The sequence below is a fragment of the Nicotiana sylvestris genome, chromosome 12, assembly GCF_000393655.2.
Source record: "Nicotiana sylvestris chromosome 12, ASM39365v2, whole genome shotgun sequence".
NCBI classification, from domain to species: domain Eukaryota; kingdom Viridiplantae; phylum Streptophyta; class Magnoliopsida; order Solanales; family Solanaceae; genus Nicotiana; species Nicotiana sylvestris.
Genome location: NC_091068.1, coordinates 129,250,782 through 129,322,870, shown reverse-complemented (window position 1 = coordinate 129,322,870; position 72,089 = coordinate 129,250,782). Strand labels below are relative to the sequence as shown.

The window sequence follows — 72,089 nt, the reverse complement described above, 5'->3', positions numbered from 1 at the left end:
ACTATACGGATGTGCATTGATTACCACCAGTTGAACAAAGTCACCATCAAAAACAAGTATCTGTTGCCTCGTATCGATGATTTGTTCGACCAGTTGCAGGGTGTTAGGGTGTTCTCCAAGATTGACTTGAGGTCAGGGTATCATCAGCTGAAGATTCGTGACTCGGATGTTCCAAACACTGTCTATGAATATGGCCACTATGAGTTCCCGGTGATGTCCTTTGGCTTGACTAACACCCCAACAACATTCATGGACTTGATGAATAGGGTATTCATGCCTTACATTGATTCATTTGTCGTCGTCTTCATTGACGACATCTTGATATACTCCCATAGCCTGGGGGAGCACGAGCAACATTTGAGGGTAGTGCTTTAGACCTTGCGAGAGCAGAAGCTATATGCTAAGTTCTCCAAGTGTGAGTTCTGGCTAGAGTCAGTGGCATTCTTTGGGCATATTATGTTAGGAGAGGGTATTAAGGTGGACCCCAAGAAGATTGAGGCAGTTCAGAGTTGGCCACGTCCTACTTCGGTAACCGAGATTAGGAGTTTCCTAGGGTTAGTAGGTTATTATAGATGATTCGTGCAGGGCTTTTCATCTATTGCATCACCTCTGACTAGATTAACCCAGAAGGGTGCTCCTTTCCATTGGTCTGATGATTGTGAGGCAAGCTTTTAGAAGCTCAAGACAGCTTTGACTATAGCACCAGTTCTTGTGTTGCCTTCCGATTCAGGGATGTATACGGTATATTACGACGCTTCGTGCGTTGGATTGGGATGTGTATTGATGTAGGATGGGCGAGTTTTTGCCTATGCTTCGCGTAGCTAAAGGTTCATGAGAAGAATTATGTTGTGCACGATCTAGAGTTGGCTGCGATCATTCATGCTCTTAAGATATGGAGGCATTATCTGTATGGGGTGTCATGTGAGGTTTATACGGATCATCGCAGCTTACAGCATTTGTTCAAATAGAGGGATCTTAATTTGAGGCAGCACAGGTGGCTTGAGTTACTGAAGGATTATAACATCAACATTCTTTATCATTCGGGCAAGGCTAATATGGTCGCGGATGCCTTAAGCAGGAAGGCAGAAAGTATGGGTAGCTTGGCATTTATTCCAGCGGAGGAGAGACCACAAGCTTTGGACATCCGGTCCTTGGCTAACAGACTTGTGAGGTTGGATATTTCAGAGCCCAGCTGAGTTCTTGTGTGTGCGGTTGTTCAGTCTTCATTATTGGGGCAGATCAAGGCCCGACAGTTCGATGATCCACATTTGGCAATTCTTAGAGAGATGGTGCTTCAGGGAGGTGCCAAGGAGGTTTCTATTGGAAAGGATGGTGTTTGGCGACTCCAAGGTCGTCTATGTGTTCCTAATGTTGATGGTCTGAGGGAGAAGATTCTAGAGGAGGTACATAGTTCGCGGTATTCCATTTATCCGGGAGCTACGAAAATGTATCGTGACTTGAGGCAGCATTATTGGTGGCGGAGGATGAAGAAAGACATAGTGGAGTATGTAGCTAGGTGTTTGAATTGTCAGCAGGTCAAGTATGAACACTAGCGGCTGGGTTGCCTACTTTAGCAGATGCCTATACTAGAGTGGAAGTGGGAGCCCATTACTATGGATTTCGTAGTTGGGTTGCCCCGGACTTTGCAGAAGTTTGATTCAGTGTGGGTCATTGTTGACAGGTTGACCAAGTCGGCCCACTTTATTCCGGTGGTGACTACTTATACAGCAGAGAGGTATGCTCAGATCTACATTCGGGAGATAGTCCGATTGCACGGTGTGCTTGTTTCCATCATATCAGATAGAGGCCCTCAGTTCACTTCGCATTTCTAGAAAGCTGTTCGGGGTGAGTTGGGAACCCGCATGGAGCTTAGCACGACATTTCATCCACAGACCGACGTCCAGTCGGAGCAGGCAGTTCAGATTTTAGAGTACATGCTTAGAGCATGTGTGATTGACTTTGGAGGGCAGTGAGATCAGTTCTTGCCCTTGGCGGAGTTTGCGTACAACAACAGTTATCAGTCCAGCATAGAGATGGCTCCATACGAGGCTTTATATGGTCAACGTTGTCGTTCTCCTATCGGGTAGTTTGAGCCTGGTGAGGCTAAGTTATACGGTACAGATTTGGTACAGGATGCCTTGGACAAGGTAAAGTTGATTTAGGAAAGGCTTCGCACAGCTCAGTCCAGACAGAAGAGCTATGTGGATCAGAAGGCGTGTGATGTATCATTCGTGGTTGGCAAGAAGGTCCTCTTGAAAGTCTCGCCAATGAAGGGCGTTATGAGATTCGGGAAGAAAGGCAAGCTAAGCCCAAGGTTTATTGGCCCATTTGAGGTGTTGAGGCGAGTTGGGGAGATTGCTTACGAGCTAGCTTTACCCCTATCTTATCGGGAGTTCATCCGGTTTTTCATGTATCGATGCTTCGGAAGTATCATGCCGACCTATCCCACGTGTTAGATTTCAGTACTATTTAGCTGGATGAGAGTTTGGGTTATGAGGATGAGCCAGTTGCCATTATTGATAGACAGGATCGCCAGTTGAGGTCCAAGAGGATTTCCGCGGTGAGGGTCCAATGGAGGGGCCAACCAATCGAGGAGGCGACCTGAGAGTCCGAGGAGGACATACAGAGCAGATATCCACATTTATTCAGCAACTCAAGTACTTTTCTATGTTCGTTCGAGGACGAACATTTGTTTAAGAGGTGGAGAATGTAATGACCCGACTGGTCGTTTTGCCTTTTAGAACCCCGTTGCCCTTAGTTGATGTAACTCTTTAGTTTTCTCTTCCCTCTGATCAGCCTTTATGTAAGCTTAAGCTATCTTCCAATCTACAACTCATGATATTAGTTATTACTTTAGCCCTTTATGGATGCTATGGAATATCTATGATACAATCTTCTAATAATTCAATCCTTTATCTATGACCTGGGCTCAATTCTTTCTCTTAACTTATACCGGAATCTTCTGCGGCTGTATGATTGTCAACATATATGCTGCATGGATAATACTCCGAACTCTTAAGTGCGCACATAACGTAACTAACTTTGGATCATTGATCGAATAATTCCTTTTGTTCCTTCTTAGCTTTCTTTAAACGTAAGCTATTACCTTTCCTGGTCTTTCTGCCTCCTTGTTGCGTGCATACTAAGCTTATCTTAGTTCCCATGCATGCCAGAGTTTTCATGCAACTCATATGATCTCGAATATTACTTTTTCCTTTACTTCTCGTTCATTAGTCACAGTAGGTGCCACTTTTTTATGGAGTGCATAGAATGTTGTAATGAGACCGTTTTTACATGAGCATTTCTTCTTCAAGTTACTATGTTTAGGTTGAAGCCTTCTTCCTTATTTCCTCAGCTAGTCTTTCATTGTAGTAATTAGGGAGGACCCTCTGACTCTTGTAACGCTGCAAGCTTATTACATTGTCTTCCCGATAGAATTTTTGATGTTCGTACTTACCTATAATTATCCGTAGTTACTTACCTCCACGCCCTTGTGCTTGTAGGGTTGCTTCTAAACTGATATTTTGACTATCTTCCCAGTGGCACTCTCTTTTATTTTCGTAACACTCATATGGTACCTTTAACTACCCCAACTCCTATCTGAATATTTCTCAAGTATTACAATGTCATAATTGCGAGTCCAAAATCACTATATTGGGTTTTAATATGTTTATCTTGCATGATATGTTGATTTGTCTGTAACCTCTTGTCTAGCCATAACTAAGCTCTTCCTGAATCAACTACTAACTACTCGTTGGGCCATTCTCATATCAATATTTTGCGTAATCTTTCTTGGTTATTTCCTTTGTCTTAACTTACCTCTAGCACTGGCTCCTTATTTATCAATAACATCTCAGACAGGAACCCGCACTTTCTTTCCTTGACGTGCTTGCATAATGTTCTGAAATCTTTGCATATCTATAGGATTTGAATAAGTGCAATCTCATCCCTTTCTCATTTTTATCGCATTCTTCCTTTACCATTCTATAATTACTAGAACCACTTAATTCTAACTTAATGCCACATCACTCCATATTTCCCCTTTGGGGGAGTACTGAGATTTAGTGCTACGATGATCAATGTATAGATATTTTACCTCTTCATCTTTGGCATCTTTTCACATCATCGATGACCCTTACTCGCCTTGCAGAAATCCTTTTGTACCAAGGATAACAAAATTTCTTACTCATGAGGGAGACACCTAGTGTATCTGGCACGCACAGTCCCTTAAGCTTAACTTTGCTCAGATTGCTTGCTTCAGGGAAGCATCTTCCTGAATGACCATTCTCTGAATTTCTCATAAATATTCTTTTGTCATCCATTCTATTATTGCAGGAACGCAATCTCTGAATTTCTCATAATGCCGACTATTATCAAATCACTCAATACCTAATTCATATTTAGTTTATCTTGTTCACCAGTCCATACTGATTTCTATTACTCTAGGTCTAACTTTTCCTTTTGGTAATCACGTTGGAGTCACAGACTTATTTTTCGAAATGAGGATATGACTTTATAGCCTATACTTTTTTGTTATCTCAAGGCCTATCACCTCTCGTCTTTTTCTTTACTTTACTATAGACTTTGTAATACTGTCATTTTTCATTTTTTTCTACCGTTGTCATCCATGTATCACATCTTACTCATAATCCTTCATTAACTCTCTTCTTATTTCCCTGCTAATATTTTTGTCTATCACTTCATTCTGAAAACTTCAACAAGATATTCTTTTGCTTTTAGATCCCTTTGCTTCATCCACTGGCTCTTCGAGTTGCCTAATATTCTCTCTCTACTAGAGATGGGAGCCATACTACGGTAATATTTATCTCTTCCAGGATTTCAGTGCCTATCTTTGTAATTTTTTTTAACATTCTAGTATTCATATCTAGCTGTATTATTCTAGAGCGCACCATCTGGGTGTCTCACAAGGAGATCTATTAGCATATTTACAATATTCTTCGGAAATATTAACTAACAGAAATAATCCATCCACCATTTTGGGTCACTCTAACCCCAATCGGATCCAGGTATCCGTTCTTCTCTTATACTACTTATGTTAGCCCCCATAGGGCATAACTGAGATGGGTGTGGCCAATTGTACATACCGTGGTTTCATTTGAAGGTAACTCAAAATGCTTATATCTCTCTTCCTGAATGGTAAATAATGATAATCTTCACTAGCTGGGTACCTCGTACCCTTTTTCACCTTGCTTCTTTTACTTGTTGAAACTTGCATATACCTTCTGATTCTCTCATTGCTTTTTATCATAAGGGTGGATAGATGGTCATGCCTTAAGGCTCCTTATCAAGAAGCTTACACATCCTAGTACACACATGAATTGTTGAAGACCTAATACTCATCATAAGCATTATGAAAAATCGAGTTCCTCTGACTCAACTCTTCTACAGTCACATTCAATCTCTTATCAACTGTCTTTTTGGATGTAGGTGTGGTTGTATGACGAATATAATAGAATTTAGGAATTTGAATTTCTATGACTAAGCTCTACCACACGATCTAGAGTAAGAAGAAAGAGTGACCGTACTAAATGCCCTCTATCCTTTTTCTTATAAGTGTGGTGCACAACACACCCATAAACAAGACTCTACTAGACACGGCTTGAAGACTCCCTAGGACAGAACTACTCTGATATCACTTTTGTCACGACCGAAACCGATGGACCGCGACGGATACCCGGTGCCTTACTCAACTGAGTACCAACATAACATATCTTTCGTGTCATACTATTATACGTAAATGAAATGGAGAGGGATGCTGTGAGATAACTAGAGTGAAATATGAGGGAACACTCGATATAGGATGACCCAATGTGTAATACAAACTTATACATATGACATATGAGCCTATAAGGCTGGCATGATCCTCTATATACTCAAACATAGGCCGACAAAGCCATACAATCTTTCATATACATGATATTTGTCTACAAACCTCTAAGAGTACATAATATCATAAAGGTCGGGACAAGGGTCCGCCATACCAATCAATACATGTACTAATCATACTCACCAAATAAGCAACTCCGGAGCAAATGGAGCGCATCAACACCTTTCGCTGAGCTGGTAGCGTACTTGGAGGACTCTCAACCTGTCTATCGGGACCTGCGGGCATGAAACGCAGCATCCTCAGGCAAAAGGAACGTCAGTACAAATAAAGTACCGATTATGTAACTAATGAACATTAGTAAATAAAAGTCATGAGAGAAACATGGAGTAAAAGACTTGACATGTAAGTCTGAATAGCTCTGTGAATCATTTATTATTTAAAATATCATGCATATGCGTATAAATATCATACCATGCATAGGTATATGTGTACATAATATCATCAAGCCTCTGAGGGCATCCCATCATATCAACTCGGCCACTATGGGCAAAATCATCAACGTATACCAGCTGATCAAGTGGTGGTGCGTATATAGCATCATAACCTTTTTTCATATCCCATATACATATAATATATACGTATATAACGTCATCTGGTCATGGGTCAATGTACATGTATAAATGAATGAAATGCATAAGAAATATATTAATTAAGATTAATATACCTTTCGGATAAACTTTATCAACTACGTATTTTTTTGAGACTCATGAACAGAAAATATAATAATATGTCACATGGGGAATCAAGAACTTAGACACCCCTAGTACTTCTATGAATAGAGTCATTTATGAAAGCTGTGTGTTTGCTCGTTTAGTTTGTATCATTTGGATCATGCCAAAAAGAAAGAAGGGATAGCCTTAACATACCTGAATCAATTCTCTAACCATAATCCCTCTAACACACGTCTTTTGCGAAAATACTTAACGGTGGATCGAAGTAGGGAAAAATCCGTATGATATTATTGAGAAAGTTGGACCGTGCTCTTTTAGAATTGCATCTCGCGCTGCTATTACATGATAATCTCGTATAATTTCTTTGCTGAAGCCTCACCCGTTACTTAGTAGATGTAAAACATCTCTATTCCATTTTGTGAATTAAAGAGAAGTCTTTTAATAGAATTCTTCAACAAGAATGAGATAAGGTGCCCATATCTTTAAATTTCTGTCACCACCTCCTTAAGCACCTAATTAGATGGCAATTTGCTGCCATAATTCTACAATCTCGCATGGAAGTGTTGTCCCCTAATGATTATCCAAAATCTCACTTAAATAATTATCCACAAACTTCTAATTAATTATCTAATCTCCCGCCAAAAAATTATTAATTACCCAATTATCCAACATCGTTCCCCTATAAAAGTTAGGGGCGAACAGATGTATTAAGTGCTGAAGTGTCAACTCGACCCTGGCTAGCTCGACAAATTTGGTAAGCATCTTTATAAGTTTATAAACGTACGGCGCGAGATGAGCTGGGAAAATACCATAATAACGATAGAATTCCTCCGCTAATGGAAGAAGAGGGAGAGAGTAGCCGACTTGGAAGGGGTAGGCGTAGAAGGCGTAATACCCAGGACGGTGGACCTGCACTGTATCCCACCCAGCATGGATTAATTTAATGTGATTGGGAAGGCCGAACTTAGACTTAAGCTATTCCAATTCCTTCACTGTCATCATTGACCGAAAGGCTCCAGGATCAACATCATGGGATTTGGTGAAATTTAAAGGCGGAGACAGAATTTAAGGATTCTAAATTTTTTACAGAACTCATAGCTCGTCTTAGTTATTAGTCTCATAATTAAATATTAATACAAATTTAATAATTTTTTTAATATAAATATAATATTTAAGCGGAAGTGACTGGATCTAGGCGAATACAATAGGCTAGCTCCGTCTATGATACCAACACCGTATAAGTTTAGTCGACTATTAAAGACATTTAAAACATTAATTTCAAACATATTAAGTGTCTCGATGAAAATCTATATTCATTGGCGGGTCAAGAACAGAATTTCGTTCAGCACGTTAGTCTTTTTGCCTTTTAAGCCCAATAATATTTCGTGCACCAAATTTGTCTAAGGCACCGTTTTGTCCATACATATTTTTTTTCCAAAAATATATTTTTCTATAAAATTTTGCAAGTTTTTAGAAAATTTTCGATAATGAGTTTTTTAATATCAAATCTTTATTTTCAGGAAAAAAAAAGTTTCCCGCTCAAAAAAATGCAACATTTTTTCAAGTGAAATGTATGTCCAAACATATTTCAAATTTCAAATATCATTTTTCAACTTTAACTCCAAATATAATTATTTTTTCAAAAATTACAATTTTTATGTCCAAATACCTACAAATTGTCTCTGGGGCAATCTATGTATTACTGTGCCTTAAACAAAAATCTCTATATTAAGGGTGAAATTCAAAAATAGCCAGATTTACAACTAGTCGTTCAAAAATAGCTCAATTTCAAAAGTAATCGAAATTTAGCCATTTTTCATGTAAGTATAAATCTGAGCGAAAACACTGTTCAAAACCCGGAAAATACGCCAGTATATTATGCTGGAGTTCCAGCATAAGTATACTTGAACTCCAATATATTATACTGGAGTTCCAGGATAAGTATGTTGGAACTCCAACATAATATGATGGAGTTCCAATATAAGTACACTAGGACTCTAGCATAATATACTGGAGTTCCAGCAAGTATATCGGTCCAGCATAATATACTGGAGTTTGGAGCACCGGTGCTCCAGTCTCGAGTATATTATACTGGAGCCAGCAAAATATATCGGTCCAACATAATATGTTGGAGTTCATACACATGTGCACCGAACTCCAGTATATTATGCTGGACCGATCTCTGTTGTAGCAAAATAGTGGCTATTTTTCATTGACTTGGTAAACACTGACTATTTTTGAATGACCAGTCCGAAAACTGGCTATACGTGCTATTTTTACCTATATTAAAACCCAAACCCAAACCGTAAACCCGAAAGAGACCCCTATGCTTTTAGAAAAGAAAAAAAAAAAAATTACTCCAGTCTGTATTTTGAAGAGTGTGTTCTCCGTCTTCAAAGTAAAAATCTCCCGTTCGTATTTATTTCGTGATCTCCACAAATTGTGAGAGAAGAAGAAGAAGTGCAGTGGAATAATCAGAAGGAAAATGAGCGTAATAGATATACTGACACGGGTTGACTCAATCTGTAAGAAATATGACAAGTACGACATCGACAAGCACAAGGATTCCAACGTTGCCGGCGACGACGCCTTCGCTCGTCTCTATTCTTCCGTTGAATCCGACATCGAAGCTTCTCTTCAGGTAAATAATTCACCTTTTTAACATTTTGTCTGTGTGTGTTCTAGGGTTTAGTTTTACACATTTTGTTTTTCCTTGCGGTTACAGAAAGCGGAAACAGCTGCTAATGAGAAAAATAGGGCATCTGTTGTGGCGATCAACGCTGAAATTCGGAGAACTAAAGCCAAGTTACTCGAGGAGGTTCCGAAATTGCAGAGGTTGGCTGTAAGGAAGGTGTGGTTTACTTTGACTTTTTTTTTATAGCTGATTTGGTTCTGTAATGATATTGGAAATTAACTGATGGGATATGTTGTACTTGGATTACTTTTTCATAATCTGTTTATCTTTCGAGATTGTTGATTTGGTTGACTGGTTCTGGATTTTGATGAAAGGTAAGATAAAGAACAATGTTGGAAGGAGGGGGAGTGGAAGCCGGTTTAAAATTGTTCTTTTTGATTTGTATGTTTGTAATATGTGAGTTTTGTAAAAGCATAGATGATCATAAGTACGTAGAAAAGACGAGGGTTGCATAGGTTGATGATATATTATGAAATATTGAAATACAAGGATGTTGAATTGGTTAGAAGGTGCCTACAAGACGCGTTGTAATAAAGGGGAATGGAGATATAGGATTCACATAGCTGATCACAACTAACCTTTTATTGTGGTGTAGTTGATTGATTGACAGTGATATATATTGTATTGTTAGGTCATTTGCTTTGCGGATAAGATGTGTACTGATCATCCTACATGGCTACATCACTTCTAGAAAAAAGGGACCATTTGGTGGGGGAGGGGTGGTTATCTACGGCTACACAGATGTCGTAGATGGGATTGGATTCATAGTGCCAGTTAGGGGTAGGTATAAACCTTCATTCATCTTCTTCGATCTTCCTTGGAATATCCATCATCTTGGTCTCGACCTTGTTGAGCTCTCCCTGATCGAAAGTTCCTATTTTGCTGCCTCTTCGATTGCCTCATATAAAGAGTGGGAAATTCGGAGAAAAAAATGAAGAATTTCGAATCTAAAAATGAAAAGAGAATTTTTTCCCCAAAGACAAAGGAACTTATGGGTGAGGCGTTTTCGGGGATAACTATTTACTATTAGCAGTTTAGCACATTAACTTCAATATTCGTTTTTCCTCATTTTAATGGTTCAAGATTACTATAGATAGTCCTTTTCAAAAAGAACACTATGGATAGCAACAGGAGTTTGATCAGCCATATGAGCACTCAGGTTTACTACAAATTATTACAAGTTTCTATTTTCCGGAACAAAAGTCCGATAAGTTGTAAGACTTTAATTCTCCTATCCTGGTTAGCAACTAATAGAAAACCCAGATGAACTCGCGGACTATGCAGTTCTCCTTTTTATAGCTTGATGCTCCTAAGCTAATGGTGTTGTGTGAGCTCGTACCTGACTATTTCAGCAAGTTGCATTCTTTGCTTTACTTTTGGAGGAATAGACTTATAGTGTTCCTTTATACCATGTTAAAATCTCTAAATCTAAATTTGGCTGTCCTGTAGATAAGAAAAATAGAAGGCTCACCAAATCTTACTTGAGTCTAACATCTCAAATTCTGGAAACCATGTCACTTGCTGAGGACAATCATGTACGGCTTCCCTATTTCTGATATCGCTAAAATACTTTGTTAAGCCTAGAAAATAAGGTTGTTCATTCAGTCAGTTTTCAATAATTTTAATTAACTTACAGGATTCTTTGGTTCCTCAATTTGGGTTTCCTTTTGGTTATTATGATTTGGTCTTTTGGTTGGTGGGATTTTTGACCAGGGACATGTTGGGTTTCCAGAGTAGTATACAAACAAAAAATGCAATTGGTCATGCTATTTTCCTTCTTCAATCTTAAGGAAGAGAGACTATCTATGAGAGAGTGGGAGAGGGAGAGAGAGGAGGAGGGAGGGAGGGATGATGCTGCGTTGGGCTGCTGGCTTGAAATTTGCAGGTTGAAATTCCAAGAACAATCTGAGAGAAGCTGTCAATCTTATGAGAACAAGAGTCCAAGGGAGTGGGAGAGCTTGAGAGATGAAGAGGGCTGATAGAAGAATGGAAATAGAGCACAAAGAAGTAAAGTTGAGTGGTAGAATAAGGGGAAATAAACACCCAGTCGCTCAAAGAGACTCAGAAAACTTTAATTTTGAATTATTGCACACAGCCCTAATTAAAGACAACTTTTGGAAAAAAATTAAATAAGGTCCTTTTATTGTAAGGAAATTTATGAAAACTTAGAATTTGCTTCCTCTTGTTTGACTAAGTGGCAGGAAGAAACGAGATTGGTGAAAAATTGCGAATAAATTTAGATACCCAGTATGCAGTTTTCATTCTTTTTCAGAATGTTAAAATTTATTCTTTTGGTTTCTCAGAATAACTTGAATCCATGGAATTGACGAATTATACCTTGTATATGTACACTTGTCAGTAATTTATTTTTCTTTTTTATGTTCTCCTTTGGTAGATTGAAGCGACATAATATTTGCACGTGCATTATATAGTTTCCAGGTGATTTCTTTTTGTTACAAACAATCAGTTGTGTTCTGATTTCATATCCATGCTACTTAAAAGGTAACTGAAGATAATTTGGAAGATTTTGAGCAAAGTGGCCTGAGTATAGGAGTGTATCTGATAAAAATGCCAAAACGCTGGATTCAGAGGTTTTGCGTTGATGGTACTCCATCAGATTGAGGGATTAAGAGTCTGAAAGCTTCCATCTGTGTATCCATAAATTATTGGATAGAATAGAGGTGATAATATACCCCCTCCCAAACAAACCAAGAAGCTATTGATTGTAATTGACCAGAAAAGTTTGTGACTCATCTGGAGATGGTTGGGGTGGTAGACGGGCGGATTTATGGGGGCAGAAGGGGATTCAAAATATATTATGTTTTGAATCCCCTTGGTAATAGGCCAAAAGCATAGCTCAGTGGTTAAGAGGGTTCAAAACCTTTGTGAGTTCACTAGTTCAATTCCCACTAGCCATAATCTCTTCTAATTTTTTTAGCTAGTGGTAGACATTACCAAAATGATTGTGGATCTTGATGCTCTGGTAATCTAGCGTCGTACATGTTTCTTAACCTACTCCACCCTGATTTAAAAAAAAAAAGGTTTCTTAACCTAGTCATTGCAGCACATTTCCTTTGTAGAGTAGAAAAGGACCGAGGGGCGAAGTTGCGTTATTCTACTTTGTATAGTTACAAGTGGGTACTGCTCAGTCTTGACTGACGTGTCTGAGTTAAACCTCAATATGCAAAACTGTTTTAGCTGCTTGCTTCATTTATAAGAGTAAACAAGGACTCAATGTAAAGACGACAGTAATGGAGCTTAGAAACCTTTGGTTGTTGCACTTCGAACTGTGTTCATCTTCTTTTCAGTTAGTTGATAACTAATATCTCTTGCAATGTTCACACTTTTCAGTTACTTGATAACCAATATCTCTTGCAATGTTCACTACTGTTGCTGCTCTCCTCCCTACCGAAAGAGTAAATCTGCATTTATATGGTAATCTGTGGTATTAAATAGTTTCCTTGGTACTAAATAACCCTCAATTTCAGGTCAAAGGTCTGTCGGGTGAAGAACTTGCTGCCCGTAATGATTTGGTTCTTGCACTACCAGATAGAATAAATGCCATACCAGATGGCTCTGCAGCTCCACCCAAACAATCTGGAGGATGGAGAGCTTCAGGTTCTCGCACAGAAATTAAATTTGATTCAGGTGATTGATAATTTCTGCCATTTGACTGATTTTCCTGTAAGTTGTTCTCTCTGCATGCGTATTTAGTGTTGTCAAGGGCAAAAAGCGCCCCAGGTCTGTTGGGGCTCTATCTGTACCGCAATTAAAGCATGAGCTTCAGGAAAGAAAGACACAGTGAAGAAAAACATAGAAGAATATATGTTATGCAAGGAAAAACTAATTAAAAATTAAATGAAAAACTTCAAATTTATGTAGTAAAAAACATGTGGATTAAGTTTAATATCCAATTTAATATTTTGTTTAGATGCAGTTATAAGTTTCTAATGCAGCTTAAGTGACTAGTTTCTAATATGAAAGGTCTTAATTCTTTTTCCTAAGAAGTAACATATTCACTCATAACATTTTTTAAATAATGTATCTCTTTTTCAGTTATATTTATTGTTCAGTGCCACTCTCTTCAAGATAGAGCCTATTGCCGATAAGGTGCATACCTGTGCTAAAGAGCTTGCTAAACGAAGCGAACCACCTACATGAGCCTCACCTAGCTTCAGGGTTTAAGTGTGCCTAAAATGAGCCTTTAACGGCATAATTTATCATGAAATAAAAGTATCATGTAGTCCGTCTTGCGTAGGCTATAGCTGATTGTTAGATCACTTACGGAGTGTACTTGGATTACAGATGGACAATTTGACAATGAATATTTTCAACAAACTGAAGAGTCAAGTCAATTCAGGCAAGAGTATGAAATGCGGAAAATGAGACAGGTATGTCCTTTTTTCGGTTGTTTATCATGAAATTCTTTGAATGAGGCTTTTTCCCCCTTAATTGAGGTTATGTTTACTGCTTCTTTACTGCTTCCTGGACTATGTTTAAGATTTAAGTTTGCACGTCGCACAGGACCAAGGTTTGGAGGTCATAGCAGAAGGCTTGGATACTTTGAAAAACATGGCCAGTGATATGAACGAGGTTTGCTGCATTCATGGTTTTTATTTTATATCATTCCAATTGACATAGGTACTAAAGATGTGATGCATTGCATGCAGGAGTTGGATAGACAAGTTCCTCTGATGGATGAGATTGACACAAAGGTTGGTTACTTAACTGTTTTATGTAATACTTGATATGGAAAGAAGCATAGCTAAAGATTGATATGGTTCGACTTCTCAATAGGTGGACAAGGCAACCTCAGACTTGAAGAATACCAACGTTAGGCTCAAGGATACAGTTAACCAGGTAAGCTTAATTACCGCTATATTCAGTTGCAGTAAGTGATCTGCACTGATACAAGGATTACTCCTGAGCTTTGTTTGACAAACTTTGGTTGTTTTGCAGCTGAGATCTAGTCGAAACTTTTGTATCGACATCATTTTGCTGATCATCATTCTTGGGATTGCAGCCTATTTGTACAAGTAAGTTTTCAGATCCTGTCTTGTCCTTTTCTTTTTGTTTCATTATTTCATCTTATAATGTCAGCAATTAAGAGTGTCAGCCCGCGATTTACGTGTAATATGTTGATCCTTTTTCATAGTTTCTACTAGTGTAAATAAACTGTCTTCAGCAAGAGTACTACCAATTACCAAATAGCCTAACTGGCGACTCTCATCAATTGCAGTGTCTTGAAGAAGTAAAACTCCGTTAAATGCATGTTGGATCGACGTGTATGTTGGCCTTCACGATCCATTTATTTATCATTAATTTGTTTATATTTTTGTTTGTGTGTGTGCATTTAAAAAAAAGAAAAAGTTAATATGGATGGTTAAGCCTAGCATGCGTATTCTACTTGCTTGTGTGTTTAATTAGTTTGAGATTGAGGTGTAGTAATTGTTGTTTTTATCTTTGGACAATGTATTTCCGGTTTTAGTGGAGAAGGGTTGTTTATTTTTCAGTAATGCCAATTGAACGAAATCATCATTTTACAAAAGATTAAAGGATTGTGATTAGATAACGAATATTTTAGTCCCGTGACCTAATTTCCTAAGTAGTATTCTCTCTTCTTTATTATAATATTCGTTTTTACCCGGCCCTATAAAATAATTATAAAGCAACTTCAAAATAACATGAAGACACAAAACCTATCCAATTTCCTCTTAAATTATGCTGACATTTCTCTGACGAACGAATTAATAGATGTAACATTGTTATTTTAAAGATGGCGACAGCTCCAAGCAAAGATTGATATCGCAATCTTGTCCGATATAGATATTGAATGTGTAATCATCTTTTGTTTTCGTGTTGCTTGGCATACATATAAAAATAGATTATTATAGGATCAAAGCGAATTAATTAGGTGGAAGAAATTACGTTCCAAATTACTAGTGGAACGCTGAAGCGACCATGAGAAGGACTACCTTTTTTTGTCAAAATGAAATCTTAAAGTATAATCATTTATTATAAAATAATGGAAAAAATATATAAAAGCGTGGTAAAAGTTCGAGATATATATTTCCCTCTATTTTCTTTGTTTTAATGCACACTTTTAAGAATGAAGGCGTTAGTCTAGTTTAGTCAACGTGCAAATAATATAAGTATATATCACGCTAAAAGCCTAAAACATACGGAGTATTCAGTAATGCTTGTTGGGCTAATATACTCTTAGGAGTATTATCACTTTTAGCTCGCTCCAGAAATTATTTACATTCAGTCGCCGAAGAAGTGTATAAAATATTTTAAAAGAATTTTGGCAATTATTTTGAAAGCGGCTATACAGTATCTTTTTCCCAATACTATACTCTTAACGCTATGATACTGATTGCTTTGGTTAATTTATACGCTTTTTTTTTAAAAATACCTCACATCATTAATAATACTTTTACATTTAACATATACCTTCTGAAACTTTGCTCGCACACTCGCAATGTTGAACTATGAACATACTGATATTAAATCTTTTTTTGGTAGGAGCTTAATATTTTTTTCCTTTTCCGCTCGGGTAAATTAAGTAATTATTCAATCAGGAGAGCCCCTTGAGCAGCTTAGACTATACTCATGATATTTGCTCTATGAAATCTAAAAATGATTTTAACTTCTTTTTGTTGTACAAATGAGGCTTTTTTTTCTTCGAAATAACAATGAAATCTACAAATATCACATAGTAGCATTGGATCCCATAGATTGTAGCAAGACAGCCCCATGTGTGGTTAGTCCCCAAAAAATATCGAGATGTTTGGCTTTTGGGGAACGTGCATGTTGTTTGGCCACTGTTTTTACGTAATTTAAAAGTCATCTGCCTTTTACTTAAAAAAAAAATGCAATGGATTAATTAAGAAAAAAACGAAAAGGAAAAAGAAGAAAAAAAATAGATATAATCTTTCAGATCTCGAGTTGCAGAATTCAAAGGAGTTTGTACAAACTATTCCATTCGTAATTACTTTTTGGTTATTCAATAAATAGCTTTTCACAACAAAATACAGACATAATTGTCTTTTTTTTTGTCAAGACACTGTTGTCTTTCCAGAACAACTAAAGCTAAAACAATCTAAAACTAAACATATTAATTAAATTCCGCAACGGCATTATCGTACCTAATTTTGTTTTCGTTAGAAGAAATACAGTAATTAGACTGATATGGAGGGGAAGCGAGGCTTATTAACAATATAATAACAATAGTTACTAAACTTTAACATTCGTTTTCACTTTAAAAATAATTGTTCATACAATTATTCCTACATTAATATATGATTTTGCGTGCATAGGGGAGTGAAGGAAGGAATCTATGCAAAGTGATGTTCGTATGTGGTCGGAGACTCGGACATATAATCAAATATTAATGACTGTACTTACATAAAGATACTAGGAAAACTTTGGGAACATATATATATATATATATATATATATATATATATATATATATATATGTGTGTGTGTGTGTTCCTACGTCTATGTAAATGTTATGGTTATAATATTATATTGATTGAAAAGTACAATGTGCACAAGCAGCCGTCAGACAAACACACAAGTATTAAACTTCTTCTTTTATCCCTTTTGTAGGATAACAGTTGGTTATATCAACATGTAACCTCCTTAAATGATAGATTCATAATTTTAGAAATAAGATATATTATTTACTCCTTACAATTGGTACAGGTGACACATTGATGTTAATTTTTTTTTACACTAAGAGGCAGCCGTATATGGTAGGAAGAGGGCCGGGGTCACCGTAACCTGAAAATTTCGGCAAAAACTTTATATATACTTGCAGATATATTTAAGAAATAATCAAATATTAATAGAGACTTTTATCAATTTTCATGAACAGCAATAAATTTATATCGAATGTAATGATGTCTTTGTAACCGTCGAATTCTGAATCCGCCTCTTGCTAACCGTATATATAGCTTACCCTCAATTATTAAACATATGTATGGAGGGAGAAAGAATAATTCAGTTTGCAGTAGGATCCAAGTGCATGCGGCCAAAAGCTAGCTAGCAGTTGAATTATAATTTTATTGTGAGCTCATCATTTCACCTTTTTAATTGGTGTAATAATGTCAACTATGTTCTTTATTTTAATAGTGAATTACGCTAGGGCAAGGACCACTTTAATTTAGCTGCATGCCATCAAGATATTTCCTTTCCTCTACGTTTATTTGTTTTTTAATGGTACTGTGAAACAAAGGGTGTAAAAAGGTGAAGATAAATATATACTCCTCCTAGATAGGAGTTTACGTAATAGTTGCAACCACAAAAGAGTTTGAAGAATTGGATTGCAAGTTATTCCTTCAGCTTAGACTTGCAATCCAATATTCCTTCAAAAAGTTCAGATGTATATTAAAGTACATTTCTCAAAGGCCATGATGGGACTATAGCAGAACTTTTTCGCTTTTTTTTTTCCTTTTCCACCCCGATGTTTGATATTCGTATTGGTGTTTGACTAAATCCGAATTCGCGCTCTTTCTCAAAGCTATAACTATAAAAATCACAACATGTTTGACGAAGTAGGACGACGCTACAAAAAGTCATAACCTAAAAAATTTCAACAACAAAAATATCAAAAGGTTAGTCGTATGAAACTGTCGTGTCTAGAAAAAGAATGAAAATATTATGCGATACATCAAATATATACATTATATTTATCATTCGTAGCTATACTTTCTGAAAATTACCGTTCGCAGCTATATTTGAGTTTTTGTAGCAATTCACCTGTAGTACTGAAACAAGAGATCAATTGTCTTGAACTGAAACAAAAGAGCAATAAACTCTAGTAACCTAGTTGGTTAGAGCACCCGCTTAGTACGAAAAAATTCTCAAATATAATTGAAATATTGAAAGGATGCATTAAAGTAGTGCTGCTAGAATTTTTGGGATGAGATATGGGCTATATTATACTATAAGATTAGGGTTGTTTCTAAATCGAATTCAATCATGCAAGAATAAAACACAAATTATTTGATGTCACAATGATTTTCTTTCAAATATATATGGTATAATTCTGCGGTTAGAAAAATAGAAAAATTTGCCAACCAGGGGCCAGAAAAAGCGAGTGATGACAAATTTAGCAGAAGATGTTATTTTCAAAAGAGCAATCATAAAAATGAAATGGTAGTCTGAAAATGATAGCTAACAAATTTGATTCTTTTATAGATTATTGCTTCCTTGTAAAAAATATATATGAAACTAAAATTTCTTTCACATGCATGATCCTCTCGTTTTCCAACTTGATACTTGTAAACAATACTAATGGCATGCTCTTGTAATAGGAATAAAACAATCAATCAGAATGAAGAAAAATATAAAAATAGCCTCTTATTGTTTATTCATTTGGTGTTTGAAATTTATAGGTCTGACTAGTTCAAATTCGCATCGGATAAGATGTATTAGAGAAGAAAATATTTCCTAGTAAGAGTTTAATTTTTCAATTACAGAACTCGAATCCGAGACCGGTCTAAGATTTTGGATATGCTTAAAAGAACAAGATTCTTAAAGCACTATGTGTAAAAAATTAGTCTTTTCTTTCGTTTTGTGTGCTGTTAAATACTGTTGTATATCATTCCTCGAATCCAAAATAAGTGTTTAAGATTTTGACATTCTCATTAAGACATCATTTAATTGTATTAATTATAAGAATTATTTGACTAAATTACTCATTATATTATCTCTAATATTAATTAATATCTTATAGGGGTATCAAGTTATTAAGTCATACCATGAAAATTAGGGAGAGGATGGTGAAAGTGAGGGTGAGGAGGACGGTGTCTATATCCGACAATCAGTTCGGGTTCATGCCCGGGCGTTCAACCATGGAAGCTATCCACCTTATTAGGAGGTTGGTGGAACAATTGTCACGACCCGGAATTCCCACCATCGGGAGTCGTGATGACCCCTACTCGTAGAAGCTAGGCAAGCCACGAACTTAGAAATCTTTAACTCTTCTATGTTAGTCCTTTTTACAACTCATTTTAACAAGTGATAAACACTTACATGACAGCGGAATATGAGATTTAAGCGGAAGTCTTAAATAAGTATAAAACCAAAATGTTTCAAAAGTTAACACATGCCTCTACCCAGAAACTGGTGTCACAATATCCACGGACTATTAAGAGTACTACATACAATAGTTTGAAGGAAACATAACACTGTTTGTCTCGGATACATGAGATAACAGAACATAATAAAAGATAGAGGAGACGTCGGGCCTGTGGACGCCTTCAAGGCTACCTCGGTGTCTCGGTGGACTGAAGGTTGGGTCCCCTACTGCTGCTGATCAAGTGCCGCTCCGGTATCTGCACAGAGTGCAGAGTGTTGTATCAGCACAACCGACCCCATGTGCTGGTAAGGGTCTGGCCTAACCCCGGCGAGGTAGTGACGAGGCTAGGACCAGACTCCAGATAAACCTGTGCAGTTATATAATATACAATAGAAATATAACAGGTAATAACAGTTTTAAGGGGAGGGGGAAACATGCTTCGAAGAAACATATCAATTCTATCAGAAACTTAATAAAGTATGAAAAAACACTCGTTGTCTACAATCACTACAATAACAATACTGTTGCGGCGCGCAACCCGATCCCTTATCATTTAACATTGTTGAGGCGTGCAACACAATCCACATATATAACTGTTGCGGCGTGCAACCCGATCCACATATATAGCTGTTGCGGCGTGCAACCCTATCCAATATAATATCCGTTGCGGCGTGCAACCCGATCCAATATAATATCTGTTGCGGCGTGCAACCCGATCCAATATAATATCTGTTGCGGCGTGCAACCCCATCCAATATAATATATAATAATGTTGTGGCGCGCAACCCGTTCCAAATATACAGTCCACAATAATCATAATTAACCGTCCCAGCAAGGGATTAATAATAGACTACACTATCCCGGCAAGGGAACTCCACAGTACAAGTATATACGTCCCGGCAAGGGAGAAACAACTATAACCAAACTTGTTCCAACACCTAACTATCTCAATTATAACTCAACTAGTTTCAACATCTAACTAACTCAGCTATAACTAAACTTGTTACAACACCTAACTACCCAGCTATAACCAAACTTGTACAACACCTAACACTAAGAATCATCAACCTGAGCATCCGTAATATCAATTAAGAACACAATGTAAGGGAACCTTAACTCAACAATATCCCGGCAAGGGGCAACATAATGATCTCTTCTCTTTCTCACTTTTACTTCACAATTCACTTCACAACTCGAGCCAATGCTCTAGAGTTTCGATTATCACTTATACTTTCACAATTCGTTATACAACTGGAGCCAACGCTCCTCAATGTTCATAGGTCACAATTCTTTCCACAACTTTACACTACAAATAGAAATCTTCACCAAGGCATGAATAATACAACGAGATCATGAAAATCACAGGATAAGACTCACAGACATGCTTGACACCAACGCATAGATACTCGTCACCATGCCTATACGTCGTACTCGACAAGAAACAAATAGCAAAGAGGACACAACTCCTAATCCCTCAAACTAAGGTTAGACCAAACACTTACCTCGATGCCTCGAACACAACTCAAGCTTCAATTATAGCTTTACCCCTCGATTCCTCTGCCAATTCACTCGTATCTAGCCGCAAGTTACTTAATTACATCAATAAACGCTAAATGAATCAATTTGAATGCATGAAAATGAGTTTTCCCAAGTTTTACCCAAAAAGTCAGAAATCGCCCCTGGGCCCACATGGTCAAAACCCGAGGTTCGAACCTAAACCCGATTACCCATTCCCCCACGAACTCAAATATATAATTTGTTTTGAAATCGGACCTCAAATCGAGGTCCAAATCCCTAATTCTTGAAAAACCTAGGTTCTACCCAAAACACCCAATTTCCCCCATGAAAATCATTGATTTGAAGTTGAAATCATGTTAAAAGATGTTAATGATTGAAGAAAACTAGTTAAAAATGACTTACAATTGATTTGGAGAAGAAAGTTGTTTGAAAAATCGCCTCTTATGTTTTTGGGGTTTTGAAAAATGAAAAATGACTGAAAATCCCATCTATTTATACCGCTCTCAGACCCCCTGTGCGGACCGCACAAAGTCGACTGCAGCCGCACAGCAGCGCCCTGTGCGGACCGCACAAAGCCGACCGCGGCCGCACAACCTTCACCGCGCACCGCACAAGATCGACCGCGGACCGCACTGGTGGGGGTTCAAGACCTGCAATTTCTGGTTTTAAGCCTAAAACCTACTCGAAACTCACCCGAGCCCTCGGAACTCCAAACCAAGTGCACACAAAACCTCAAGAACATCCTACAAACTTATTCGTGTAATCAAATCATCAAAATAACATCATAAACATCAAATTAAATCTCAAGATCAATGAAATCTTCTCAAAACTTCTTTAAACATCAACTTTGCAATTTAGGTCCAAATCACGTCATATGACATCCGTTTTTCGCCAAATTCCACAGAAATGTCTTAAATCATATATACGACCTGTACGGGGCACCGGAACCAAAATACGGGCCCGATACCATCATGTTCTAATCAAATTTTATTTCGAATTTCTTTAAACAATTTCAGAAAACAATTTTCTTTGAAAATTCATTTCTCGGGCTCGGGACCTCCGAATTCGATTTCGGGCATACGCCCAAGTCTCATATTTTCCTACGGACCTTTCGGGACCGTCAAATCATGGGTCCAGGTCCGTTACCCAAAATATTGACCGAAGTCAAATTAGCACATTCTATAATCAAAACTTATCGTTTTTCACAGATTATCATATTTAAGCTTTTCGGCTACGCGTCTGGACTGCGCACGCAAATTGAGGTGACTCTAAATGAGGTTTTCAAGGCCTCAGAACATGGATTTTTGTTTTAAAACAAGGTCATCACATTCTCCACCTCTAAAACAATTGTTCGTCCTCGAACGGATAGAAGATAGAAGTACCTGAGTCGGGGAAAAGATGGGGATAAAGACTCCGCATATCGGGATCGGACTCCCAGGTCGATGCCTCAGAAGGCTGACCTCTCCACTGAACACGAACAGAAGGAAAACTCTTCGACCTCAACTGGCGAACCTGCCGGTCTAAAATAGCCACTGGCTCCTCCTTGTAAGACAAGTCCTTGTCCAACTGGACAGTGCTGAAATCTAACACGTGGGTTGGATTGCTGTGATATTTCTGAAGCATGGACACATGAAACACTGGATGCACGACTGATAAGCTCAGCGGCAATGCAAGTCTATAAGACATCTCTCCCACTCGATCAAGAATCTCAAACGGACCGATGAACCTAGGGCTAAGCTTGCCCTTCTTCCCAAATCTCATCACACCCTTCATAGGCGACACTCGGAGCAATATCCGCTCTCCAACCATAAAAGCCACATCTCGAACCTTGTGGTCTGCATAACTCGTTTGCCTAGACTGAGTTGTACGAAGCCTATCCTGAATAATCCTGACCTTTTCCAAAGCCTCCTGAACCTGATCCGTACCCAACAATCGAGCGTCTCCCGGCTCAAACTATCCAACTGGAGATCGACACCGCCTACCATATAAAGCCTCATAAGGAGCCATCTGCATACTCAACTGGTAACTGTTGTTGTAGGCAAACTCTGCTAAAGGCAAAAACTGATCCCACGAGCCTCCAAAGTCAATGACACAAGCTCGGAGCATATCCTCCAAAATCTGAATAGTCTGCTCGGACTGCCCATCCGTCTGAGGATGAAATGCTGTACTCAACTCAACCTGGGTGCCCAACTCTCGCTAAACTGCTCTCCAGAAACACAAGGTAAATTGCGTACCTCGGTCCGAAATGATAGATACAGGCACACCATGAAGACGAACAATCTCCCGGATATAGATCTCAGCTAACCTCTCGGATGAATAGGAGACTGCCACAGGAATGAAATGCGCTGACTTGGTCAGCCTATCAACAATAACCCATACTGCGTCGAACTTCCTCCGAGTCTGCGGGAGTCCAATAACGAAATCCATAGTAACCTGCTCCCACTTCCACTCGGGAAGCTCAATCCTCTAAAATAAACCATCAGGCCTCTGATGCTCATACTTAACCTGCTGACAGTTCAAACATCGAGCTACATATGCAACGATATCCTTCTTCATTCTCCGCTAACAATAATGCTGCCGCAAATCCTGATACATTTTTGCGGTGCCCGGATGAATAAAGTACCGGGAGCTATGGGCCTCCTCTAAAATCAACTCCCGAAGCCCATCCACATTTGGCACACACACTCGACCATGCAATCTCAAAACTCCATCATCATCTAGGGTAACCTACTTGGCACCTCCGCGTTGCACTGTGTCTCGAAGGATGCACAAATAGGTATCATCATACTGCCGATCACGGATACGCTCCAATAAAGAAGAACGAGTGACCGTGCAAGCTAATACCCGACTAGGCTCAAAAATATCCAACCTCATGAACCGATTGGCCAAGGCCTGAACATCCAAAGCAAGCGGCCTCTCACCGACCGGAATATAAGCAAGGCTGCCCATACTGGCTAACTTCCTACTCAAGGCATCGGCCACCACATTGGCCTTTCTCGGGTGATATAAGATAGTGATATCATATTCCTTCAACAACTCCAACCACCTCCTATGCCTCAAATTCAACTCCTTTTTCTTGAACAAATACTGAAGACTCTTGTGATCCGTGAACACCTCACATGCCACACCATACAGATAATGCCTCCAAATCTGCCATGCGTGAACTATGGCTGCCAATTCTAAATCATGAACTAGATAGTTCTTCTCATGAATCTTCAACTGCCTCAAAGAATAGGCAATGACCTTGCCATCCTACATCAACACTGCACCAAGCCCAATACGAGAAGTATCACAATAAACTGTATAAGGCCCTGAACCTGTGGGCAAAACCAACATTGGTGTCGTAGTCAGAGCTGTCTTAAGATTCTGAAAGCTCGCCTCACACTCGTCCGACATCTGAAATGGGCACCCTTCTAGGTCAACCTGGTCATCGGGGCTGCGATAGATGAAAACCCCTCCACGAACCGGTGATAGTAGCCTGCCAATCCCAAGAAACTCCGAATCTCTGTAGCTGATGCTGGTCTAGGCCAGTTCTTGACTACCTCAATTTTCTTCAGATCAACCTGAATACCGTCTGCGGACATAACATGACCTAGGAATGCAACTGAACTCAACCAGAACTCACACCTCGAGAATTTAGCATATAACTGACTATCCCTCAAGGTCTGAAGAACCACCCTAAGATGTTGCTCGTGCTCCTCCCGGCTGCGGGAATATATCAAAATATCATCAATAAAGACTATCACGAACAAATCCAAATAAGGCCTGAACACTCAATTCATCAAATCCATAAAAGTTGCGGGGGCATTTGTCAACCCGAATGACATAACCAAGAACTCATAATGCTCGTACTGAGTGCGGAAAACTGTCTTGGGGACATCGGATGCCCTAATCCTCAACTGATGATAGCTAGATCTCAAGTCAATCTCGAAAATACCCTGGCACCCTGAAGCTGATCAAACAAATCATCAATCATCAGCAATGGATACTTATTCTTGATTGTAACCTTGTTCAACTACCGGTAATCAATACACATTCTCATCGATCCGTCCTTCTTCTTAACAAACAATACCGGCGCACCCCAAGGAGAAACACTCAGCCTAATGAAACCCTTCTCAAGCAATTCTTGCAACTGATCCTTCAACTCTTTTAACTCAGGCGGGGCCATACGATACGGTGGGATAGAAATGGCTAAGTGCCCGGAGCCAAATCAATGCAAAAGTCAATATCCCCGTCGGGTGGCATACCCGGCAGGTCTGAAGGGAAAACATTAGGAAACTCTCGAACAACGGGCACAAAATCAATAGAGGGAACCTCAGCACTAGAATCACGAACATACGCCAAATAGGCCAAACACCCCTTCTCGACCATACGCCAAGCCTTCACATAAGAGATAACACTACGGGTAGAATGACTAGGAGTCCCTCTCCACTCTAAATGAGGCATACCCGGTAAAGTTAAGGTCACAGTCTTGGCATGACAGTCCAAGATAGCGTGGTAAGGTGATAATCAGTCCATCCCCAATATAACATCGAAATCGACCATGTCTAAATGCAACAAATCTACATGAGTCTCAAGACCCCCAATCACCACAATACAAGAACGATGGACTCGATCAACTATAATAGAATTACCCACCGGTATAGACACATAAATGGGAACACTTAATGAATTACTAGGCATATACAGATACTGTACAAACTAAGATGGCACATATGAGTAGGTGGACCCTGGATCAAATAACACTAAAGTATCTCTATCATAAACTAGAACTGTACCTGTAATAATTGCATCTGAAGCCTCAGCCTCAGGCCTGGCTGGAAGAGCATAACATCGGGGCTACGCCCCACTAGCCTAGGCTCCATCTCTGGGATGGCCTGCAGCTGGCTGACCTCCACCTCTAGTAGCCTGAGCTCTACCTCTAAATCTTCTACCTCCACCTCTACCCCCACCCCTAGCTGGCTGGGCGGTCTGTGGAACACTTGGTGCCTGGACCATAGCACCGTAACCCTGCTGCTGCGACTGAGTACCCACCAACCTAGGACAAGTCCTCCTAATATGACCATACTCACCACACTCAAAACATCCACCTAAGTGTTGTGGCTGAGGAAACTGAGACTGACCCTGGTGACCAGAATGACCACCCCGAAAACTCTGGAGCGGCGGTGCACTGATAAGAGTTGGTGGTGCACTGTAGGATTGCTGATCGGAATACCACATCTGCGGACCACGGCTACCTGAAGCGTCGTGAGAGACCTGAAGAGCTGACTGAAAGGGCCTAGGAGGATGGCCTCTACCATATGAATCCCTGCCTCCAAACGAGGCACCACTAAATCTACCTGAATGACGGGGCCTCTTATCCGACCCATGACCACCTCCCTACGACAGGACCATCTCCACTCTACGGGCCACATTGGCTGCCTCCTAAAAAGTGATCTCACTCCCAGCCTCCCTAGCCATCTGAAGGCGAATCGGCTGAATAAGACCATCAATAAACCTCCTCACCCTCTCTCTCTTGGTAGGAAGTATGACAAGAGCATGGAGAGCTAAGTTGATGAACCTAGTCTCATACTGGGTAACTGTTATGGAACCCTACTGGAGGCGCTCAAACTGCCTCCGATAAGCCTCTCGCTGAGTAATGTGGAGAAACTTCTCCAGAAATGGCTGTGTGAACTGCTCCCAAGTCAAGGCTGGCGATCCGGCTGGTTTAGCTAAGCAATAATCCCTCCACCAAGTCTTGGCGGATCCATACAAGCAAAATGTAGCAAAATCGACCCCATTGGTCTCAACAATACCCATGTTCCTAAGAACCTCGTGGAAGCTATCTAGATAATCATGGGGATCCTCAGTAGATGCACCGCTGAAAGTGGAAATGAAGATCTTGGTGAACCTATCCAGCCTCCACAAAGCATCGGCAGACATAGCCGCTCCATCACCGGTCTGAGCTACCACACCCGGCTGAACTGCTCCAACTAGCTGAACCGCTGGAGTCTGAATCTGAGGAGCTACCTGCTTCAGAGTGCGAGTAGCAGGAGTCTGGGCCACTCCTCCAGCCTGAGAGACGGATGGTGCTACAAGAAGCAAGCCCGCTCGGGTGACACTCTCCATAAGGCCCACTAATCGGACAAGAGCATCCTGAAGGACTGGGGTAGCAATAAAACCCTCTGGGACCTGAGCTGGGTCCACCGGAGCTGCTAGAGCCAAAACCTCGTCATCAAAGTCAACCTGAGGCTCCGCCACTGGGGTTGTTGCTCGGGGCTGAGCTCTACCCCTACCTCGGCCTCTAGCACGGCCTCGCCCTCTGCCCCGCGTGGGAGCTACTGCTGGGGGCTCGGGCTGCTGAGTGGTAGATGAGAAAGTGCGTGTTCTCGCAATCTACGAAAGAACAGAGTAGAAATTTAATTAGCATTGAGAAACAGAACCGCACGACATGAAAGAACAAATATGAAGTTTTTCCTAACTCTGTAGCCTGTGGGGGATAAATACAGACGTCTCCGTACCGATCCTTCAGACTCTACTGAGCTTGTCCGTAAATTGTAAGACCTATGTAACCTAGAGCTCTGATACCAACTTATCACGACCCGAAATTCCCACCCTCGAGAGTCGTGATGGTGCCTACTCGTAGAAGCTAGGCAAGCCACGAACTTAGAAATCTTTAACTCTTCTATGTTAATCCTTTTTACAACTCATTTTAACAAGTGATAAACACTTACATGATAGCGAAATATGAGATTTAAGCGGAAGTCTTAAATAAATATAAAACCAAAATGTTTCGAAAGTCAACACAAGCCTCTACCCAGAAACTGGTGTCACAATGTCCACGGACTACTAAGAGTACTACACACAACAGTTTGAAGGAAAAATAACACTGTTTGTCTCCGATACATAAGATAACAGAACATAATAAAAGATAGAGGAGACGCCGGACCTGCGGACGCTTGCAAGGCTACCTCGGTGTCTCAGTGGGCTGAAGGCTGGCTCCCCTACTGCTGCTGATCAAGCGCCGCTCCAGTATCTGCACAGAGTGCAGAGTGTAGTATCAGCACAACCAACCCTATGTGCTGGTAAGTGTCTGGCCTAACCCCGGCGAGGTAGTGACGAGGCTAGGACCAAACTCCAGATAAACCTGTGCAGTTATATAATATACAACAGAAATATAAACAGGTAATAACAGTTTTAAAGGGAGGGAGAAACATGTTTCGGGGAAACATATCAATTATATCAGAAACTTAATAAAGTATGAAAAAACACTCGATGTCTACAATCAATGCAATAACAATACTGTTGCAGCACGCAACCCGATCCCTTATCATGTAACATTGTTGCGGCGTGCAACCCAATCCACATATATAACTGCTGCGGCGTGCAACCCGATACAATATAATATTTGTTGTGGCGTGCAACCCGATCCACATATAGCTGTTGCGGCGTGCAACCCGATCCAATATAATATCTGTTGTGGCGTGAAACCCGATCCAATATAATATTTGTTGCGGCGTACAACCCAATCCAATATAATATCTAATAATGTTGTGGCACGCAACCCGTTCCAAATATACAGTCCACAATAATCATAATTAACCATCCCAGCAAGGGATCAATAATAGACTATACTATCCCGGCAAGGGAACTCCACAGTACAAGTATATACGTCCCGGCAAGGGAGAAACAACCATAACCAAACTTGTTCCAACACCTAACTATTTCAACTATAACTCAACTAGTTTCAACATCTAACTACCTTAGCTATAACTAAACTTGTTACAACACCTAACTACCCAGCTATAACCAAATTTGTTACAACACCTAACATGAAGAATCATCAACCTGAGCATCCGTAATATCAATTAAGAACACAATGTAAGGGAACCTCAACTCAATAATAGCCCGGCAAGGGGCAACATAATGATCTCTTCTCTTTCTCACTTTTACTTCACAATTCACTTCACAACTCGAGCCAATGCTCTAGAGTTTCGATTATCACTTATACTTTCACAATTCGTTATACAACTGGAGCCAACGCTCCTCAATGTTCATAGGTCACAATTCTTTCCACAACTTTACACAACAAATAGAAATCTTCACCAAGGCATGAATAATATAACGAGATCATGAAAATCACAAGATAAGACTCACGGTCATGCTTGACACCAACGCATAGATACTCGTCACCTTGCCTATACGTCGTACTCGACAAGAAACAAATAGCAAATAGGACACAACTCCTAATCCCTCAAGCTAAGGTTAGACCAAACACTTACCTCGATGCCTCGAACACAACTCAAGCTTCAATTATAGCTTTACTCCTCTATTCCTCCGCCAATTCACTCGTATCTAGCCACAAGTTACTTAATTACATCAATAAACGCTAAATGAATCAATTTGAATGCATGAAAATGAGTTTTCCCAAGTTTTACCCAAAAAGTCAGAAATCACCCCTGGGCCCACATGGTCAAAACCTGAGGTTCGAACCTAAAATCGATTACCCATTCCCCCACAAACTCAAATATATAATTTGTTTTGAAATCGGACCTCAAATCGAGGTCCAAATCCCCAATTTTTGAAAAGCCTAGGTTCTACCCAAAACACACAATTTTTCCCATGAAAATTATTTATTTGAAGTTGAAATCATATTAAAAGATGTTAATGATTGAAGAAAACTAGTTAAAAAGGACTTACAATTGATTTGGAGAAGAAAGTTGTTTGAAAAATCACCTCTTATGTTTTTGGGTTTTTGAAAAATGAAAAATGACTGAAAATCCCATCTATTTATACCGCTCTTAGACCCCCTGTGCGGACCGCATAAAGTCGACTGCGGCCGCACAACAGTGCCCTGTGCGAACGCACAAAGCCGACCGCGGCCGCACAGCCTTCACCGCGCACCGCACAAGGTCGACCGCACTGGTGGGGGTTCCGAGACCTGCAATTTCTGGTTTTAAGCCTAAAACCTACCCGCGCCCTCGGAACTCCAAACCAAGTGCACACAAAACCTCAAGAACATCATACGGACTTATTCGTGTAATCAAATCATCAAAATAGCATCATGAACATCAAATTAAATCTCAAGATCTATGAAATCTTCTCAAAACTTCTTTAAATATAAACTTTGCAATTTAAGTCCAAATCACGTCATATGACATCGTTTTTTGCCAAATTCCACAGAAATATCTTAAATCATATATAAGACCTGTACCGGGCGACGGAACCAAAATACGGGCCCGATACCATCATGTTCTAATCAAATTTCATTTCGAATATTTTTAAACAATTTCAGAAAATAATTTTCTTTGAAAATTCTTTTCTCGGGTTCGGGACCTCGGAATTCAATTCCGGGCATACACCTAAGTCCCATATTTTCCTACGGACCCTCTAAGACCAGCAAATTACGGGTCCGGATCCGTTTACCCAAAATATTGACCAAAGTCAAATTAGCTCATTCTATAATCATAACTTATCGCTTTTCACAGATTATCATATTTAAGCTTTCTTGCTACGCGTCGGGACTGTGCACGCAAATCAAGGTAACTCTAAATGAGGTTTTCAAGGCCTCAGAACACGGAGTTTCATTTTAAAACAAGTGATGACCTTTTGGGTCATCACAACAATACAGGGATAGGAAGAAGGATCTGCACATGGTGTTTATTAACTTAGAGAAAGCATATGACAAGATCCCTAGGGAGGTTCTCTAGAGATGTCCGGAGGCAAAAGGTGTGCCAATAATTTACATTAGAGCGATCAAGGACATGTATGACGGAGCTAAGACTCGGGTTAGGACAGTGGGAGGCGACTCGAAGCATTTTTTGGTTGTTATGGAGTTACATCAAGGATCTGCACTCATCGCGTTCTTATTTGCCCTGGTGATGGACGCACTGACACGACGTATCCAAGGAGAGGTGCCATGATGTATGTTATTTGTTGATGACATAGTTCTAATTGATGAGATGCAAGGCGGTATTAACGAGAGGTTGGAGGTTTAGAGACAGCCCCTTGAGTCTAAGGGTTCAAAGTTGAGTCGGACTAAGACAGAATACTTGGATTACAAGTTCGGCGCCGAGTCGAGGAAAGCGGGCATGGACGTGAGAATTGGATCACAGGTCATCCCCAAAAGAGACAGTTTCAAGTACCTTGGGTTGGTTATCCAGTAGGACGAGGAGATCAACGAGGATATCACACACCGTATAGAGGTGGGATGGATGAAATGGAGGTTAACATCTGGAGTCTTGTATGACAAGAAAGTGCCATCGATACTCAAAGATAAATTTTATAGAGCGATGGTTAGACCGGTCATGTTGTATATGGGTTAGAGTGTTGGCCAGTTAATAACTCACATATAAAGAAGATGAAAGTATCAGAAATGAGGATGTTGAGATGAATGTGCGGGCACACTAGGATGTATAAGATTAGGAATGAAGATATTCAGGAGAAGGTGGGCGTGGTTCCTATAGAAGACAAGATGCGGGAAGTGAGGCTCAGATTGTTCGGGCATGTGCGAAGGAGAAGCCATGATGCCCCGGTAAGAAGGTGTGAGCGCTTAGCTTTTGCGGGTACGAAAAAAGATAGAAGGCGATCTAAGAAGTATTTGGGGAGAGGTGATCAAGTAGGACATAGCGTGACATCAGATTTTCGAGGACATGGCCCTTGATAGGAAGGTGTGGAGGTCGAGCATTAGGAATATAAGTTAGGAGGTAGTTGAGCTTTTTTCTACTTCGTGCCGGGTGCGAGGCTAGTCTGATAGGGTTTGCCCTAGACTGTCAGCAGTTTATGTTGTGTTCACACTATTCTTCCATTTCTCATAGCACCAGGCATTCTTTACTGGTATTGCATTTCACTATTTTCTGGTTCTTATGATGTTGTTATTATTTCTATCTGTTGATGGTACTGATATAGTGTCTCTTTTTCTCTTTTTCATTTTTTAGAAACATCCTCTCTACTCCATCGGGGTAGGGGTAAGGTCTGCATATACACAATCCTCCCTAGACCCCGCACCTATTGGATTTTACCGGGTTGTTCTTATTATTGTATTAATCTTATAAAAGAATACTTATTGGATTGTTACACAAATAGACGGTCAGATTCAATATTTACTTTTTCTTGCCGATATACATAGATTAAACATTAATATTACACAACTATCATATATTATACATCACCGGCTATTATAAGAGCCCATTTGGATTTGTTTAAAAAAGTGGTTTTTCAGCAGAAATAGCTTTTAAGCCAAAAGGCAATAAGTTGGGGTTGTCCAACTTATTACTTGTGGCTTTTTTTAAGCAGTTTTTAATTTATATTACGCACTTTTTAATTTTGCCAAACATCGAAAAAAGCTAAAAAAAGCTTAAAAATTGATTTGACCGACTTAAAAGCTAATCCAAACACGCTCTTAGTTTAACTGATTAGGTATGTGGCTATTTGGGTTAATTTTTATATTTTGAATTGGATTGATTTAATTAAGTTAACACTTGCGTTAAACAGGAGAGACTAACAAGAATTATATTGATATATAAAACGAAGGGTATGTTTGGTAGGAAGGAAAATATTTTTCAAATAATATTTTTTAATTTTTCCATGTTTGGTTGGCTTAAATGTTTTGAAAAATATTTTCTTCGTGAACTCATTTTCCTCCAATTGTTTTCTCTATCAAGAGAAGGGAAAATATTTTCCAAAACTCTTTTTCAACCTTCCCCACCCTATTCCCCATCCTCACCAACCCACCCTCACACCCCACCTACCAACCCCATCCCAACCCCCATCAAATCAAATAAACTCCACCCTACCCACCCCTAACCCCCCACCCTCGCTCCTTACCCCACCCTAAATAAAAATGTTATTAATAGTACTTTTTTTTCATGTTATAGATAGATTTTTTTTTCATTTCAACAAATGAGTATTTTTTCGTGACATAAAAAAGTATTTTTTATTTTAACAATTTTTTTTTAATGATGTAAAAAAAGTATTTACTTTCATTTCAACAAAATGAGTATCTTTTTTCATGATGTAGAAAAAGTATTTTCATTTATTTCAATAAAATGATTACTTTATTTTCATGTCGTAGAAAAAGTACTTTCTTTTTAAACCAAAAAAAGAGTACTTTCTTTATAGTTATGGATCATAAATTTTAACGTTGTTTTGTGTAAAAGAGTAAAACATCACATTAGTTCCTTTAGGTTTGTGTAATTTTTAGAAGAATAATTAAATTGTTGAAGAAAATAAAGTCCCAAAAACTTGGGTATTTGGGGAGAGGGGGAAAGCAAGGAAACATGGGGACTTGGGGAAGGGGGTAAGGAGTAACATAAAAAAATATTTTATAATCTCTAATCAAATACTAAAAAATAATTTTAAGAAAATATTTCCGGATGTACCAAACACAGCGATAAAGATGAGACGTAGAGAAAATCACAGCGGGAACCCCACACGCTCAGTCTACTGTAGCACACATGACTTGAAGAGTATCACACAAAAACAGATTCACGGACTACCCCTTGGGAATTGCAAAATGAACAGAACTGGTCCCCATATTTTTTGAACCAGACACAAGTGGGTCCAAAATAGATTAATTATTTTGTAATCATTTTATTCCTGATCTCTGAAGATTATCAAAAGAAGAAAGAAAGAAGTAATGAAAAGGTCTCAAACTTTTCTACTTTCACGTTCTCAGTTTCAATACCAATAAAAAATTTAAGAGTAATTTATTCGCAGATTTGTCAAAAGTTATTTCACAATCCCATCAATTTACATCCTTTTCATCTGTTTCAGACTTTCTGCAGATTTTCTTTATTATTACTAGTTACTAGTTGCTACTACTATATAAAAACTTCATGTACTCAATTCTCCTTTCTTCAGTTGCACACTTCAATATTGCAGGAGTCTTATAATCCTCGTTTTATATTCTCAGTGGTATAAATATAGAGGTGGATATAAGTTTTAAATTTTATTGATTCAATATTTAAATTTTTTTGCATTGAACTCATTATATTTTTAAAGTTATGGATTCATATCTTTTTTTTAAATGTAATGAATATTTACATATAAATTATACTTCACGTCAAAAGTTATAGTTCAATTGAATCCGTCATTTTAACACTACATCCGCACGGTATAAATATCACTTCCTTTATCAGTAAAAAATTGAAGGAGGAGAAAGGTCAAAAATTAAATAGACAAAATGTTACATTGAGGCATCTGGTGGCAGTAACGAATCAATCTCCTAGTCACACTTTAATTTAGCTGCTGTTCTATGCTCTTAAAATATTATTATAACATTGGTATTGGTAATTGGAATTTAGCTCGAAAAACTACAAAATGGCACACAGCTCTACACATTCTGGTTACAAGCAGCATACAGCCAATACATATACAATGTGGCAATTGGCAAAATATAGTACTCCTATTTACTACTAGTTCGAGCTTAGGTCTATATAATAATAGTGTAAAATATATATATATATATATATATATATATATAATCAAATCGTTTACTATAAGGTAACTATAGGTAATTGGTAATAAAGAATTACTGTAATTAGAAATTTGATAAAAATAATACTTAATCTATTATAATAAGTTTACTACATTGATAATGTAGTCTTTCCGTCCCAATTTATGCGGTGAAGTTCGAATTTTGAGAGTCAAACAAATATTTCTTTGACTACGATTTTTTTATTTGTCTTTTAGATATTTTAAATATTAATTATTATGATTTATAGTACTTTTTACGTACTTTTCAAATATATAAATTTTATTTTCAAAATCTTAAAGATTCTATGTCCAAAGTCATAGTCAAAGATGAGAAGTTTGACTCTCGAAATCCGAACTTTGTCACGGGAACATAACGAGTGACAATTTTACAATGTCAATATAAATAATAAATTTAAGTTTAGTATAAAAAATTTTATACTTAGATAGAGCGGGGGGGGGGATAGGTGGGCCAGCTGCTAAGTCTATGGCTGACCGACTTCGAAAAATAAGAGGTAGAGATAAAGTTGAAAGGACGTAGAAGAGGAAGCTGGAAATTGAGAGAGAGTGTTTGTTTAGAATAAGAGAGGAAATATTCTCCTTAGCTTTCAAGCTCTTTTTTTTTGGTGTTTTCTTTTGAAATCAAACAAACTTTGCTAACCTCTAGCTCCCAAAGTTGAAGTGATTATTGTATTTTTCTTGATGTTTTAAGATTTAAACTTTGTGTCTTTCTGTTTGTGCTCTTGTTTGCTGCCTAATTATAAGGTTTCTTGTTAGTTTGTTCTTTTGGCATAATCTGTGAAACTTCTGAGATTTTGAATACCACCAAGATTTTCTTATCTGTTTGTCTTTGGCAAGAAAAACCCAAGTGTTTTCTTTAGCTTTGTTTTCTAGCTACCAAAACCAAACCCCATTAACAATATGATGTCTGGAGATGTTTTTTCATTTCCTTCTTCTGTTAAAGCAGTACTACCTCAACATGAACTTCAAACAAACCCTAACCCTAGACCTAATCCTTCTTCTTCCAAGAAAAGAAGAAATCTTCCTGGAACACCAGGTATATTATATATATTATTATTTTTGCTTCAAATTACTTCATTTGCTATACTTTTACTTGAACCAGAGGTAAATCCAAGATTTCAACTTTTAATATTTTCAGCATTAAACTTATTGTAGATTCAGTTCTAAGATTTGTTGAGATTTTAGTAAGTTTATATATATATATATATATATATATATATATATATATATATATATATATATATATATATATACTTGATATCGAATGTTTTTGGTTCAAATGAACCCGTAAGCTACGTCCGCTCCTGACTTGAACCACACAATTTTTTATATATATATTTTAAAATCTTGAAAAATCGCATTAGATATCATACTCTGAATCCATATTTTCTAAGAAATCCGATCTTAAATGAGTAAAAGCTTAAATCTTAGATCTGCCTCTGCTTGCATGTACATATAGAACTGCTTTTTCAGATTTTATGCTTTGGTTTTTTAGAGTGTTTATTTTCTTGACAGATCCAGATGCTGAAGTTATTGCTCTTTCACCAAAGTCACTCATGGCTACAAACAGATTTTTATGTGAAATCTGCAACAAAGGTTTTCAAAGGGACCAAAATTTGCAACTTCATAGAAGAGGACACAATCTTCCATGGAAGCTAAAACAAAGAAATAAAGACGAAATAGTGAAGAAGAAAGTGTATATTTGTCCAGAAAAGACTTGTATTCACCATGATGCATCACGTGCACTTGGAGATCTCACTGGAATAAAGAAACATTTTAGCAGAAAACATGGAGAAAAGAAATGGAAGTGTGAGAAATGTTCAAAGAAGTATGCAGTTCAATCAGATTGGAAAGCTCATAGTAAAACTTGTGGAACTAGAGAGTACAAATGTGACTGTGGCACACTCTTTTCCAGGTATTTAATTTATGTAACATTTTTTTTTGTTGGGGAATATTTGTTCCAAGTAAAATAAATGCTCATCTCTATTAATGGAAGTAAAATAAATGCTCATCCATCCATGCAATATTCTTCATTTTCATATAATGGATGGCTATTGGTATTTGCAGATACTGAGCTTCAGTAGTTCAAAGATTTTCAAAACAAGAATACTCTTTTTTCAACTTCAAGTTCAAAATCCAAAATTCTCTTTTAATTTTCGGACTTCAACTTCAAATATACTCTTTTTTCAACTTCTACTAAATACTTCCCAAAAGCGTGCCCGCTTAATTGTTGGATACCATTTGTTTTGAAAGCTTATTGTTTTTTAATTCTTATTGCAGAAAAGATAGTTTTATCACACACAGAGCTTTCTGTGATGCTTTAGCTGAGGAGAGTTCAAGAATCACTTCAGTTGGGGCTAACAATATGAACTTCCCAAATATTAATGACACCCTTTTGAACCAGCAGTCTAATTTGCATGGGATTTCCCAAATCGGAACATTTTATAGACCAGAATTTGGTAATGGGAATTCTCTTAATCAGCAGCAGCAGAAACCAAGATTATCACTTTGGTTAGATCAAGCTAATAATAATCCTCTTCAAATGTCTGCAAATTCAAATCTTTTCGAGTCAACCACTACAAGTGGATTTGTAGATATGATGCAAATGCCTTCTTCAAATGTCTTTGGATCATCTTCAACAGTTGCAAACTTTTCACTATCTTCATCACAAGGCACTTCAATGGCTGAAACTTTAAGTTCTTTGTATTCTGATAGTACTCAAAATAACCATTTAGCCAAATCTTCAACGCCAATGTCAGCCACTGCACTTTTACAAAAAGCTGCTCAAATGGGTTCTACAAAAAGCAACCAAAGTACTGTCTTTAGCAACAGTTTCAACTTAATGAGCTCTTCTTCTTCTTCTCCGTCAAATACACCAACCTTTAGCAGTTTGCATAGTAGTGAAACAACAGATCAAAAATTCCCCAAATTATCCCAAGATTACACAGTATCCTTGGCAGAGGGCAATGGTGGACTCATTTTGTGTACAAATTTTAGTTCGTCGGCAAATACTAAGGCAATAAATCTGGATCAGGCAATTATGCAAACAGTTGGCATGCAGACTCCAGCAGTTCCGATGAACATGCAGCAGGGAATGAATAATTGTCTAACGAGAGATTTCTTAGGCATTAGAAATGAGCCATTTTTGTCACAAGAGATGGCTAAGTTTGCTTCAATGAGTTCAGCTATGGGGTTGAGCCATTACAGTAGCAGTCACTAGCAATGGCAGTCTTTTTCAGAAAACAATAATGTAAAATGCCACCTTATCTTCGAGCTGGCCAGCCTCAACCTATTGGCTATATTTCCTTTCATTTTCACACAAATTTGGATGCATTATTTTACCTTTGAAAAGAAAAAAGAAAACCCTGTATTTATTTGTATTTGCAAACCTGACAAGAGATTATGGTACATGTATACGGGTAAAACCGAGTTTCCGGTGGGGCAAACGACGTGGAATCGGAATCGAAGCTAGGAACCCCGCGTACTAAGGCTCGAACGAAGCGTTTACCACCGGAGCCATCGAGACAACACCCCTCGAATCATGTTCGAGCTCCAAGACCTCGGAAAGCATTACCAAACGGTTGCACACGATTAACGAAGGGCCGTGATCCGCGCCCAACCGGATATCACAGCGTGGATCTCGACCCGTATCAGCAGCAGAAATAATTAACAAAAAAAAAGATTTTTACCTTAGAATTGTACTAGGGTGATTTTTATTCAATAGGAGGAGGACGGTAATACGCATATCAAGGCAATATAAACTTGTTTCTTTGCTTCTAAGTTATTCAAAAGTTCTTAGTTTGCTCGTAGTTCTTTACATATAATTTGGCTCCGAATCGAGGGCAGAACAATGTTAAGCTTAGGTCTGAGCCCGGAGTCAACATCACAACTGGTTTGGTTATTTATTTTACCTTTAATTAGATCGCTTATCTAACGTTATTGATTACTTGTATTAAATTAATCCACATATCCATAAAACCACATATAAATTCAATTATTATCCGTTTCTAAGTGTAAACAGTATACACACACCATATTCATAATCAGACCTTCTCAGAACTTACATATTCACAGTGTAATTTTTTTTTACGTTGTTAATATAGTTTAAATGATTTTAACAGAATTTTTGTTTTATTTTTCAAATTATCAACCGATATAATTGTACTTTAAATAATCTTATACTAGTACAAAAATTATTTATATTGTGAGCAACATTACTACTTATATAACCTCATAAATTATAGTAGTAAGTACGTAATAGAAGTTGAAGTTGTAGTAATACAAACTTCATTTTGTATGTAGAATGGAACCAAGAGGAAAACCAAGGGACTTTGAGTTCTTGTTAATGGGAAAAATAAGAATTGGACATGATGACCGTTTGAAAATATTCATACTGCATATATTTAAATTGCATATTTCCGATTGTAACCGACTACACTAGCTTATATACTAAAGAAGGCCAAATATAGTAAAGAAAGAGTTTGAGTTCAAATGCACTAATGGTGTAAAACAATACGCGTAATAATTACAAGTGTATTTATCTTATAATTAAGCATTAAATTATGCTAAAAATAGTATAATTAATAAACTATCACAGGTTAAACTATATTTCATAATGTAGAAAGATTTTACAATTTCAATATATATCACTTAAATCCTGAAAGAAAAAAACTGAATAAAATCACTTGAGTCAAATTTCTTGGCTAAGAATAAAGTAAAGAAAAATCTCAATTTTGGTCCTAAGTTTCGTAATTATAATTTCAGATTTCGAGATATTCCGCCAAATTTATTAAGTTACTTAAAACAGTTTTTGGCCTTTTCATGAACCTAACATATGTTATAACCAGATTATTTATTTACTCATTTTTTTCTGTAAGAGGAAGTTTTGTACCTGTACTTCTTATTTTTAAGTTTAGATCCGTTAAATTAGTTTTTAAGAGGAAGGATAAAGCACATATATATATATATATATATATATATATATATATATATATGATAATTTATAGCAAAATATGTTTGATTAGATATCAGAAAGCGTCCTATAATTAAAGGGATTATAAGTTTATAATGTGAAAAAACAAACTTAAATTTGCACTAATTTCAACATTTATGGGTCTTGAAAATTGGAGTACGACCGTTTGTTTCAGGCGAAGGATATCATAATAAAGGGGTGCCAATGCATGTTTGCGTTTTCTATGTGTTAGTGTTACTATTTAATTATTATATGATCAAGTCTGTGAACTGATCAATCTTTCTTTACTGATCAATATTTAATTATTGTTTATTTTTTTTTACTCCTATATCATAAGTTCACACTCCTTTTTGCAGCATACTGTTTGGCATTTTCTTTAGAATAAAATATGGCATGGAAAACTACGAGAAAGTCACTTTCTCTAGGGTCAAAGCTAAGTAACCAGGTCATTTAGTCAACGTTGGTTGGCTTTGCAGAATCTTTTGAGAGTTTGATATGTTTACCTAACACTCCATATAATAGTATGCTATTATCGTGATTTTCGAAACTTTGTTAACTTCGACTAATTCAGATTTATATTGGAATGGTTCACTAACAGAGTAACATAGATACCCAAGGTTTGGGTTCATACAATTGCACCTGAAAACTTGTTTTTGCTATGGCTCAGGTAGGTTACCTTAGTCAAGCCATTGTCTATACCTATGCCTATGAGCAGAGACGAATGTAGGATTTTAATTAGTTCTATGGGTTCAATATTTAAAGTTATGAGTTCATATATACTATTAATTGTAATTTTTTACACATGAATTTGTAATCCGCGTCGAAAGTACTGGATTCAGTTGAACCCGGTAATTCTATGATGCATCCGCCCCTGCCTATGAGTCACCGGTCATTCTTCAACACGCATATGATCAAAGTCCTGTCTCCTCGGCCACTGGATCGAAGCTTACGGTTTTATGTTTTATTTCACTTCCAAATAGAAATTCTTTTTTCCTCACGGTACTACTTCACTATCGGTCACCCATAAATATTTCGCCTTACAAGGTGGCCCTTAATGATTCACACGAGATCTTACTTGCTTTATGCTACTTTGGTCAAAGTGTAAGCTAATGATGCTTTCGATTGCTAATTTTTCACCATATAGGATGCAGCCCTATCAAAAAATTCTCTAATCCAAAAATTCCAATATGTGATCTCAGATTATAAGGTGGAGGGTTTTCAATCTTTCATCACATATATTTGATTCGCCCTTTTTACCATAGGTTTTGTGAATGAAAATGTTGTGCCAGGAGCATCTTCAATATACTATACAACAAGATTTGAAAACTGTAGTTCTTTTTCAATAGTTGCCACCTTGGATTGGGACTAAGGTACAATGTTATTTATCCAATAAAAATACTTGAAAACTGTAGTTCTTTTTCCATGTCTCAAGTTTACAACAAAGAAAATCTAGGAAACAGAGAACTTTACAAATCTTTATTCAATTTTTTTACTGTCGTTAGTGTGTAAAGTGATGGCAAGAAAGACGTCTGCTCAAGTAGGATGGTAATTTTGTCCCTACATTCAAATTAGAGTACTAATATGACATTTAGACCCATTTCCATGGAACAGTATTTGACTTTTTATTGTAGCTTAGAGGCTTGAGAAGGTCTGCTGAATATAGTTACTACTAGTATTTAACAATTAGCCCTTCACTGTAGGGGCATCAATGGTTCGGTTCAGCCGGTTATTTTATAAAATTTGTACTATATCAATTTTTCAGTTATTTTATTATGTATAACCAAAATTAGATTTTTTGAAATCGTCCCAATCATGTCGGTTTCTCTTCGGTATCGGTACGGTTCGGTTAATTTTCGGTATTTTTTTTAATATCATGTAAAATTCACCAGTAGAAGTAGAATTGCAATAACATACGTTCTTTTATAGGACTTAGCAAAACTCTCTAGACATTTTTATTGTTTAAAGGGTGATGAATTAAAAAAAAATGGCTAGAGTATAGATCCATCAACTATTCTACAACAGCGTAAAAGAAATCAAACAAAAGCAAAAAAAATATTAATCACATGAGTTGAAAGATATACTAAGCTGAGACTCAAGAATAAAGTCTATAGAAGATTAAATATTCAAAAAGATAAATCTAAATTATATGAAAGGAAACTTATTCAATACATTGCAGTTTGCTACTCATAATAGCTAGAATACTTTGTGTCTTGCTAATAAAGATACTTGAAATAACTTAGTTTAAGTAGAAGTAGTATAATAAGTTTTAGGAATTAGTATTTTGAGTTTAATTACTTGTTGGCTTGTAATACTTTTCATAATTCCAAGGCTCAAAGAAAATTTAATGCATTATTATTTTTAAACTTACTAAATAAATATATTTGCTACATGTAAAATTTATTCGGTACGATTCGGTATTTTTTCGGTTTATTTTTATAAAATAAAAAATTATCGGTGCGGTTATAGATTTATATAAAACCTACGGTTTCTTAAAAAGAAACCTAAAAATCGGTTCGGTACGGTTCGGTCGGTTTTCGAATATCCATTGACACCCCTACTTTACCGGAGCTTTATAGTTTATATTTGATCTAAAAAGTTGTATACAATGGACTTTTGTGGGTTAATAGTCCGTCCCGTCCCCCTCCCCCCCCCCCCCAAAATTCCTCTATCTCTTTATATATATATATACACATACACACCAAAAAAAACTAATAGAAAAAAATGGTTTGTTATAATCTAACAAAAATAAATTTCACCAAGCATCGTGAAAATGATTAAATTCAGTTGACTAATTCGAATCAAACAGGCTCTTGCCCTGATATTATTTGCAGCTACGGGTTCTGGTCACTGAATAATAAACATTGAAACTTGATTTTCCATTATGAGGATGGGATAATATTATAAGAAAAAGTTCTTTAATCGATATCTTGTGAAAATATTTCTCAAAAGGAAATAAGAAAACCACCATTTCCAACTGAAACTATTGAAAGGAATTGAACAGAACACACCTAAGATCATAGCTTGGTCATAAAGTTCTATACGCCAATTCCTAGCAGAGCACAAAAAAATGAGGTAAAGAGATGCCCACAAAGAACATAAAAAAATTTAAAGATGATTAAAAAGAGGGAAAAAGTTTATAAAGCTTAAAGAAATAGAAGAAATCAAAGGTGAAAACACTGTTACAATTGATCTTGCCTGAAATTCAAGATGAAAAAAATCAAATAAGTGAAAAATCTTCAAACAACAACCCCCCCCCCCCTTTCTTCACAATCAAAGAGGACTGCAATCACACACGAAGCTACTCCAGGCAGCATTGCTTTTACCATATTAAACGCCATCTCCAGAAACGGCCTCCATTAATGAGGAGAGAATCTTCTTTTTTCTTGCCTTTTCTCTCCGCCGGTCCAAAAGAAAGCAGCTTAAACAATAGCTGCGCTTTGACCTTCATGAAGTAAACATAGGCCTCTGATGTCAAAAATGATACTCTAACCTGTTTTCTGTATCGTCCCCTTAAATCTAATTAGGGAGTTACAATCCTTGTTTTCTCACAAGGTTAACAATGAGTTTGTTCAAGTTGGAGATTTCTTCGTCTCTGTGGCTTAATTCTTTCTTTAGCCTCTCAATCTCCTTCACATGCGTTTCACACTGATTACAACCTGCACCAGCCTCCTTGAGCTCTGCACATTGGTCTTCTATTCTCGGTTTCTTTGGCTCTCTCACGGTCTCTTCATCTTCAGATGACCTCTTCATTGGGTTAACCTCTATAGCTAAGTTATTGGGAGCCATCTTACAAACACACAAAACCCCTGATATACCGGAATCAAGATGAAATGAAACGAGCTTTTGTGGTCGTCCGACAGGATCCTAACAAAGATGGATAAACAAATGTTATGACATGCAGGTTATATAAAAGCATATGCCTCTCTCGTGTACACACTTGACGATGAAAGCCCTTTTGTACAAAGAAATCCTGAAAGAATACCAACCTTATCTTGGTTGCCTTCAAGCTTCTCAAATGCCTCATTTGCCTCTTGCTGATTTTTGAAATTGACAGAGGCAGAATACTTGTCTGCTTGCCCTTTTTTATTAGCCTACCAGCAAATCATAAATGGACAAATTAAGTACAATAAAGTAAAGTTCCAACTCAAGTGATGAAGAACCATGCAAATTGTTACTCAAACACCTTTTGCGTGCAAGCATCTCGATTACTATTGCTGTAACAAAGAGAGCAATGGTTCTCTTAAATTCAGAAGCACATAAAATGTGGGAAACTTCAAATTGCTCGAGATAATCATGTCGGAAGCTTTGTTTCCCTGGATTGGGGGATGGGGGGATAGGGATGGAATAACAAGAAGTTCAAACAGCAGGCAGAAAATATCTAGACTACAATATTGGGTGACAAGAGCAATTACCACTGTTAGTCCCTGGAGAAGGGGTTTTGAAAGCTAAAGATTACAAATTTCAAAAAGAGAGAGAGAGAGAGAGAGAGAGTGCAGGAGCAAGTACTCAAAGTTTTTGAACAATTAAATGGATAAATTCAATTAAAATTTGTGTACTAGGAAAATTTAGAAAGTGGGAGGGAAGTGGAACCTGTGATGCCAGCTGCAGAATGAAGTAGCTTATGTAGAGTCTAGATTTGGAAAAAACAAGTAACTAGCTAATTTCAACTACAGATTCTTTGGTAGCATTTGAATTAAAAACAGGTTTGGTTTTGGTTTTATAGTAAAAACATAATCTGTAGGACTTAATTTTAATAACGCTTATAATGACACATGTCACATGGATTTGTTTACAAGCACGTATCTGGTGCAGGTAATTGTGAACATTTGACATTGGCACACGTAGCTTCTTGCAAATGTTAGTGTTTTTTGAAGAATTAGCACAAAGCACCTATGCCCAATGTCACACCAGTTCGACACGAGTACGTTAAGGCAATTGAAGGATCCATGTAATATGAGGAATGACTATAGCATAGACCATTACAAAAATACCCAAACAAGCAAGAATGTGATTCTTCAACGACTGAATGTCGACATATGCTTTTATAAACTAACCAGCATAAAGTAGTGCAAACTGCATAAAGATGTCATTCATTATTTATGACATGAGAGAGAATAAAGCACGAGATCTCCTAACCTTAACTTCTATGGTAAAGTCCCCAGGAACAACTTTGTGTAACTCTTCGCTATGAAGAGCCACTGGTATTCTGTGGACAAGTAGCTTTGCAATCTTGGGCTCTTGCACCTAAATTCAAAGGAGTAGATGACCGTCTTAGAATAAGGACACACGAAAGAAAATGAAAATTAAAATTTAAGGCTTTATTATATTACCTCCTCACGAACCAACGGTATGATACAATCAACTCCACGTTCAATCTTGGCAAGAACAAGTTTCATTGCAGTGCATGCGTCATCCAGACAATTATGTGGAGAGTCCTTCTTTCGAAGTTCAAAACCTAACACAGACTATTTGGAAACTACTGTAAGTAAACAATAGCATTCACCAAGCAGAGCGTGTGATAAACAGTTAAAATCTTCAGGTTGTAAAAGGAACCACAGTTGGAAAAAAAAGAACAGGGAGACAAACCACAAAAAGACTCTGCTAAACAAAAAACAGCACAACTATTTTACCAAACATAAAATGATTGGAGTTCTTTGGATGTTCAGATAAAAGCATTTGAAGAAATGTCTGCCCTTATAAATTCCCAAATAAAATAGGAATCCAAAGTGAGGGTTGATATGGCCAACAACTGAACAGAGTGAACACATTGTAGCATGGGAAAGAAATACTAAAATTAAAGAAGCACAGCTTACCTTACACAAATTACTTAAAGAAGGTCTTCTATTAGATGGCTGATCCCAATATTTGAAGACATAAGATGTGTCAATCACTCTTGCATGATCTATCTTCAAAGCTATTAAGAACGATATAGCAGAGCTTTATCAACAAAACAAAAAAAAGGAAGCGAAGGACATAACTGACTAAAAAGTACGACATAATACTCTGAAAGACAGGGAAAGAAAAGAGAAAAGGGAGTAGAAATAACATTAAAACCTGGGGATATTAAAAAGAGACAAATGATCACAAAATTAATGTCATTTCCATTTACCAGCAGATGTGCACCAAAGATTTGAATGTTAATTAAAGACCATCACTTATGATGCAAGATGTAGCTTACCACGAAGGTCATTGTGTAAACTGTGGCCAATCAATATGGTTCCATGTGATAATAGCTTCTTCATGGAAATCTGGATCACAGCACACAAAAGTTCAGAGAAAGAAATTTTAATGGCTACTGGACAACCTAAATAGATCAACCTTTTTTTTTGAGAAGGAACCTAAATTGAACAACTTATACCTGTACATCAGCCAATGAACAAGAAACTCCATCTAAATCTCCTGCGGTTATTCCAGTAATCTCAGTTCTGTAGTCTGCAATTGGTTTGTTTGGATTCACAAATTCATTGAGTTTAACCTGCAAATTTCAGAACTTCAAAATAACTTATGGTGACATGAAAAAAAGAGTGGAACTACATCAGAGATAAAGAGGCCAAGCAGGTGGCTCCATTTGCAATTGGTTATGTAAACAGTATGTTTATGCCATAAAAAGGTATAATGCCCAAAAAATACCTCCAACTTATCATCCACAGCGCAGATTCTGACTAAAGCTTCGGTTCCATCTTGGCAAAGAACCATTTCGCAATCAATTGCAATCATTGCCTTTTTTGATTTTACGAAATTAGATTTTTTAGTCCTTCTCGTGACTAACCAGCCCTGTTCCCATGGATGTACATTGTAGTAAGAGAAGTATACTTTTACGTTAGAACAGCCAATTATACAAATGTAGTGATTCCAGTGCCACAGAATTTTTTTCATGGATTTGACTCTAACCACTTCGGTAACAAGCTAAACCAAAATGCACCTAAAATATACTGCAGGGGATCATGATATGCAAGTAAAACCATGCATTTTTTTCTTAAAATAACTTCATTTCAAAACAAATAAGCTGAAGCTTGTGACCCAATAGACCTTATAAATTGTTACAGGAAACACATCAGTTAAGAAATCTTTAAGAAGGAACTTCTTAAATAGAGGTAGAACTTCCTAAGTAAACATTTTTGACATAGTTTGCAGAGATAGAACTTCTTAAGCAGACAATAAGAGAAGAACACCAAAGCCAGTAAACAAACCTCCTCATGTGATGGAAACGAGTACTCTGTCGGATATTGAGGGTGCTCAAAAGTTAAACGAACCAGTCCCTGCACTGCCACAATATCAGTTTATTAAGCACAGAAGTTGTTGAGATATAGTGATCATAAACCTTCATAAGAAGATGCCAACCAGCATCTTCCTCGAAAAAAAGCGGGGTGGGGGTATCAAAATTGGAGAGCATGCAACTATTTTGCTATCAATAATTCTGAATATTAATTCCAATTTTTATTTTTATTTTTCATTTTTTTATATCACCATGCCCTGCTAGCTTGCGAGCAGCTTGACTATAATCCACCGAGCAGCATGTCCTGCCCACAAGCACATACTGTCAATGGTAATTCCACCCACCAAGTTAGAGAAAATCACTCATCATAGTTGTAGCTGGTATTCGAACCAGGGATCTCCAGGTTGTCACTCTCACATATCAACTACCAGTGTCCCCTTGGAGATCTCAATTCAAATTTCCTCTTTAACACTTTAAGGAAAAGGGAGAGTAACTATATATATTAACAAGTTATAGCCGCAGTTAAATTCTAACAGAACAAGTTATAGCCGCAGTTAAATTCTACCAGACAAGTTATAAGACCTACTAGCCGATAACTGGAGATGAATTAGCTACTCTCAACCCACTTAAGTAGATTTTTCCCAACTATCTTACAACAAAACTGCCCTAATGTTGCAGTAACCAGTTATGATTCGTAATAATACACAAAAGCCAAAATATACTCTTCACCTGTTCGGCGGATTCACTATCCGGGGATTTTTTCTGAAGCTTCTCTACAGCCTCTCGATTGGAATAGCATTGAAACACCTTTTTAAAAAGCTGCACAAAAGGAACATTATGGCATTAGTATTATCAGCATTATTTTACGCTAATTAACCGAATGAAAACAAGAGTCAATCGTTATTAACCACCTTTATGTCATCCTCTTGGCTAAACGTCTTCAAAAACGCAAGCAAATCATCAACGGACCTCTTCGACGGGTCACTCAAGCTAACACCTAACTTCTTGTCGTACGATCTCAAAAAATCTTTCCACCCTCCGCTACTCCCTTTCATCTGCCGCTTTTGAGCTAACTTGACAATTTCGACTAGAACCTTTTAACATTTAAAAATGAGAAATTACATATCATCGTTTCTTCTGAAACTAATTGTTAGTAATAATCTATTATACACAAATTTTGAATTTGCACTATTGGAAAACCTAATTACTGTCTAGTTCTGGAAAAAAATTGTAAAATCAGCTCAAAAATATGAGCAGTACAAATTTTTAAATCGTTTAACCAGTAAATTGTACTTAACTCCTGCAAAAGTGGGTACATAAAAACTAATTTAAACGAGGGCATGTACTAAACAGGCTAATTTTGTGAGCATTTACTGTATAATCGAAAAAATTGCAACTTTACACGGCTGAGAGACTCACCTCTTTCTTCGCTGAGGAGGCAAACTTCAAATCCATTGCAAGGGCGGCTCTAGAGTGAGGCAAGTGAAGTCTTTGACCTAGCCCCAAATATTTATTTAAGGTCATAAAAATATGAAATACTATTATACTAGTACTCCATATAATATATGTAACTTATAGTTATATAATTATTAATAAAAGATTTTAAATTTTAATAATAGGATTGAATGAGTTAATTAGATATTTTTTTTCTCTCATTAAACTAAAGTATATATTTACCTTCTCGTTATTTTTTTTCCTTACTCTAGTATAGTCTTTTTTCATGTTACTCGATTTTATTTTTTAATTTCAACTCTTTCTTTAAATCAACTATTCGTATTGTAACATTTGATTAATCCATTTATCATAAAGCAAGTTCTTTTGTATCTCTTTTTTGTAACTAAGAAATCCCTGAGGCAAATGTCGCAAGGTTCAAAACTCGATGAATAACACGCTCGTCATTTCATCATTTTCGCTTAATATCATGATTTTATATAGGGGAGGGTGACGTGCACCTAACTCATACATCATGTATTGCGCTCTCATCACTAGATCAAAGTTATGTAGTTTTTTTTGTATATTATTATTATATGAATTTTATGAAAGAAGTTTAAGCATCTTTTAATATATTCTGGTTTTAGGCAATTAGTTCTGTTAAGACCAACACGAACGTTCTACTTAACTAGCTTTATTCACATTTGATAACTGAATGACAAATTCACTACCTTTAATATTCTTTGTCATTGTTATCTTATCTTAATGAGACTCTATAAAATTTGATTGAGAACGTCAGGTAGACTGGTGGCTCAAGGGGAGGCTAGTAAAGCCTCGATTTAGCCCCTCCAAATTTTGAGGCCCCAAAGAATTTTAATAGTGAATTTTATGATTTATTTTAGTTTAGACAATAAATTAATACAAAAAAAATTGTAAAAAAATAAAGAAATAAAGATTATCTAATCTTTAACACTAAAAATCTTTTAGAACTTTGAATTAAACTACTTAAATCTTCATATTAGTAAATATGAGTACATTTTTTTACAACAATATCAAAAGTTATATATTATAGATACGTGCCTAGCATCTTAGTTATTTAAATTATCCTTAATAATAATAATAATAATAATAATAATAATAATAATAATAATAATAATAATAATAATAATAATATGTGAAGTTAAAGTCTTTTATGCCATTTAATAATATTACACTATAAACAAGAAGTAATATATGTGAATTTTGTACGAAAAATATAATCACTTACTGTTTTTGCATATTGTGTATAAATATGTGAATTCTAATATATGTGAATTTTGTACGAAAAAAATGATGACTTACTTTTTTTGCATATTGTGTATAAATATGTGAATTCTAATAAAAAAAGGTATAAGGCCTTAAAATGTGTGACTTTAAGCTTATTAATTTTAGACGGAATGACTTCCTCACCATTTAGATTTGTAGAGCATTTGAAAGCCGATATATAAAATTTAAATTTTCTCATTTGAACACTCGAACTCATGATTCCCTTAACTAATACACATTTAGCTGTTGACCCTACCTATGTGGAGGTGTAGTTGACATCGCAATAATGCGTGCACATCACTGCTATTAGGCGTGTAACTTGCAATTTTTTGACTAATTTTTATAAAAGAACAAAAAAGACAATAAAGAAAAAAAGGAAAAGGAACCTTGTTTCTTCCGTTACCCCTCCCTTAGGTCCATCTACACCTCTTTCACTCTCTTTTCTCTTTCATTCCATCCTTCGTCCAACTTCTGTTTCAGCATCAGGATAGGAATAATTCAATAGATACTCATCAAATCCAGATTCAAAGACACTTGTTTAGTAGAATTCTTTTTTTATTAGTTTCTTCTCTTTTTTTCTCTATTAATAAAGTTTTCAACTTTGTAATTCACAAAGTGAATGGGTTCCTGAATTCAATGGCATGGATCTCTGTTAAAAGGCTTGAAATCAAGAATTCGAAAAAAAAAAATTGAAAACAGTTTTGCCTTTTTGGATTTGGATCTTTTTCGATAATACCATCGGAAAAGACGATCGATTAAAGCATTTCGTCTAGCATCTTGCTTTTTAGATCTGGTCTTTGGATGGTTTCAAGAGTGAGAATTTCGAGAAGGAAAAAAGGGATAATCAGAAAAGATAGGGGCTCAATTTTTCTGGTGACTTCTTTTTTCCGGTGGTATGCTTTTCAAGTTCTCTGATCTAGTTTGTTACTGGGTGTCAAAAAAGTTGAGCACTGGCATTTTTCTGTCAATCTTTATATGGTGATCTAATTGAGGAGACGATTATGGGGGAGAAGTAATGAAGGAGGATTTTCAGAGAGGCATTTAAATGACAATATTTTAAGAGATTTTGTCAGCAAAATTTGAAAGTTGTCCCATAGTGATGAAAGGATGCTTATGGAGAAGAAAGAGAAGGATAAAGAATTTTAAATTTTAATAAATTAATTCTTATAAAATGGACATACTCATTATACGAGTGTAAGCTCATAATTTTTTACCCGCGCATTTTTAAAGTTAGTTTAATTATTCCTAGTATTTTTAAAATATTTACGTGAATTACTTTTAGACAAGAGGGGTTGCTTATGCTCTGATGGTAAGCAACCCCCACTTCCAACCGAGAGGTTGTGAGTTCGAGTCTCCCCAAGAGCAAAGGTGGGAAGTTCTTGGAGGGAAGGATGCCGGGGGTCTATGTTGTTGTTGTTGTTGTTACGTGAATTACTTTAATTAGGTTTTAGTTTACGCTTATTTTTTTAATTTTAGAATATAAATCTGAGAACACAAAAAAAAATGATTTCAATATATATTTTCTTATTTTTACTTAGGGTCATTAATATTTTTTATAACGGAAAAGGGCCAAAAATGCCCTTTAACTAAAGAAATAGATCAATAATGCCCTCCATTTACCTTTTGGCCCAGAAAAACCCTTACTGTTAATCAATTGGAGCAAAAATGCCCTTCTCAATTAACAGAGCACCACGTCAGATGAAACCAAAATTAAAAATGTTATAGTATTTCTGATATGGAACTCTAGCGGACGGACTCTTCATTCTTTTATCATGCATATCGTTTTCCAAAAATTATACCATTGCTAGTGACTGCCATTGAAGCTACTAAAAGTTTTGAAGGTCCATTAAATAAATTGCTGTAGTTTTTTTTTAGTTTCTTATTCAAATATTATATTCATTATCTAAACCTATAGCAAAACCACCAAAAACTCCACCATGCCTCCACCTCTATTCTTCTTAATCATGCCGTCCAAAATTTACCACCTTCACCTTCACCAATCACCATAAAAAGGAAAAGAACCAGCTATCTCCCATTTCTTTCGAGGACCAAGACTACTCCCAAAAATTTCGCTTTTCCATCATTTGTGAGACCAACTCTCACCATCTCCATTAACAAAAATTATTTTGAAGGGAGCGGAGATACCACTGCTGCCCGGGAGCATTTCTCTTTCACACCCCCTATCGGAAGTTGTCACCAGAAAAGGATGAAAGTGGAGAGATTTTTGTTGAGGATTTTGGTTTGGGCATCTTTTGCAGTGGGGGTCTTCTTCTTCTTTTCCATTGATTCAAGGTTGGGAGTGGTAGATGATCCAATGTACAGGTGAATCAATGGCAGAGGGATGATGTTAGGGGAAGATGCACCATAGAACTACCGGGTTCAATCGAAATCAATAAGAGTTGTTCAAGGAAGAATCAGGTGATTGGAAGATTCTGATTTTTTAGGATGTCTGACATGGTGCTCCGTTAGTTGGGAAGGGCATTTTTGCTCCAATTGATTAACTGTAAGGGCTTTTTTGGGCCAAAAGGTAAACGGAGGGCATTATTGATCGATTTCTAATAGTTAAAGGGCATTTTTGGCCCATTTCCGTTTTTATAATGATTTTAGTTTAATTTTATCATGATTCTAACTTACTTTTTTCTACTTTTATTTTAGTATAATATTTGAAAACACAAAAATAATTTTATTTTTTTAATGCTTTATTTAAATATTTTGTCATATTTTATTAGGATTAATTACTATTTTGAATAAGGAAAAAGAATATTTAATTTTGGGGCCAAGTCTTTCCTAATTTCTTGCATAAGTGATAGGTCCAATAAAGAAGCCCAAAAGGAACTCAAAAGAGGTCCAATTCTAGATCTCTTAGCATCCCTTAGCCCTAATCCGCATGACCCACGACCCAGAACCCACTGACCCGCCCCATTTTGCTTTAAATCCCTACCCTCTATTCTATTTGATCCAACGACCCTTGTTTTATCCTAATTTTTTTTTTTAAAAAACTAATCTACACAAACACTAACCGGGGGAGGCATATTTGTGATACCAATACCGATGCTGCAAAAGAAATGCTATGCATGGTCCTCATTTTTCATCCTCAAGTTGCATGTGGTATACTTGGCATTTTCAGAGATTGGGAGGCCCTCTTTTAGCTACCCAAACACTTTATACGCTTCGGTACCCTTTTGAGCCTGTGCTGATTTCTTTGATCGCCCATCCTTTGGAATCAAGTTAGAGTCATAAAAAAAAATGTTCATGTCCCCGTATGTTTGTTTTAGAAAGTTCATCCCAAAAGAAAAATTCAAAAGGAAAAAAAGGAAAAAGAAATATAGCAACAACAAAAAGTATTTTTTTGAACTATGTTCGGCCTGATTCTTGTTACTACAAGATACGTAGGCAGCCTTACTCTAGTATTGGTCACACCAAGTCAAAAATTCTAAAATTCCTCACTTCAAAAGAAGCTGGGGCAGAAGTTTTGTTTTCTATAAAAGACGGTTCCAAAAGTTTTAAAGTTATACCCCATTTTGTCTTAGTTCGAATTTGAGCCTTCATGCATTTCTTTCTTTCTAACCCTGTCCAAAAGCAATATTATATTCCAAAAAAAAGACTTTCCAAATAATCTTTGAGAGTGCCGAGTTAGACATGCCAAGAGCATATGATATTTCTACCATGGTTAATGCCTTGTCATATGCAAAATCATAGGAAATAAGAAGAAAGAATAAAATGATAGGGTCTTATTGGTGAAAACCCGCACGGGCACCATAAGACGATTGTAAGTTGAGAGAAAAAACTTTGGGGCACCACAAGTCGAATAAGGATTGTGAATCTAATAGAACAATTGGATCATTGGAGTTTTTAAAGTTTGAAGGTACGACAAGAATTGAAAATTAGACTTACTGGATAGATTAGGCCACTTAATCTAAAATGCATGTCATGGTCATTAGAGTTGGTATCCACATCAGATAAGTTTCTATTTTGTAATTCTCTTATTAGATATCATCTCTTTCCATTGTCCCCTTACTATGTTCCTTTTGCATTGTTTAAATCCTCTTTTTGAGTTTTTTTTGTCAGAACAAATGAGAAATGATTTTAAAATTTGCTACCATCTTTCCAATTGCACAAAGCGGAGTCTGACTAGCACATCAAAGTGGCATAAGTCAGGAAAAAGTGGCATGCGCACTGAGTTGGTGACGATTGACGTGCTTTGGAATTCATGTAAAATGCAAAGGTTCAGTAAATGTCAATTCATGAGCACAATATAACAGATAGAGGGATTTGGGCTTGAACGGATCAGAGGAATTTTTTGTGATAAGAGTTGACAAAAAAATGGTTAGTCAATAACAAGCAAGGTCTTCCAAGTTGAAATCAAAGTTATCATGGCAAGTATAGGAGCAATCACCCTCAAGGTCAAGGCCACAAACCAACCACCATGTTTTAAACTCACAAGTTTTCTTTGTTTGAAACAGGGACGAAGACTGTGTCCAAATCAAAGCTTGGAAGTTTGAACCTTTTAGGTGTCGTGCCCAAATTTTGTCAGCACAATGGCTCTTTGAGAAGGTTTTTTTACCTCCTAGGCATTCCCCTTAGTTGAGAAGAATCTTTAGCTTTCTTTAAGTTCAGGGGGTCCCGCCTGGAGTAGGGTCAGTTTCTAATTTTCTTAAGGTGTTAATCGTTAGCTTCCATCGAGTTCAGGGGTCCCGCCTAGAGAATATGGTCAGTTTTTAATTTTCTTAAATTGTTAGTCTTTAGTTTTTCTTAATTTCAGGAGTCCCGCCTGGAGAATAGGGTCAGTTTTTAGTTTTTTTAAATTGTTAATCTTTAGTTTTTCTTAAGCTTAGGGGTCCCGCCTGTAGAATAGGGTCAATTTTAGTTTCTTTAAGTTGTTTGTCTTTAGCTTTCTTTAAGTTCAGGGGTCCCGCCTGGAGAATAGAGCTGGTTTCTAGTTTTCTTAAGGTGTTAATCGTTAGCTTCCATCGAGTTCAGGGGTCCCGTCTGTAGAATGGGGTCACTTTTCATTTTCTTAAGTTGTTAATCTTTAGTTTTTCTATGGTTCAGGAGTTCCGTCTAGAGAATAGGGTCAATTTTTATTTTGGTCAAGCTCAGTTTATAGTTTTCCTTAAGCTCAATCTCACAAGAGATGCACATCCTAGTCGAATCTTTAATTTTACTCTCATCATTGCATCCTTCATCAAAAACATAGGTGATTTACAGTTTTGCTAACAACTCACAAATCTTCCTAGTACTAACTGGGGCAGAAAATTTGTTTGTTTTGATTGCAGGCACCCACCTAGAGAACGAGGGTCAATATTTCAGAAATCAGTTTTAAGTTCAAATCAGAGAAGTACCAAGAGCCCACGTGAAGAATAGGGTCAACTTTCAGTTCCTTTCAAGATCAAGCAAGAGGATTCCGCCTGAAGAATATGGTCAACTTTCAGTTTTGTCACGACCCGTTTCCTTAATAGATCATGATGGCGCCCAACACCATTGTCAGGCAAGACAACGCGGAAATATAATTAAGTTCTCATTTTACTTTCACCAAAAATAAGTGCAGCAATTCCTTAAGTTAAAGTTAAAACCAGAAATGAACAGTAATATGCCAAAAGTAATCATACAACCCCAAAATAAAAGTTTGCTAATATGCGTGCCAAGACCTGGTGTCACAAGTAGTGGGGAACTAGCAGAATGTACAAAAAAATAAAACTATCCTACTGTCCGAAACAAAATAGACAGCAAAAGTAAAGAAAGACTCCATCAGGATGCTGGACGGCACAGGAAGGGGCAACTTACCGTGTAAGTCTCAGACTATGAATCAGGGGCGCGCACCAGACTGATAGCTAGATGTACCTGCCTCAGATCCTGTACAATTAAGTACAAAAGTGTAATATGAGTACATAAACAATATGTACCCCGTAAGTATCCCGTCTAATCTCGAAGAAGTAGAGACGAGAGGTCGACTTGATACTTACTAAGGTCAAATAATATAATAAAGTGTTATGTTAAGCATGAGAGTCATAAATAATCAATAGTTTGTAGCAAAAGGTAATAAGTCATGTTCTTAACAATTTTACATTTAGCCATTTACATTTCAAATATTTAGCAGAACAAGTCATGGATAAGATTTCATGTAGATATCATGCGCACATTATGCCGAGGTCGACGACCCGATCCAACAAAAAATAAACTGTGCACTGCCAGAGGGACAAATAGCGTGAACCATAGATGCATCTATTTCTACCGAGGCGATCGGCCCGATCCACAAATATCAATTAATACCAAGAAAAACACATGAAGGCACATTTATTTTCAAACAAATTCGTACAAGTGTCTAACAAGTGTATACATTCGCTTATATTCCTTTTTCAAGTCTCTAGCATATCCTAAGTGATCACATTAGCAAGAAAATATAGAGACATTCACAAATATATCATGTTACGGGCCCTAGACTACCCGGACAATTAACATAATAGTAATTATGCATGAACTCTCATCACCTAGTGCGTACGTAGCCCCCGCATTTAGTAGCAAATTATTCAATTATTACACCTACGAGGACAATTCCCTCTTACAAGGTTAGAAAGGAGACTTACATCGCTCCAAAGTGTACTTCCAACACCAAGAATGAGCCCAAACCCTCAATTTGGAGCCGAACGATCAAAAACTAGTTAAATGAGGTAGAAACTAGTCAATATAAGCTCACAAGATCGTATTCTAGCTATTTAAGCAATTTTCCAACCTTAAACACAAGTTTCCTAAAATCTGACCCCGGGCCCACATGCCCGAATTCCGAAATTTTTCAAAGGAAGTTGTTCTCTATAACTTAAAGATGAATAATATATGATTTCTAATTCATTTCATAATGAATTTCATGGTTAAATCTAACTTTTATCAAAACCCTAGGTCTTGCTCTAATCCCATAGTTTTCACAAATTTTTGTGTGTTAATCTACCTAAAACCCAAGTATTAAACTCACATTAAGTAGAATTAACTTACCTCACAATGCTATGTTGAAATCCCCTCTTTGGAAGCTCCCAAATCGCCCAAGTGTAGAGATAAAATGAAATAAATGGCCTAAGTCCCATTTTTAAAAGTTGTGCCCAGGTCTCTGATGTCGCATTTGCGACATCAGGTTCGCAAATGCGAACTCGCAATTGCCACAAAATCTTCGCAATTGCGAACTGGCTCCCTTCCTGCTTTCATCGCAAATGTGATCCTGGGGTCGCAAATGCGGACCCTGCAGGGTTCGCAATTGCGGTGAAATTGTCGCAAATGCGATGCTGCCCACCTGCTGCCTTCATCGCAATTGCGGTGGTTTCTTCGCAAATGCGAGGTCGCAATTGCAAACAAATTCCTCGCATTTGTGAGGCCTGCAATTTCTCACAGAAACACCAGAAAACTGGGGTGTTTTTCACCCCCAACCCATGCCCGAAACTCACCCGAGTCCTCGGGGCTCCACTCCGAACACCCACACCAGTCCAACAATATTGTGCAAACTTGCTCGAGCGATTAAATCGCCGAAATAACACCTAAAACCACGGATTCAACACCAAAACGCATGAAATCCTTAAGAATATTCAAATTCCTATCTTTACAACTGGACGTCCGAATCACATCAAATCAGTCCGGTTTCTCACCAAATTTCACAGACAAGAATAAAATGTTATATTGAACCTGTACCGGGATCCAAACCAATATACGGGCCCGATACCAACATGATCAAGCATTATTCCTTTTCATTAAATCCTTTGAATTTCAATTTAACAATTTCTAATAAAAATTCATTATTCGGGCTAGGGACCTCGGAATTCGATTCCGGGCATACGCCCAGGTCCCGTATTTTCTTACAGACCCTCTAGGACCATCAAAATATGAATCCGGATCCGTTTGATAAAAATATTGACCAAAGTCAAACTTAGCCTTTCAAGAAAATCTTAAGGAATCAAATGAGCATATTTCAACCCAATTCCTTCCAAATCCCGAACCAACCCTCCCCGCAGGTCATAAATTAGTTAAAGCAAGCACGAGAAGTTTTATTTAAGGAAACGGGGTTCTAAAAAGCAAAACGACCAGTCGGGTCGTTACAAGTTTTCAAGTTCAAGTTAGAGAAGCATCAGGAGCTCGCCTGAAAGAACAGGGTCAACTTTCAGTTTCAAGTTCAAGTCAGAGGCAGCAGGATCTCTCCTGAAGAATAGTGTTAACCTCAGTTTTTTCAATTCAAACCAGAAGTAGCAGGAGCCGCCTGAAGAACAAGGTTTGCAAGCTCAAGTCTACTCCAAGTTCAAGCTTATTTCAAGTGCAAGCAGCAGGATGTCTGCCTGAAAAATAGGGTCAACTTCCAGATTTCTTCAAATTCAAGTTAGCAGGATGCCCACTTGAAGAATAGAGTGAATTTTTAGTTTCATGTTGAAGGATCAAGTGGAGATTCAAGACAAGAAGTAGATAGAATTTTGTATTTTTCTTTTATTTTTGCTGTAATTTTTGCTTTCAATTTATGATGTAATGGCAAGAACCGTGGATCGGAGCCTCTAACGGTATCTCACTCGACTCTCTCATCCTCTCCACATACTCCATCACTCAATTAACTTCTGAACTACAAGTGACCTGATTCCTTTATAGCCAAGGATATATAGGTAGCTCAGATACCAGGGCTCAGTCACAATCTTTTGTCCATCTTTGTTTTGTTTTGAATAAGTGTCAGGTCAGAAATCAATTGCGTTGCTTATTTAATTCTTTGCTCAAAAACTCTTCGAGTTTCCAAGCAAAGAGGGGCAGTTGTAAGCACGTAATTTATGACCCGCACAAATTTTAAAGTTAGTTTTAGTATTCCTAGTATTTTAAATATATTTACATGAATTACTTTAATTGGGTTTTAGTTTACTCTTATTTTTTTTAATTTTAGAATATAAATTTGAAAACACAAAAAAAAATGATTTCGTTATATATTTTCTTATTTTTACTTAGGGTCATTAGTATTTTTTATAATGATATTAGTTTAGTTTTACCATGATTCTAACGTACTTTTCTATACTTTTATTTTAGTATAATATTTGAAAATACAAAACTAGTTTTTTTTATATAATTTATTTAAATATTCCATTTTGATATTTTATTAGGATTAATTACTATTTTGTAGAAGGAAAAAGAATATTTAATTTTGGGGCCAAGTCTTTCCTAATTTCTTGCATAAGTGATAGGTCCAATAAATAAGCCCAAAAGGAATTCAAAAGAGGTCCAATTCTAGATCTCATAGTACCCCTTAGCCCTATCCCGCCTAACCCATGACCTAGAACCCACTGACCTGTCCCATCTTGCTTTAAATCTCTACCCTCTATTCTATTTGATCCAACTACCCTTGTTTTATCGTAATTTAAAAAAACCTAATCTACACAAACCCTAACAGGGGAGGAATACTAGTAGCGGGAAAACTCTTCTCTCTCTCATTTTTCTAACCCCCAGCGCCTGCCTTTAACTTTTCCTAATCTCTCATTCCTCTCACCATCTTGAGAGCCGCCTCTTGTCTTTGGCTCTATCATCTCTCACTCTCGAGAGACCACTCCCGCTGCTCTTCCTTGCCATCCGCCAAAGTTCATCGTCAGCGACAACTGGCGTCAATCCTTTCTTCTCCCCTTTTTCATTTTTCTTTGTTGCTGCAAGTTCGGTATGTTAGTGTTTGACCAGTGGTAAAATACCGACAGGCTCCTCTCCAGCGGCTATGAAGAAAGACCTTCATCATCTCTCTCTACACTTCAAAACACCCAGCGAGAAAGAGATATAACGACCCGACTGTCACACCTCCTTTTTCTGTAAGGGATAAGAAGTTTTTTCAATTAGAGCAATATTAATCAAAATATGATTATTTTATTTAATTTCAGAGTCGCCACTTTGAATAATTTAGGGTGTACCAAGTCACCGGTTTATTTTAAAATCCCAAAAAGAGGAAGTTTGACTCTGTTTTAAAGTCTGCGAAAATCAGAAGACCGGATAAGGAATTCTATTAACCCGGAAGAAGGTGTTAGGCATTCCCGGGTTCTGTGGTTTTAGCACGGTCACTTTTAATCATACCTGGCTTAATTAGATTGTTAAATTACTTATTTTAGAACCTATGTATATTCTACCTTTTTACCGCTTTTTATTACTCGATTATTCGTTATTACGGAATTTTCTTGAAAACGAGTCACGCGTACATGTACTCATTTGATTTAGTGTGCTAAAATCATGTCACGCATACGTGTACATAATTAATAGTGCTTAATTAATATAAAAATTATTTGGCCAAAGTCACGCGGACGTGTACGTTGGTTTTATTTTTGAAAATTGTAATCATGTCACGCTAACGTGTACACAATCACAATAATAATTTAAACTGCGCCTAAAAGCATTTCTACGAGTATTCAATTGAAGCATTTTATTATTACTGGAAATGTTTGACCATGACCATGCGGACGTGTACCTTGGTTGTTTTTGACATCACAACTATGTCACGCATACGTGTACATAATTGCAATAGTTGATTTGAATAGGAGTATACTTAAGGCTACAATCACGTTTATAAGCTATTTTCATATATTTTGAGACTAGATGTAAGGCTCAATGCTATATGAGACATTATTGAAATAATTGGGCAGCTTACATATCAGTTGCTGAATGGGTCAAAAATAAAGAGGATTTGGGCCTGATAATGGTTGAGTCCATATGACTCTGGCCCAATGCATGTATTGTCAATCATTTGACATGCTAAAGGAATTCAATCAAAGAGGATTTGGGCCTGACGATGGCTGAGTCCAGACAACTCTGGCCCAATGCACATATTGCCAATTATTTGGACCAATTTAGGACTGAAATTTCGTGATTATTTTGTAAGACCAATTATTGAATCTCACTTGTACTCTTTCACTTTCTTTTAAAATATGATGCTGAAAAGAACATGGGACGTGAGCAGAAACAAATCATTCATATTCAAAACCAAACCTAATTCGATAAATTTTACTGACTTCCTATGCATTTTTGTTTCTTATGCTAAAGCCATATCAAAGCGATAAGTTTAAAATCATTTTTGTATATAAAAAAAACTTAGAAAATAAATATACCTTTAATCAAATTATCAATTTAGTTCATTAGTAGACCCTAAAAAATACAATTCCATAGGATCCAATTTATTTGTGCCTGAAAATATACCAGGCCATCATCCAGTTTGCTTAGAAAACCCAATTTTCATAATATGAAAGTTCTAAAACTACCAAAGCTGAATTACTGTATTCAATTGTGTGACGACTCGACCGATCATTTCATGAGTTACCACTCCATTTCCCCCATTTTTGCTTCTTTATATCTTGTTCAGCTGTATTATATGGCATCGTATTGGTTAGTTTGGGTTCGGCGAGGTTTTGTAGAGAAATGAGACACTTAGTCTCTTAAGTTGACCTTTTAGTTGGAAAAGTCAACTGAAAGTTGACTTGTGGGTAAACGATCTCGGAATTTAGTTTTTATGATTCAGATAGCTTTGGGAGGTGATTTGGGACTTAGGAGCGTGATCGAAATGTATTTTGGAGGCCCGGAGTAGATTTAGGCTTGAATTGGCGAAATTGAAATTTTTGATGATTTCCGGTTGATCGGGAAGATTTTGATATAGGGGTGGGAATGGAATTTCGGAAGTTGGAGTAGGTCTCTTGTGTCATTTGTGACGTGTTTGCAAAATTTTAGGTCATTTGAACGAGGTTTGATAGACGTTTTGATCGAAAGCGGAATTTCGAAGCTTTGAAACTTCTTAGGCTTGAATCCGATGATGATTTAATGTTTGATGTTGTTTTGTCGCGACCCCAGTTCGCCCTCCGTGAACTATTATGACAACACCTAGTCTCTATGACTAGGTAAACCTAACAATTTGTGGAAAAGGGAAAACAACAGATAAAAACTAATAGAAACTGCGGATAAACATAATGAAAACGTTTAAGATGCCGCTCGACATATACAAATACACACTCTCAATTGAAAATATCTCCCGAAACTCGGAATCTCATGAAATCACAAGCTAATGATACTACATAGTGCTTTAACTCCAAAATGTCTAAATCAAAGTAAATATAGAAGGGTTGTAACTACAAGAGAGAGTGGAGATGGACTTTTCGGTCTGCGGACGCGATAGATATTCCTCGAAGTCTCTGAAGAATCACCTCGCCTCAAGGATGGTAGGGCTAAGCCGAATAACCTGGATCTGCACATGAAAAACATGTGCAGGAAGGGCATGAGTACACCACAGTGGTACTTAGTAAGTGGCAAGCCTAACCTCGATCGGGTAGTGGCGAGGAAAGTTAGGGCCCTACTGATTATAGATGAAAAACAAGGTAAAACAGTATAGAATATGACAATATAATTTAAGTGCTAACAGTCTATAACAAATAAAAACACAGAAGGAATCTAACTCAGTACACATAAATAGCAACAGGGGATCTCCCGGGATACTGTCCCGTAGTCCCAAACGTAAATGTCCAGAGGATCTCCTGGGATACTGTCTCATAGTCCGAATCATAAAGATGCAGGGGAAACTCCCGGAATACCAATTCGTAGTCCCAAAGTAAATATCCAGTACATGGGATCTACCGGGTTCTGTCCCGTAGTCCCAAATATAAATGTGCAGGGAGATCTACCGGAATACTGATCTGTAGTCCCAAAGTAAACAAATAGGGGAATCTCCCGGGATACTGTCCCGTAGTCCCAAAGTAAACACACAGCAACAACACGAAGAATATTCAATTTAATCCAATTTCATATCAAGGTAAAATAGGTATTTCTAACCTAGTATGTTGCACAAAATTCAAATAAAGCAGTTTGAACAAGTAAAGCAATTAAGTCACTTAGGCATGCTTCCCTAAACTAACAGTAGGTTTAAATTGCAAGTAATGTACAACAAGGAAGAAAAACACAGTTATAGTTACCTAATGAAAACATGATTTTCCACAATTAGCACATGTACGCACTCGTCACCTCACGTACAAGGCATTTCATATCTCAACAATACCAAATCCTAAGGGGAGTACCCCCCCACAAGGTTAGGCAAACCACTTACCTTGAACCAGCTCAATCAACTCGAAATCACGTTCTTGCCACGAGTACTCAACTCCAGATGGCCCAAATCTGTTTAAATCAATTGCATAATGTAAATATAACTTCAAGTAACTAATTCACTAATTAATTCGAAGCTAACATGCAAAATTAAGAAAATTGCCCATAAAGTCTACCGGGCCCACATATCGGAATCGAGTAAAAGTTATGGATTATGAACCCCCATTCACTCACGAGTCTAACCATACCAAAATTATCCAAATCCGATGCTAAAATCTTAATCAAAACCCCAAAATTAGGCCTAAGAACTTTTCCAATTTTTTTCCCGATTTCTCACCCCTAATCCGAAATTAGATGATGAATTCGCATTTAGATTAATGGGTTATCAGCAAAAAGGAGTTAGGGATCATTACCCAATTAATATCTCTGAAAATCCCTCAAAATCTCGTTCAAATCCAAGCTCCCAAACTCTAGTTTTGATAAAAATAACTAAACCCTCGATTTTGAAACTTTATAATCTGCCCAGGTAATTCCTTCTTCGCGAAGACCATTGTCGCGAACGCAATGCATAAAAATCAGTGTCCAACATTTTCTCTTTCACGAACACGATGGTCCACTCGCGAACGCGTAACTTACACTAGTAGACCCTACGCGAACGCGAAGACCAGAGGGTCCATACCTTGGAGAACGCGGGGCATCATCGCGAACGTGGAGCACGATTCAGCTGCCTCACCCAGATGCTCTACGCGAACGCGAGAACCCTCTCGCGATTGCGATGAAGGTTTTCTCTGCAACACAACAACAAAAAACTGCAATTCTCTAAGTCTAAAAATGACCCGTTGAGCACCCAAACACACCCGAGGCCCCTGGGACCTCAACCAAACATGCCAACAAATCCGAAAACATCATTCAAACTTGTTCCAACCTTCGGAACGCTCAAAACAACATCAAAACACCAAATTAACATCGGATTCAAGCCTAAGAACTCCAGAAACTCCCAAATTCGACTTTCGATCAAAAAGTCTATCAAACCTTGTCCGAATGACCTAAAATTTTGCAATCACGTCACTTTCAACACTACGAAGCTACTCCAACTTCCTGAATTCTATTCCGACCCCGATATCGAAATCTCACTATAGAACCGGAAACTTCAAAAATTCAACTTTCGGCATTTCAAGCCTAAATTAACTACGGACCTCCAAAACATAATCCGAACATGCCTTAAGCCCGAAATCACCCAACGGAGCTAACAGAATCGACGGAATTCCATTCCGAGGCCGTCTTCACACTACTCTGACTACAGTTCAAATTCTAAAGCTTAAGCTCTCTTTTAGGGACTAAGTGTCCCAAAACACTCCGAAATTCAAAACAAATTATCCTGGCAAATCAAAATAGCAGAAACAAACACGGGAAAAGTAGTTAATAAGGGATTAGGGCGTTAATTCTTAAAATGACCGACCGGGGCGTTACATTCTCCCCCTCTTAAAACATTTGTTTGTCCTCGAACGAGCATAGGGACATACCTGAAGTGGTAAAAAGATGAGGGTAACGACTGCGCATATCCTGCTCGGTCTCCCAGGTCGCCTCCTCGACCGGCTGACCCCGTCACTGAACCTTCACTGATGCAATGTTCTTTGATCTCAGCTTCCAAACCTGCCTGCCATAGATCCTTGTCCAACTGGACTGAACTGAAATCCAACACGTGCGACGGATCGCTGTGACACTTCCGGAGCATCGAAACATGAAACACCAGATGAACTCCTGTCAAGCTGGGAGGTAAGGCAAGCTCATAAGCAACCTCCCCAACACGTCTCAATATCTCAAAAGGACCAATAAACCTCAGACTCAACTCCCCTTTCTTCCCAAATCTCATAACGCCCTTCATAGGGGAAACCCGAAGCAGAACCCGCTCTCTAACCATATATGAAACATCATAAACCTTCAGGTCTGTGTAACTCTTCTATCTGGACTGGGCTGTATGGAGTCTATCCTGAATCACCTTAACCTTCTCAAAGCATCCTAAACCAAGTCTATGCCCAATAATCTAGCCTCACCCGGCTCAAACCAACCCATCATGGATCTACACCGCCTATCATACAAGGCCTCATACGGTGACATTTGAATGATGGACTGATATTTGTTGTTGTAGGCAAACTCCACCAGTGGCAAGAACTGATCCCAAGAACCTCTAAACTCCATCACACATGCACGGAGCTATCCTTAGGAATCTGAATAGTGTGCTCAGATTATCCGTCCGTCTAGGGGTGAAATATTATGCTCAACTCTACCCGAGTACCTAAATTATGCTGTACAGCCCTCCAAAATCATGATGTGAACTGAGTACCTCTGTCTGAAATGATGGAAACTGGAATAACATGCAGGCAAACAATCTCCCGGATATAAATCTCCGCCAACCGCTTTGAAGAATAGGTAGTACACATAAGAATGAAGTGCATGGACTTGGTCAGCCGATCCACAATCACCCAAATAGCATAGAACTTTCTCAAAGTTTGTGGGAGCCTAAATACGAAGTCCATGGTGATCCGCTCCCACTTTCACTCCGGAAACTCTATATGTTGAAGCAACCCACCCGGTCTCTAGTGCTCATACTTCACCTGCTGACAATTGAGGCACTAAGATACAAACCCAACTATATCTTTCTTCATCCGCCTCCACCAATAATGATGCCTCAAATCTTGGTACATCTTTACGGCACCCGGATGGATGGAATACCGAGAACTATGGGCCTCCTCTAGAATCAACTCCCGAAGCCCATCAACATTGGGTACACATACCCGACCCTGCATCCTCAATACCCCATCATCACCAATAGTCACATCTCTGGCATCACCATGCAGAACATTGTCCTTGAGGATGAGCAAATGAGGGTCAACATACTGATGCTCCCTGATACGATCAAATAAGGAAGACCAAGAGACCATGCAATTTAGAACCGGACTAGGCTCCGAAAGATCCAATCTCATGAACTGGCTGGCTAAGGCCTGAACATCCATCGCCATGGCCTCTTCGCTGCTGGTAAATAAGCCAAACTCCCCAAACTCTTCGCCCGACGACTCAAAGCATCGGCCACCACATTGGCCTTGCCCGTGTGATACAAGATGGTGATATCATAGTCCTTCAGCAGCTCTAACCACCTCTTCTGGCGCAAATTAAGGTCCTTCTACTTGAACAAATGTTGCAAACTCTGGTGATCAATATAGATCTCACAAGGAACACCGTACAAATAATGACGCCAAATCTTCAAGGCGTGAACAATAGCAGCTAACTCGATATCATAGACAGGATAATTCTTCTCATATACCTTCAACTATCTGGATACATAGGCAATCACCCTACCATCCTGCATCAATACCGCTCCAAGGCCAATCCTCAAGGCGTCACAATAGACCGTATAAGACCCCAAATCTGTAGGCAATATCAAAACTGAGGCTGTAGTCAAAGCTGTCTTGAGCTTCTAGAAGCTCGCCTCACAATCTTCCGTCCACTAGAACGGAGCACCCTTCTGGATCAACATGGTCATAGGTGCTGCAATAGATGAAAATCCTTCAACAAATCGAAGGTAATAACCCGCCAAGCCAAGAAAACTGCAGATCCCTGTAGCTGAGGATGGTTTGGGCCAACTCTGCATTGCTTCCTCTTTCTTCGGTTCCACCCGTATACCCTCACTCGATACCACATGACCCAAGAATGCCACAAAATCCAACCAAAACTCACATTTTGAGAACTTTGCATATAATTTCTTTTCCCTCAAAGTCTGAAGCACTGTCCTCAGGTTTTGCTCATGATCCTCCCGACTTCGGGAGTATACCAGAATATCATCAATAAAGACAATGATGAATGAGTCAATATATGACCGAAACACATTGTGCATCAAATGCATGAAGGCTGCTAGGGCATTGGTCAGCCCAAACAACATAACAAGGAACTCGTAATGACCATACCGAGTCCTGAAAGTTGTCTTCGGGATATCTGGCTCCCGAATCTTCAACTAATGGTAACCTGAATGCAAGTCAATCTTAGAAAACACTCGTGCACCCTGTAACTGGTCAAACAAATCATCAATACGAGGCAAAGGATACCGGTTCTTCACTATAACTTTGTTCAACTGGCGACAATCAATGCACATACGCATAGAACCATTTTTTTAACAAATAAGACAGGAGCACCCTAAGGTGATACACTGGGCCAAATAAAACCCTTATCAAGCAATTCCTGTAACTATTCCTTCAACTCCTTCAACTCAGGATTGGCCATACGATACAGAGGAATAGAAATGGGTTGAGTGCCCGTCAACAGATCAATGCCAAAATTAATATCTCTGTCGGGTGGCATACCCGGAAGATCCGCTAGAAACATATCAGGGAAGTCCCGTACTACTGGGACTGAATCAACTGTAGGGGTATCAACACTAACATCTCTCACATAGGCTAGATACGCGTCGCACCCTTTCTCAAGCATTCGTTGAGCCTTAAGGAAAGAAATAACTCTACTGGAAGTGTAATCTAAAGTACCCCTCACTCTACTCGCGGTACATCTGGCATAGCCAGCGTCATAGTTTTGGCGTGACAATCAAGAATAGCATAATGGGGTGACAACTAGTCCATGCCCAAGATAACATTAAAATCTACCATGCTGAGCAATAATAAATCGACTCTAGTCTCAAAACCACTAAGAGCAACCAAACACGACCGATAAATGTGGTCCACAACAAGAGAATCCCCCATAGGAGTAGAAACATAAACAGGGGAACTCAAAGAATCCCGAGAGATGCCCAAATGTGGGGCAAAATAAGAAGACACATAAGAATAAGTGGAGCCTGGATCGAATAGAACCGATGCATCTCTATGACAAACCGGGACAATACCTGTGATGATAGAATCGGAGGCGACAACCTCAATACGGGAAGGAATGGCATAATATCTGGCCTGGCCTCCCCCTCTAGGGAGACCTCTACCTCTCTAACCTCCACCTCTAGCTGGCTGAGCATGTGGGGTGGAAACTAGTGCTAGAACCATAGCCTGGGAACTCTGCGGGGCACGCTGTGGCCGAGGAGTCTATGGAGGTGTACCTATCCTATGTCTGGGTCAATACCTCACCATATGGCGTGTGTCACCACACTCAAAATAAGCTCTGGGAGGACGTGGTGGTTGTGACTGGCTCGGGCCAGGTCTGTTGTACTGACCACTAAAAACACCCCGTGCAGGAGGCGCACTAGATATTGGAGGTGCATATTAAGGCTCTTAAGTCTAGGAGGAGCTGGAATACCACTGGCTGCTGGAAGATCTGAATGAACGGGGCAACTCATATAACCCCTACCATGCCGAACTATAGTTGGAGCACTGGCACCAGAATAATGGCTCAACTCTCGAGACCTCTTGGCCTCTCTCTCCTCTCTATCCCGAGCATGCATACCATCCACTTTCTTAGCAATGCTCACCACCTGCTGATAAGAAATATCCATCTCCAACTCACGAGCCATGCTAGACCTGATACTGAGAATGAGCCCCTCAATAAACTATGGAACCCTCTCACGAACTGTAGCTACCAAAGCTGGTGCACGCCTAGCCAAGTCAATGAAATGGACTACATACTCCGAAACAGTCATAGTGCCCTGGCGCAAATGCTCAAACTTTGCAAGTCGTGCATCCCTGAGGCTTTGGGGAACAAATTCTCTCAGGAACATATCTGAAAACTGAGTCCAAGTAAGGGATGCTGCCTCAGCTGGACTATCCAACTCAAAAGTATGCCACCACTAGTAGGCAGCTCCTCGAAGCTAGAAGGCAGTGAAAGAAACCCCACTCGATCCTGATATGCCCATAGTGCGAACGATACGGTGACACTCCTCCAGAAATCCCAGGGCATCATCTGATGCTAAACCACTAAATACAGGAGGCTTATACTTCTTGAACCTCTCAAGCCTCCACTGCTCATCCTCTGAAGCCGCTGCCCTGTCTTCGGGCTGATCTGGGACTATAGGCGGTGTCGGTATAACCTTTGGGATCTGATCAACCTGGACCCATTGCTCAGGAGTGGGGGCGGCGGGAGTCTGTGCTTCTCCCCCAGCCTAGGATGTGGCTGCAGCAAGGGGAATCATCCCTGTCTGAGCTAGAGTGGTGTACATGCTCACGAACTGTGCAAGAGTCTCCTGAAGTGCTGGAATAGTAGTAGCAGTAGGCATATCAGGTGCTGGACTCCAGCTGGAGCTGCTGGTGGCTCCTTTGTGGCAGCTTGCGCGGGTGCTCTAGTTGCAATACGGGCGCGTCCTTGTCCTCTACCCCGACCTTGACCTATGACGGCTCTAGCAGGGGGCGCGGGTGCCTGGTTATCTCCGGTAGTACGTGTCCTCACCATCTGTGAGAGAATAGAAGACAGAAGTTTAGAATTGTGATATCAGAAATCTCGCATGACAAGGAAATCAAATGAAGTGAAGTTTTCCTAACAGTTACATAGCCTCTCGTAGATAAGTACAGACATCTCTGTATCGATCCTTAAGACTCTAATAAATCGGCATGTGATTCATGACTCCTATGAACCTAGAGTTCTAATACCAACTTGTCATGACCCCATTTCGCCCTTCGTGAACTATCGTGATGGCACCTAGTCTCTACGACTAGGTAAGCCTAACAATTTGTGGAAAAGGGAACACAATAGATAAAAACTAATAGAAACTGCAGATAAACATAATGAAAACGTTAAAGATGCCGCTCGGCATATACAAATACACACTCTTAACTGAAAATATCTCCCAAAACTCGGAATCTCATAAAATCACAAGCTAAGGATACTACATAGTGCTCTAACTCCAGAATGTCTAAATCAAATTAAATACAAAAGGGCTGTAACTATAAGAGAGAGTGAATAGGGACTCTTCGGTCTGCAGACGCGGCAGATATACCTCAAAGTCTCTGAAGAAACGCCTCGCCTGAAGGATGATAGGGCTGAGCCGAAGAACCTGGATCTGCACATGAAAAATATGCGCAGGAAGGGCATGAGTACACCACAATGGTACTTAGTAAATGCCAAGCTTAACCCCGGTCGGGTAGGGATGAGGAAATTCAGGGCCCTACTGATTATAGATGAAAAATAAGATAAAACATTATAGAATACAACAATATAATTTAAGTGCTAACAGTCTATAACAAATAAAAAACACAGAAGGAATCTTACTGAGTACACAGAAATAGCTAAATGGGATCTCCCGGGATAACCGTCCTGTAGTCCCAAACGTAAATGTTTAGAGGATCTCCCTGGATACCGTCCCGTAGTCCGAATCATAAAGATGTGGGGGAAACTCATGGAATATCAATCCGTAGTCCCAAAGTAAATATCCAGTATAGGGGATCTACCGAGTGCTGTCCCGTAGTCCCAAATATAAATGTGCAGGGGGATCTACCGGAATACCGATCTGTAGTCCCAAAGTAAACAAATAGTGGGATCTCCCGGGATACTATCCCGTAGTCCCAAAGTAAACATACAGCAGCAACACGAAGAATATTCAATTTAATCCAATTTCATACCAAGGTAAAATAGGTATTTCTAACCTAGCATGCTGCACAAAATTCAAATAAAGCAGTTTGAACAAGTAAAACAATTAAGTCACTTAGGCATGCTTCCCTAAACTAATAGGAGGTTTAAATTACAAGTAATGTACAACAAGGAAGAAAAACACAGTTATAGTTACTTAATGAAAACATGATTTTTAACAATTAGCACATATACGCACTTGTCACCTAACGTACAAGGCTTTTCATATCTCAACAATACCATATCCTAAGGGAAGTTCCCCCCCACGAGGTTAGGCAAACCACTTACTTTGAACCAGCTCAATCAACTTGAAATCACGTTCTTGCCACGAGTACTTGACTCCAAATGACCCAAATCTATTCAAATCAATTGCATAATGTAAATATTTCAAGTAACTAATTCCACTAATTAATTCGAAGCTAACACGCAAAATTAAGAAAATTGTGCAAAAAGTCCACCGGGCCCACGTCTCGGAATCGGGTAAAAGTTACGAATTATAAACCCCCATTCACTCACGAGTCTAACTATACCAAAATTATCCAAATCCTATGCCAAAATCTTAATCAAAACCCCAAAATTAGGCCTAAGAACTTTTCCAAATTTCCCCCAATTTCTCACCCCAAATCCGAAATTAGATGATGAATTCACGTTTAGATTAATGGGTTATAAGCAAAAAGGAGTTAGGAATCATTACCCAATTGATATCTCTGAAAATCCCACAAAATCTCGTTCAAATCCGAGTTCCCAAACTCTAGTTTTGATAAAAATGGCTAAACCCTTGATTTTGAAACTTTATAATCAACCCAGGTAATTCCTTCTTCGCAAACACGAAACCATTGTCGCGAACGCGATGCACAAAAATCCGTGGCCAGCATTTCCTCTTTCGTAAATGCTAGGGTCCACTCGCGAATGCGTAGCTTACACTGGCGGACCCTACGCGAATGCGAGGACAATGTCGCGAACACGAAGACCAAAGGGCCCATACCTTCGCGAATGCAGGGCATCATTGCGAACGCGAAGCACGATTCGGCTGCTTCACCCATATGCTCTACACGAACACGAGAACCCTCTCACGAACGCGATGAAGGTTTTCTCTGCAACACAACAGCAAATCTGCAATTCTCTAAGTCCAAAAATGACCCGTTGAGCATCCGAAACACACCCGAGGCTCCCGGGTCCTCAAACAAACATGCCAAACAATCCTAAAACATCATTCAATCTTGTTCCAACCTTCGGAACGCTCAAAACAACATCAAAACACCAAATTAAAATCGGATTCAAGCCTAAGAACTCCAAAAACTCCCAAATTCTGTTTTCGATCAAAAAGTCTATCAAACCTCGACCGAATGACAGGAAATTTTGCAAGCACATCACATTCAACACTACAAAGCCACTCCAACTTCCCGAATTCTATTCCAATACCGATATCAAAATCTCACTATTGAACCAGAAACTTGAAAAATTTAACTTTCGGCATTTTAAGTCTAAATAAGCTACAGACCTCCAAAATACAATCCGAACATGCCCCTAAGCCCGAAATAACCCAGTGGAGCTAATAAAACTGACTGAATTTCATTCCGAGGCCATCTTCATACTGCTCCGACTATGATCCAAATTCTAAAGCTTATGCTCTCTTTTAGGGAATAAGTGTCCAAAAACACTCCAAAATTCAAAACAAATCATCCCGGCAAAACAAAATAGCAGAAACAAACACGGGGAAAGTAGTTAATAGGGGTTTGGGGAATTAATTCTTAAAATGACCGGCCGGGTTGTTACATGTTTTGAGTGTTTCGAAGATAGGAACAAGTTTGAATGATGTTATGGGATATGTTGGCATGTTTGGTTAAGGTCACGAGGGCCTTGGGTGAGTTTCGAGTGGTTAAACGGATCAAATCCTTGTTTTGAAAGTTGCAGATTTTCTACTATTTCTATTGCAGACTTTTGGCCTTCACGTTCGCAAAGAGCTGAGTAGTGAGGCTAGAAATTTTGCCTTCGCGTTTGCGATGTTGGTCCCATATTCGCGAAGGGTGAGGTTCTGTATGCATCGTGAATGCGATGAGGTTCCCACATTCGCGTAGAGTAATTGGAGCAGCTGGGGTCCTAGTCATTTGTGCTTTGCATTCGCACTAGATGTGTCGCATTCACGATAGTATGAGAAGCTGAAGCTTCGCATTCGCATTTAGGGGGTCGCATTCGCGAAGAAGGATTAAGT

General features: G+C 38.1%; 3 protein-coding genes across 3 annotated transcripts; 2 read left to right on the top strand and 1 right to left on the bottom strand.

The window, feature by feature from the left end:
* Window positions 1-8,892: 8,892 nt before the first annotated feature.
* LOC104228013 (syntaxin-71-like) lies at window positions 8,893-14,786 on the top strand. The gene is made up of 9 exons (XM_009780396.2): window positions 8,893-9,220; window positions 9,305-9,430; window positions 12,763-12,922; window positions 13,580-13,665; window positions 13,799-13,867; window positions 13,945-13,989; window positions 14,072-14,134; window positions 14,234-14,310; window positions 14,514-14,786. The coding sequence occupies exons 1-9, from the start codon at window positions 9,065-9,067 to the stop codon at window positions 14,527-14,529; spliced, it is 798 nt and encodes a 265-aa protein (XP_009778698.1). The 5' UTR covers window positions 8,893-9,064; the 3' UTR covers window positions 14,530-14,786.
* A 20,130-nt stretch (window positions 14,787-34,916) lies between these two features.
* LOC104228014 (zinc finger protein JACKDAW-like) lies at window positions 34,917-37,735 on the top strand. The gene is made up of 3 exons (XM_009780397.2): window positions 34,917-35,391; window positions 35,871-36,270; window positions 36,636-37,735. Exons 1-3 carry the CDS (start codon window positions 35,256-35,258, stop codon window positions 37,573-37,575), a joined length of 1,476 nt encoding a protein of 491 aa, XP_009778699.1. The 5' UTR covers window positions 34,917-35,255; the 3' UTR covers window positions 37,576-37,735.
* Window positions 37,736-42,715: 4,980 nt separating this feature from the next.
* LOC104228015 (small RNA degrading nuclease 1-like) lies at window positions 42,716-48,067 on the bottom strand. The gene is made up of 12 exons (XM_009780398.2): window positions 47,963-48,067; window positions 47,455-47,637; window positions 47,273-47,362; window positions 46,518-46,586; window positions 45,958-46,101; window positions 45,686-45,802; window positions 45,506-45,575; window positions 45,141-45,241; window positions 44,658-44,792; window positions 44,464-44,571; window positions 43,314-43,418; window positions 42,716-43,191 (listed from the first exon to the last, which is right to left on the bottom strand). The coding sequence occupies exons 1-12, from the start codon at window positions 48,065-48,067 to the stop codon at window positions 42,856-42,858; spliced, it is 1,563 nt and encodes a 520-aa protein (XP_009778700.1). The 3' UTR covers window positions 42,716-42,855.
* Between the last annotated feature and the right edge of the window lie 24,022 nt (window positions 48,068-72,089).

Coding starts and splice junctions, on each gene's coding strand:
- LOC104228013 (XM_009780396.2), top strand. CDS start 9,065: ATGAGCGTAATAGATATACTGACACGGGTTGACTCAATCTGTAAGAAA. Junction 12,923..13,579: donor AGAAATTAAATTTGATTCAG/GTGATTGATAAT, acceptor CTTGGATTACAG/ATGGACAATTTGACAATGAA. Junction 14,135..14,233: donor TCAAGGATACAGTTAACCAG/GTAAGCTTAATT, acceptor GTTGTTTTGCAG/CTGAGATCTAGTCGAAACTT.
- LOC104228014 (XM_009780397.2), top strand. CDS start 35,256: ATGATGTCTGGAGATGTTTTTTCATTTCCTTCTTCTGTTAAAGCAGTA. Junction 35,392..35,870: donor AAATCTTCCTGGAACACCAG/GTATATTATATA, acceptor TTTTCTTGACAG/ATCCAGATGCTGAAGTTATT. Junction 36,271..36,635: donor TGTGGCACACTCTTTTCCAG/GTATTTAATTTA, acceptor TTCTTATTGCAG/AAAAGATAGTTTTATCACAC.
- LOC104228015 (XM_009780398.2), bottom strand. CDS start 48,067: ATGACCTTAAATAAATATTTGGGGCTAGGTCAAAGACTTCACTTGCCT. Junction 46,587..47,272: donor ATAGTGAATCCGCCGAACAG/GTGAAGAGTATA, acceptor GTGGCAGTGCAG/GGACTGGTTCGTTTAACTTT. Junction 45,242..45,505: donor TTTACACAATGACCTTCGTG/GTAAGCTACATC, acceptor CGTTCTTAATAG/CTTTGAAGATAGATCATGCA.